This window comes from Salvia miltiorrhiza, chromosome 8, assembly GCF_028751815.1.
Source record: "Salvia miltiorrhiza cultivar Shanhuang (shh) chromosome 8, IMPLAD_Smil_shh, whole genome shotgun sequence".
Taxonomy (NCBI): domain Eukaryota; kingdom Viridiplantae; phylum Streptophyta; class Magnoliopsida; order Lamiales; family Lamiaceae; genus Salvia; species Salvia miltiorrhiza.
The window spans coordinates 48,204,523-48,276,611 of NC_080394.1; the positions used below are offsets into that span (position 1 = coordinate 48,204,523).

Consider the following 72,089-nt stretch of genomic DNA (forward strand, 5'->3'; position numbering starts at 1 on the left):
TAGTGAATAACCCGTCGAAATTCGACGGGAAATTGAATATATTAAATTGTAAGTATCATATACTCTCTCCATTCGCGATATCGTTTTCACTATTTATAATTGTAAGGTCCATGTAACACTTTATTAATTTAACCTTATATTTTCATCAAAAAATGTCTTTATTGTGGGGTCCAAACTCCACTCACTACAATATCCACTCTTATAGCACCTACAGTGGGTGGTTCGATGGGGGTGACTCGAGTCACCCAATCAGGTTTTCCACTGCAAACGGCGAAGTCTCAATGGTGCCCCGATTTATCGGGTACAACCTGATCCCTTTAAAGTCGAGCGCGTGTTTAACACGTGTAGAAAATAAAATAAAATAAAATAACGAAAAAACCGATTAGTATAGGGGACTCGGCGCAAATGAAGGAGATGAAGAAGTGATAATGAAGCGCAGATCAAGCGGCGCCATTATATGAATAGTTTAGGGTTTTAAATTAGAATTGGGGTTTTAATATTTGGGCTTTTATTTTTAATTAGTTTTAATTTAAAATTATAAAGTAGTAAAGAAAAATTGAAAATATTTAGGCTTGTATTTTTTATTGTAATTTTTTTTCAATTTAAAATTTATATATAAATATTTAGTAATTAGTATTAATGCAATTTTTATTTTAAGTAATTGTGTTATTTAAATTTGTGCAATTAAATTTAAATACAAAAAATACAAAAATCAAAATTAAAAAGATCAAGTCAGCTATGAAGTCGCTCCACTGCGACCTCTTTACTCAATATGGTCCCCCTTCTATAAGGTCAGCTATCAAGTCACCCTACTGTGGATGCTCTTATATATCTACTACTGTCCATCGTTTTTCTTAAAACCTACGCCGTCCACAATGTGAAAATGATATCGTGAATGGAGGGAGTATTATATATATATATATATATATATATATGATCAAGCTTGTAAGATTATAAACTAACTTACGATAATCATCTCGTCGGAGTTAAAAAATCATAATTGAGTTATCGAACATCATATCATTTGGAATTTGAAAAGTCCACCGAGTTTCGGGCATCATCTCATCTAGAGTTTGATAGACCACCTCTAACTTCTGAGCATCATCTCGTCTGAAACTTGAAATACCATAATTGTGTTTTGAGCAATATCTCGTCTTGAGTTTGATCAAATGTGAAATTATTATTTCAATCATAACTCCAATTGTCAGCTCTCTAGAAAACATAACTTTAAACAATTTAGATATTTCATTTATATATGTAATTTTATTCGTCCAAGCCTCGTGTAGTAAGTAATTTTACTACCCATTATCGACTCATATAGTAATACATGTTAATTCATTAAACCAATTTAAAAGTTATTACAATCTACACAATTGCAAATATAACTTGTAACAATTATGATATAGTAAATAATATAAAAAATTAAATTCAAAATATATATTTGGATATTCACTACAAGAAAAATGCTGATAGACTAGTGTTAAAAACCGTAGTCGTAGGGGTAAAAAGAGTGTTGTTGTAGGTAGTGTAGTGGTAGATGGGCGCTAATAGACCACGGTTTTCAAACTGTGGTCGTATATAAGGATCGATCTCAACATCGTTAGCGAGGCAATGCATATGTGCTTGCATCAATTCCTCGGTACTAATGGAAGAAATATTTGCCGACGATAGAGGCTTAGTATGTTGAATCTCGTACTGTGACTCCGGAATGCCACATGTTTGCACATTTGATAGATAGTCCGAACAAAATTCAACAGCCTCTTCAGCAATATAACACTCAGCCATACATCCTTCAGGCCTATTTCTGTTTCTCACATAAGTCTTCAAAACTCGCATGTACCTTTCGAATGGGTACATCCATCTGTACCATACTGGTCCACACAACCTAACTTCTCGTACTAGGTGAACGGTTAGATGAACCATAATATCAAAAAAGGATGGAAGAAAATATTTCTCTAACAAACACATCGTCGTTACAATCTCTCTTTGGATATCATCTAACTTTGACACATCGATCACTTTGCTGCACAACACATTGAAGAAGAAACACAAACGGGTGATAGCATATCTAACATTATCTGGTAAGACACCACGAATTGCCACGGGAAGTAATTGTTGCATTAACGTATGATAGTCATGTGACTTAAGCCCAACAAGTTTTGAATCTTTAAGTGAAACCAATTTATTCACATTTGATGAATAATTTGATGGAAGCTTCATTCGAGATAAAGATTCACAAACTTGCCTTTTCTCACCCCTACTTAATGTGTAACATGCTGCTGGCAAATATGTTCTTCTATCACCCTGAATCGGAGCCAACTCAGTCCTCATCTTCATACTTACAAGATCTTTTCTCGAGGCTAATCCATCCTTCGTTTTGCCGGGGATGTTAAGTAATGTGCCAATGAGACTTTCACAAATATTTTTTTCAATGTGCATCACGTCAAGTATATGTCGAACATGTAGATGTTCCCAATACTCGAGTTGAAAGAATATTGACTTCTTCTTCCATATTCTTTTGTCACCATCTTTTTTCTCTTTACTCATCTTTCCCCACTTGCATTCTATTGCCGCAACTCTCTTCAAAACATCACGGCCACTCAACACTTTTGGTGCAGATCTTAACTCTTGTGTACCATCAAATACTTTCATTTGCCTTCTATAAGGATGACTCTGCTCAAGAAACCTTCTATGGCCTGTGTATGATATCTTTCGACTGTGCTCCAACCTTCTTGAACAAGTGTTCTCACCACATATAGGACATGCATGATATCCATGAACTTTGCATCCCGATAAGTTTCCATAAGCTGGAAAATCATTTATTGTCCATAGCAGGACAACTTTAAGTAAGAACATTTCATCACGGAAAGCATCATATGTTTCAACTCCTACTTTCCATAATTGTGTCAAGTCGTCGATCAATGGTGCCAAGTACACGTCAATATCATTACCTGGCTGCTTAGGTCCGGCAATCAATAAAGTAAGCATGATGAATTTTCTCTTAAAGCATAACCAAGGTGGAAGATTGTAAGTGACCAATAAAACTGGCCAACAAGAGTACGAGGAGGACATCAAACTATGAGGATTGATCCCATCAGCTGACAAAGCTAGTCTAAGATGTCTTGGTTCATCTTGAAATTCTCGCCACCTATGATCCACAACCTTCCAACATGGGGAATCAGCCGGATGACGTAGATATCCATCATTAACCCTTCTATCACCATGCCAAGTTAAGTTCTTTGAAATGTCCTTATTACGGTACATTCTTTGAAATCTTGGAATAGGTGGAAAATACCATAATACCTTTGCAGGAATTGAGTTTTTCATTGAGGAATTCATGCACTCTTTCCACCTTGAGACACCACACGTTGGACAACTCACACAATGCTCATACTCTTTTCGGTATAGGACACAATCATTCGGACATGCATGAATTTTCTCATACTCCATACCTAAAGCAGCTAGACTCTTTTTTGCATCATATATAGTTGGAGGTAATTCATTAGGGGATGGTAGCATATCTCCCAAGATAGTCAAAAGATCAGTAAAACTTTTATCACTCCAACTATGTTTTGCCTTCAAGTTGAATAATTTGACAATTGCAGATAACTTGGTGAACTTAACACATCCAGGATATAAAGGTTTTTCTGCATCCTCAAGTAATTTTATAAATTTACTTGGATTGTCAAATTCTTCATATGCAGCATGGACCATATCAATTGGTTCTTCATGAACAAAATTACGCTCTTGATGCTCAAATTCATTTTCATATTTCGTTGAGTAACTTCGTGTAGATCTTTCTCCATGCCATATCCATGTATGATATGTTAAGTCCATTCCATTACTCAACAAATGCAACCGTACTAGGTCAATCTTTTTCCTCATCAAATTTCCACATTTCGAGCATGGGCATGACATCAATTCATTATTGGTGTCATTTTGTATGGCAAATTCCATGAAAGACTCTACCCCATTCTTATACTCATCACTCAGCCTGTTCTTTAACATCCATGATTTATCCATTATTAACCTAAATATACAATTTATAGACTAAACATTAGACTCACAAGTACAAAAATTCATTAGAGTTAATTAGAGCTACTCAAAATCGTCTCTCCCCCACCGGCGACACAATTAACATAAATGATAATTTCAATGAAATTAACAAAGATGAGAATCAACTTGTTACCTGGATTAGTGTCTTTGAGCCAACAAAAGCCTCAATTTTCTTCCAGTCACGATCAAATCTGGAAGTAGAAAAGTAAATCTGTGTGAGAGAGCGCCTCAATCAAATGTACTAATAAATAATTAAACCTTCAAATTGATTACAGACAACCATGAATTCCTTAATTGATTCAAATTGATTACAGACAACCATGAATTCCTATTCCTTAATCGAATACGTTAATTGCATGTGTAAGAAGAGCACCAACTTGTTTTCAAGCCCATTGAAAGTAATTCACACTCAAATCATTTTAGAATCAAATCTGAACAATATTCCTACTTCATAGTTGCCAACCATGATAACAGAATGGAATAGACTCAAGATGAATACACACACTAGTGAAGGGAATTGGACCAACCTGAATAGTGCCAATCAATACGACCACAGCAAATCTGGAAGTAGAAAAGTGGCAATCGAATACGTTAAATGACTATATGAATTTCCTTAAATTGATTGCAGATAGCCCCTGCATTCAGCCATATATGGGGAAGTAGAAAAAAATTGATTACAGATAGCCCCTGCATTCAGCTATTACCTGATTTTAGGCTAGGGTTTCGAATTAGGGCTGAGCTTATCGGAGCAGGCAGGTAGGGGGCGGAGCAGGCGGCGGCGGAGCAGGTGAAGCAGGCGAATTAGGCGGCGGCGGAGCAGGTGAAGCAGGCGAATTAGGCGGCGGCGGATCAGGCGAAGCAGACGGCGCAGCAGGCAGCGGAGCAGGCGGCGCGCGGAGCGGGCGGCGCGCGGAGCAGGCGAAGCAGGCGGCGCGCGGAATAGGCAGAGCAAGTGAAGCAGGCGGCGCGCGGAGTAGCTAGGCGGAGCAAGCGAAGCAGGCGGCGGAGGGAGATGGCTGAGCAGGCAGCGCGCGGCAGAGCGCAGCGACAAGTGTGAAGAGCAGACGCGCGGTTAATTTCTGTGTTAGGATTAATTAGGGATTTGAAGTATTTTTTAATTATTAATTAAATTAATTCAATAAGACTACACTATTTGACCTCTTTAACATGTGTTTGTTAAAACCGATGTTATACATTAAGTACCACCACACTGAAACGACTAGGCTACTAAAAAACCGTGGTCTTTTAGCATGAAAAAATGCTAAAAGACCACGGTTTTATCTACAACCACGCTTTTAGAGTCTATGACCACGGTTTTTTGTTAAAACACTTGTCTTTTAGGTGTAGTGTTTTTGCATTTTTCTTGTAGTGATTATACAAATATAAAACTCCTTAGACTTTTAGATAATTTTTTTCCACTGTTCTAAATTATTATCCAAATTAAAAATATCATAGTACATCATCATCTAATCATCATCATTATGGTTGTTATTGTTGTGATTGGTGTTGTTGTTATTGTTAGTAAATTCCATCACTGAGATAATAATCTATATACTAACATTTAGTTTTTAGTTTTGGGTCATTATTTTTACAAAGACGATCCAATTTTTGAATTGTTTATAAATAGAAAATTCAACCTCATGATCCATAGCAAATTAGAGAAATCTAGTGATATTAATTAAAAATCACATAAATTTTCATTAGATTTAAATGAATAATATTAGTAAATAGCAATTAGAAGTCTCAAATTTTAATTATTTAATTAATTTTAATGATTTTGGCTTGGACATAAAAAGGGAAATTGGATATGGGAGAAAGAAATATTTCTTTTGTGTTTTAAAATTAAAATAAAATGAATCAGGCAGGATGTATAATTGTATATTGTTAAAACAAAGAACTGTAGAATTGTTAATAAATAAAAATAAAATTTTGTAATAAAGCTACATAGGAGAGTGGAATAAGAAGAAATCGGGAATCTCAATTCATGGTAATGCATCACATATTGTGTTAATAGTGGAATTACTTGTTATGATAAAAAAAATATTGGAATTGAATATTCTCCTATTAGTTGAAGAATTTGATGTTGAATAGCTAACACACTTTATTTAACCATATATCAAACGAATATCAATTTCCTTAATGGTAAATAGCAAATTACATAAACGTTGATACATAATTCTAAAAAAAATCAAACATGATATAAGCTGAATATGATTAGAGTAGTATACCATTGAATCAGTATCATCAAATTGTGTAAGAAAGTTGCTGTAGAAAATTGTAACAATCGTTAAATCATCTTGTCCGACGCTTATTACGATACCGTACTTCGCCATCGGCTCAATCACTTAGTTCTCCAATATCAAGATCTGCGCATATTATTTTGATCGTTAGATTGGCTTTTGTATCTTTACTCCACAATCACTTCTCCAATCTGGATGGCAATACTCTTAGTGCCGTAACACCTTTTATATCAAAATTGTGCTTCCTTTAATCGGGAATATCGAAATGAATGAGCAAAATAAAGATGAAGTGCATTAATGATTTTAATTGCAGATTTGTGAAATATATATAGGCAGAAAACAATTATAAAATTAGGAAATAAATTAAATGTCATTAATGATTATTTTGTAACGTCATTTTTTAATGTGTTGATTGAAATATCTTAATGAATAATTAATAGTTAATTATATTTTAAATGCAAGGTGCTTGTATTAGGGTGGAAGTTATGGTAAGATAATTATCATTAAAAATATGAAAAAAAAAAATCAATAAAATGTAGAATTTAGAAAAATGAGAATGAGAGAATATGAGGATGCCACCTAGGAGTGAGAATTATTGTGGTAGCTTCAACATGTATCCTATTTAATAATAGATAGATTGCGACAATTTGCTTTCATTTTTTCGGCATATTTTTTTGTGTTTAACTTCTCAAAATTCAGTAAAACAAAAGATCTTTTTGTATTAAAATAACAACTTTTTTTAAGCTCCCTCCAATTTATTAGACAGGATCATGAGTTTCACCATTTGTAGTGATCCATTATAACCAGCCAGCATCTCATGTATTTAAGAAATGGAAATAATGACATTAATATATGTAGAGAAGGAGGTTTCCTTAAAAAAACATGTATACACATGTATAATTTCAAATGAGAATCATTATTTAAATTGATAATATTGCATTGAACTTATAAAATTACTTCATTCCCCGTTAAATTAATTGTACTAAAAAAATGAAATTTTTGTCTCATAAAATTGAAGCTGAATATTGCATTTATCCATCAGAATTATGTATAGTCAAAGGACTTATAAAATAATTTTCATGTCCAAAATTTAAATAAGAACTCCCATCTGAAACTATTATAGAGAGACTGGGGAAATCAAATGTAATCCTGTTTAAAGATTTAAGATCTTTGTAATGCTCCAAATCATTAATTATATCCCTCCGCGCCTACACCATGTGAAAATCATTAATGTCATCTGAAATCTTATAAATTTAAACTATCTGTTTCGAAGTGTGAATGTCTTGGACGATTAAAATACTATACATTAAAATCCTAAATTTCTAAATTGCATACACTATAATTTGCTGGAATTATGAGAACCGATATATAATATATTCATGAAAGGATGTAACTCAAACTTCTTGATTGCGGCATATTATCAAAGAAGTTCGCTTATGCTACTTTACGATCAAATGTTTATTACAAAATGAATATGGTAGTTTTCATGTGAAAACAGTATACCCACTCCATTTCTAAAAAAATTAAATGTGTACACTTTTGATGACACAAATCTAAAAAAAATGTTATATCAGTGTGTTAGAGCATTCACAGTGGTTGAGTAAGCTCCTTACTCAATAGAGTGGGGGACCACTTATGAGTAAGGAGCCCACAGTGGGATGACTCATTCTCTTTAGTTTTGATTTTTGTACTTTTCATTTAATTTAAATTGCAATAATTTAAATAACATAATTACTTAAAATTAAATTTACATTAATATATAAATAAATTCAAACGATCAAATAGAAAAGAAGAAAGAAAATAAAATAAAATGAAATATTTTTTTTTCAAATGGTCCTATTGAAATTCAAATTTCAGATTTTTTTTTTTAATTGGCACGTGCAATGCACGGGCTTTTTATAAAGACGAACGAGTATTACTCGTTAAACGAGTAAGCATGCTCCCACGGTGCCTTACTCGATGGGCAGCTTACTTGAGTAAGGCCCATCGAGTAAGCCACTGTGGATGCTCTTATGAATGTAGAAAAAAATTTAATTTTATGTAGTATTATGAAAGTGAGAATAAAAATAAAAGATTTACTTGAGTATTTTTATCCTCAAATGGTGGGCAATGTATGGTAAAATTATAAATAAGTTGAAAAATGATAATAAAAAATACTAAAGGATCGTTTACTTGAGTATTTTTATCCTCAAAAGTATAATTTTTTCAATCTCACTCTTTTGATAGAATAAAAATCAAACAAAATTAGCTTAAATGATAAAAATAATCAAGGACCTTCGGATATCCCAAAGTTTCAATCCATCAAAATAAAAAAAGAGATTAACCTTATTATTTTTATTTATCAAGTCTTATCCTCCAAAATAAATGCTCCCTAACAAATTTTTGGTGAGATAATGTCAAAAAAGTGATAAATATATACTCCCTCCGTCCCACTATATCTGAGACTCTTTCTATTTTAGGTGTCCCACTGTAAGTGAGACCTTTCCATATAAGATAATAATTAACTTAAAATTAGGGGACCTTAATTACCATCTAAAAATAATTGAACCCTAAATTTCGATACCCCTTCCCCCCTTAGTGTATTCCAGCCTGGCACTTAGTTTTTTGCCTCTCTCGATTATTCTCTCGATTCTTTGTAACGACCCGACTTCCCCAAACAAGAAGAAATAGGAAAAATAATGGAAAGTCTTAATCAACCGGAATAAACTCGACAATCTACCCGTTAAATTGGGTATTCATATTCCAATGAGATAAAATGAAATGAGGTAAATTGAAAGGCCTTAAGAGTTGCCAATCAAATGACAATATTCCAACTCAGGATCGCATAAGTTTAGTTTCGTGACTCTGATCATAATCAAAGATAGCTTTATTAATAGAAATATAGGATAAGAGTTTAAGCCCAATAAGATAATATTGTACCACATAATAGAAATTCTAAGTTTAGAGAATTTAACAGACGAAATGACAAGCTAGTCGTTAGCGGAAGCAAAAGACATTGTGGTACCCAGCCTCAGCTCAGCCCCGTCTGCACCAGCCGATCAACCTGAAAATATTTGAAAATAATTTGGGTTGAGTACTAATGTACTCAGTGGGCACGAGTTTTTGAAATATTTTAAGAAATAGTCGAAGTAGTTTATCCAATATCTCAATCATAACTCAGAAGGTTTAAAAACAGAAATCCACTTCTAAGCATGACAAAACTTTTCTTCATTAAGTGGCGCGCCATGTACGTTCGATTGTTACTCACTTTCTCCCCACATTCACTGATCCCGGGACACGCCCAGTCAGATCCAAAATTCTGTTATTGATCTCAGGACGCACCCGGTCAGAATCAATAGTCTTAACTGTGCTCCGGATAACCTCCTGTCAAGCACCGTGCTCCGGATAACCTCCTGTCAAGCACCCACCCTTATAAAGTTCTAATCTGTTAGTGCACGATGGCGATCAACCCATCGAGCCACTAACCTTGTGTACACAATCCTCATTTAGCGTGTTAGGCCAAATGAGAATCTCGATCGATGCTTAAATGAGCCTTAAACAATTACAGAACGCACATAAAAAATATTTATATTGGATAAACAGATAATTTTCATGAAATATCAGAGCTTATATAACTCAAGATACATTGTACGTAAAATAAAACCCACCTGAATAGGCAAAGCCTGTAGTTTAATCGTAAACCTGTCACGGGAAAGCAGTGCTAATCCTCCTGGTCCTCAAGGCCTACAAGAAATCTATTCTTAATAGGTCTCTTGGTGCTATTCTAACTTCTAAATAAAGAGGGGAAAATCACTAACTATTGATACACTTTGCCCGAATTAATAATCTCTGTGAATCCATAAACTTTTAATACATAATTAGTAATTTTAACAAATATAATTAACACTAAATCTAAAAATTATTAATCATTTAAAGAAAATATAGAATCTTATTATTGGAAGAAAAATTAATATTTTTATTAAAACATTTACAGGTCTAAAGAAAATAATTTGAAGTCTTGTTATTAATAAAGCAGCCCAAGTATTTTATTAAGAAAGTAGAACCCATTAGAAATAATAAAATCAGCCCACCAATCAATTAAAAATCGGCCCATAAAACTAATGAAATCAGCCCAAAACAATTAAAGCCTAAATTAAGCCCTAAAATGAAATTTAGAAATAAGGACAAACTCTCTCTCTCTCTCTTCTCACCCACTGAACTCACGCCTCCCTCTCTCCCTCTCTCACACCCTTCGGCCACCCCTCTCCAGTCCAGCCACGCCGCCGCCGCCGCTGCCGCCGCAGCCACCCCGGCGAGGCTCGCCGCCAGTCGTCAGTTGCCAGTCGCCGCACGCCACTCCTCTCCTTCGCGTCCTCTGCGGCGGACGGCCGAGGAAGGCCGCCGCCGCTGCTGCCATTTTCGCAGCGGGCCGCGCGCCTGGCCTCCGGCCGCGCCACCGTCAACCTCCGGCGAGCAAAACGAAGGCCACCCCGGCCCCCTGTTCTCCCCTCTCCTCTCTGGCTTTGACGGACAGCAGCTGCCAGGCTGCCACCGCCGCTGCCGAGCTCCGATTCAGACCATGGCCGGCCGCGCCGCCTTCTTCGGCGTCACCTTGCCCAGCCGCCGTTCGCCTTCTCCCTCTTTTCCTCACGCGAATCCGGCAGCAGCAGGCCCAGAAGGGAGCCGCCGCGCCGCCGCCCTCTCCGACAGGGCGGTGCTTATGCAACCACCAAAAGAAAGGAACGGGAATCCCCTTCTCACACTCTCGCGCTCCAACCCATCCCAACAACGAAGTAAGAATGTGACAGGAAGATTTGTTCTTGAGAAAAAAAAAATGAATCTTGCAGATGAGAAGTAAGGTAAGTTCTTGTATAATGGTGGGAATTGGTTCTCGAGGAAGGAAGGGGAAAAGAAGGTCGAGTCTTGGTGTTTGTTGGTACAGATTGTTCTTGATCTAGCTATTTTCTTATTGTACAGATTTTATTAGTCTTATTGTAGCAGAGATTGTGTTTTACTAAAAATCCTTACAAGTTATGAATGAAAAGCATGTTGTTCAAGTTCATGTCAATGAGTGAGACTGTAAATCTAGTTCTATATTTGATGTAGAGGAACACATGCTGTGGTATAAAGTTGAAGGCAGAAGATCGAACCTTGTTCAGTTGGATTTTGGTGAATGTTTGATGAATGTGTAGTAGTATCTGCTTGCCTTGATAAGTGTCATGAACTCTTGAGGTAGAAATATTCTTGCAGATTCAGAGATAGAAAATGACAGAGTTTCAGAGATGGAAAATGACAGAGAAGGTTCTGATGGGTTTGGGAGAGTTTTAAAAAAAGAGAGTGAAGAGGTTGCAGAGATAAGGCTCGGTAGGAAGTAAAAAGATTTTGGGCAGATTTTGAAGATTTCTCGGGAGATGAAAATACGCTGTAGCAGAAAAGAAACTGACATACGCTATAGCAGAAAAGAAATCTGATTCTTGTCAGATTGTAATCATTTTTTTTTCTCTCACGCTGCAGCTAACTAAAATGGGCCTTAATACAAAAATAAAACTCAAGCCTATAATTATATGGGCTTAAGGACATAATAATTTAATCCTATAACTATATACCACAATTCATATACATGGGCCTTAGACTCAAAATAAATTAAACAAACTAGACGATGGGTACAAAATAAAACGAGGAATACTAGTACTAATGTTTTTCACATAACTCGGCATTTGATTTAAAATTTAAATCGATCGATAATAAAATAAAATAAAAATATTGTGAGTATATCATTTCTATATCAATTTCCTTGGTATAATATAATTGTTAAATAACGGGCGTGTATCAATAATATACTTAATTAAAGGTCTTCTATATTTCCTATGAAAATGTCGGGATGTCACATACCACCCTCCTTAAAAAAAATTTCGTCCTCGAAATTTACAAGCCGTAGCAATCTAACTCGGGGTTTTGAGCTTACAACTTTTCTTCTAGTTCTCACTTCGCTTTTTCTATACCATGGTGGTGCCAAAGTACAAACCAAGGGATTTTGCTTGTTTCTTAAAACTTGGATCTTTCGATCAAACATCGGGATTGGCTTATCTCCATAGTTCAGGTGTTGGGCTAGAACTACTTCGTCATGCTTTACTAGCGTGCTTTGGATTAGTACGTACTTTCGTAATGTTGAAACATGAAACACATTGTGCACGTTTAAATTGCTAGGTGGCAGTGCCAACATATAAGCTACGAGTCCCATTCTATCTAGAATCTCGAAAGGTCCTATATAGCGGGGTCGCAAAATACATCTACTTCTAAAATGGGTAACTCCTTATGTTGGAAAATTTTTGAGAAAGACTCGGTTCCCGGCATTGAATTCCATTTCAGTGCGTCGTGTGTGACTTTTCTCTATCTTATGTTTCTTTTATCCTCTGATTAATCTAGTCGACTTTCTCAATCATCCACTGAACTAGTCCTGGTCTCAACAGTTTTTGTTCATCTGCTTCTTCCCAGTAAAGTGATGATCTGCATTTACATCCATATAGTGCTTCGTAAGGTCATTCCAATCGTTGACTGGTAGCTGTCATTATGGGCGAACTCCACGAGGGGTAGCAGGTCCTCCCAATTTTTCTCATTTATCTGCAACAGTTGCTCAAAGCATGTATTTCAATGCTCCAATAATCCGTTCAGATTGACCGTCCATTTGGGGATGGTAGGTTGTGTCGAAATTCAATGTGGTGCTCATCGTTTTTTGTAAGATCCTCCAAAATCTAACTGTGAATTTGGAATCACGATAAGATGTGATTGACTCAGGTTCTCCGTCAAGACGCGCAATTTCTTTAACATACAGCTTTGCAAGCTTCTCCAATCTGAAAGTCATTTGTATGCGGATGAAATGCGCTGATGTTGATAGGCGATCCGCGGTCACCCAAAATGTAGTGTTTCCATGCACTGATCTTGGTAAGCTCACCACAAAATCCATGTTGATATGTTCTCATTTCCATTCAGGAGTAGGTAATTGTTGCAGCATTCCATACGACATTTGATGCACAACTTTAACTTGTTGGCAGGCGTGACACCGCTGCACAAACGACGCTACATCTTTTTTTATTTCCTCTCCATAAGAAAATTTGCTTCAATCCCAGTACATCTTTGTGTTACCTGGATGTGCAGCGTAAGAAGTATCATGAGCTTCCCTCAAAATCTCGTTCTTCAACTCTTCCTTGTGTTGCACGCACAATCTTTTACCAACCGTTAGTGCATTATCCTTGTCTTCAGATAATCCCTTAGTTTCACTCGTTCTTGCCGCAAGACGCGTCTTCTCTAAGTACCAACCTCCCATTTGTGCTTGCACAATTATTTCTCTTAAATCATGTTTAGCTACTAGTGCAGCTACACAACCTGATACTGTCTCCGGATGATGAACAATTTCTAAACTGAGTGAGGCGAAGTCACGAATCAGTTCCTTTTATTGGGTGATGAAATACCCTAATTTGGCATTCGTCTTTTGACTTAGGGCGCCAGCTACTATATTCACTTTCCTGGGGTGGTAAGTGGCAAATGATGGCGCAATCGTAATCCTTCACTAATTCGAGTCATCCTCGTTGTCTTATGTTCAAATTCCTTTGCTCGAAGAAATACTCAAGCTCTTATGGTTTGTAAAGATCTCACACTTAATTCTATAGAAGTAGTGTCTCCAAATCTTCAGCTTGTACACGACAACAGCGGACTCTAAGTTATGGATCGGGTAGTTCAACTCATGTGGCTTCAGTTGACGAGATGCTATTGCCTTTTCGATTTTACATTAACACGCAACCTAGTCCTAGTTTCGAGGCATCGGTGTACTCCACAAATTCTCCATTTTCTTCTGGTATTGCTAACATTGGGGCAGTAGTCAGCCTTATCTTGAGTTCCTAAAAATTTTATTCACAAGCTTCGGACCAAAATTACTTGATTCTCTTTCTCAAAAGCTAAGTCATTGGCCCAGCCAATTTTTGAGAATCCTTCAATGAATCTTTTGTAGTAGCCCACTAGATCAAGGAAACTTCTGATCTCATTGACGTTTGATGGTGCCTTCCATTCCTTGACTGCTTCGACCTTGGCAGGGTCCACTTTGATTCCTTCAGTCGACATGATGTGACTGAGAAACATCACTTCTCCCAACCAAAACTCACACTTGCTGAATTTGGCGAGTAGTATCTCATCCCGCCACGTCTCGAGTACGATGAACAAGTGTTCTTCGTGTTGTTCTTCAGTCTTCGAGTAGATGGGGATGTTATCAACTAACACTAAGATGAAACTATCGAGATACTGATTGATCACTCTATTCATTAGATCCATGAAAACGAATGGGGCATTCGTTAATCCAAAAGTCATCAATGTGAACTTGTAATGTCCGTAATGCGTTCGAAATGTTGTCTTTCAAATGTCTTCCATTTTCATTGTGAGCTGATGGTAACCATACCTTAGGTCAATCTTGGAAAAGACACCGGCTTCCTTCAGCTGATAAAACATTTCGTCTACCCTCAGAAGAGGATGTCTATTCTTTGTCGTGAACATGTTAGTTCTTGGTAGTCAATACACATCATCAACGAGCCATCTTTCCTTTTGACGAACAAGACTGGTGCTCTCCATGGACACACACTAGGTCGTATAAAACGTAAGTATAACAACTCCTGCAGTTGTACTTTCAGTTCTTGTAGTTCTGGTGGGGCCATTCTGCATGGCGCCTTGGACATAGGTGCAGCTCTGGGTTCCAAATCAATTGTAAATTCTAGTTGTCGGTCTAGTGGCAAATCGAGCAATTCTTCGGGAAAAATATATTTGAAATCTCGAACAACTGGAACTTCCTCGGTCGTTTTCCTCTGATTCTGGTTCTCCTATCAAATTGACTAAGAAAGTCTAGCATTCTTATTTCCTCATTAGCTTGGTAGCAATGACTCAATCGTGAGAGCTCTGCTCAGTGTTTGTGTATAAGTGAGATCTCCCTGACTTCCTAGGGAAGTCGATATCTCATGGCCCAGTCCGTTCCTAAACTTCTCCGCGCGTTTCTCATTAATATCCAATAGGAGTGGAGCATATCGTGACAGTTGGTCGAAAGTCCTGTCATACTCAGTCACCGTTCCAGCCTTCTGCCTCACGTTCCAGAACTCGTTCTGTTTTCTCTGTCGGTAACATTCCGGTGTGCACCTCTCATATAACTCTGCCAAAAGTAATCCCCGGTGAAATTCTCCCATTGCTTTGATCCACTTCTCGGCATTCATAGGACCGCCTAAACCGTCAAACCTAGGTGGCTTCTCTTTGCAAAATCCTTTCATTACTAAATGGTCTTGTGCTACTTATGGTGCAACCTCATCAGGGTAATTCCTCATCGCCGTCCACGCTCTCTTATTGCCATATCTATTGTGTGGTTAAACGTTCAATTGGTTAATAGGGTTTCAACAATATCATATGTGACTCAGTCATGAGACACGCGTGCTATGAAAGGCAAATTTGAACAACACGCATAATGTATGAATAATTTATTGATATGCATGCCTCAAGAGAGAAATTTCATAACATTCGAAATAATAGTGCATCTCAAAAAGGGTTCTTTTGATTAACACGATTGAACAATGTCGGGTCTAAATTAATCATAATAACTAGGCGAGTTATGAGGAAGGAAATTTTGAATAACACGCGTTAAAGTACAAACAAAATACTTATGTATCATATGCCTCAAAAGAGGACTTTCAATATAATGAATACAATCGTATACTCCAAGTGTTTCTTTGGAATACATAAGCATAATATGAGAATTTATTAAAAGAATTGAGGCTTTAGGTAAGGCCTGAGTTAGATGTAGAAGAGTTCGACCTTACAATCAAAAGAATTGGTGATTATGTCAAAAGAAACGTGATTCCACACAACTGGTACCACCATTAATCTAATAATATAAGCAGACAATTGCTCTCTCGTGAATTTCTTGCGATAGCTTCCTCAATATTGTTCTGATGATCTTCTTACGATGTCAATGGCCTTGGCTTGGTGCTCTTGGTCAACTGCGGAAAATCGTTGATCACAATTCTTGGGCATGTATTAGTTGTCCCTATATTCCATTCGTTTGAAAGGTGCCGCACGAGCCTCGTTGATGATTCGATATCTAATACTCTTCCATTGCGCGCATCTATTCAAAACACGAAAATCTCCCAAAATTCTTTGAAGAAAACATCTAGGTTCTTGATGTAGTCATGAAGCTTCTCTTCATATTATTCTTGCAAGTACATTGGAGTCTAATGCTTGCAAAATTTCTCGCCTTGTTTGTCCGTCTAAAAAGAAAGACCAACGACATTCAAACAGAAATAGCGTAAGGCTAGATCTAACCAAGTTTCTCTGTGCTATAAGCATTATAGGTATTCTGAGAGCATTCTATGCTCATCAAGGTTCTATTCTTCGTCATTCTAAAGTTCTCTAAGCAAAGGTATAGTTCATATGGATTGAAATCCTATCATAGCATTAACTAGAGCACCTCTAACTATGAGGCAAGGCATACTCTTATAAGTTCATAACTTTGTTGACTGTTGAGTCAACCTACTTATAACTATCAAGTCAAAAAGGTCATAAATAACCGAGGTCAACAAATAAGGTCACTTATGCCATCTGAAATATTACTCAACGTGCATGAAGTTAAAAATCATAACATATCTTTAATCATAAACGATTCATGGAATCAAACATAAACAACAAATCTTTTCTCTTTCAAACATGCTTATGTAAGCTCAAAGAGACTCGTCATAATATACTTATCTTGAAAATTGATCATGTGGGCTCGGAGAGTCCCATCATGATTACATACTTTGCTTCTTGTAAGGACTCTCTGGTCCAAATATCGCATTCTTCTTTCCTTGCATAAATAATATCTCTTTGCATATGTGAAATCATTTAAGCATTTCACAAGATAATCTTTTGCGCGCACTTTCTTGAAGCAAAATCATTTATTTGAAAACGTACCTTTGTTGATCAGGCAGTGAGACGGTGAGCTGAGGGTTGCAGAATTGCTTAGTAGTCTAGAGGCACAATTCTAGACTCGAAATAGTTAAACTAGCGGTAGTCAGAGACACGAAAGAAAACTTATGCTCTGATACCACTTGTAACGACCCGACTTCCCCAAACAAGAAGAAATAGGAAAAATAATGGAAAGTCTTAATCAACCGGAATAAACTCGACAATCTACCCGTTAAATTGGGTATTCATATTCCAATGAGATAAAATGAAATGAGGTAAATTGAAAGGCCTTAAGAGTTGCCAATCAAATGACAATATTCCAACTCAGGATCGCATAAGTTTAGTTTCGTGACTCTGATCATAATCAAAGATAGCTTTATTAATAAAAATATAGGATAAGAGTTTAAGCCCAATAAGATAATATTGTACCACATAATAGAAATTCTAAGTTTAGAGAATTTAACAGACGAAATGACAAGATAGTCGTTAGCGGAAGCAAAAGACATTGTGGTACCCAGCCTCAGCTCAGCCCCGTCTGCACCAGCCGATCAACCTGAAAATATTTGAAAATAATTTGGGTTGAGTGCTAATGTACTCAGTGGGCACGAGTTTTTGAAATATTTTAAGAAATAGTCGAAGTAGTTTATCCAATATCTCAATCATAACTCAGAAGGTTTAAAAACAGAAATCCACTTCTAAGCATGACAAAACTTTTCTTCATTAAGTGGCGCGCCATGTACGTTCGATTGTTACTCACTTTCTCCCCACATTCACTGATCCCGGGACACGCCCAGTCAGATCCAAAATTCTGTTATTGATCTCAGGACGCACCCGGTCAGAATCAATAGTCTTAACTGTGCTCCGGATAACCTCCTGTCAAGCACCGTGCTCCGGATAACCTCCTGTCAAGCACCCACCCTTATAACGTTCTAATCTGTTAGTGCACGATGGCGATCAACCCATCGAGCCACTAACCTTGTGTACACAATCCTCATTTAGCGTGTTAGGCCAAATGAGAATCTCGATCGATGCTTAAATGAGCCTTAAACAATTACAGAACGCACATAAAAAATATTTATATTGGATAAACAGATAATTTTCATGAAATATCAGAGCTTATATAACTCAAGATACATTGTACGTAAAATAAAACCCACCTGAATAGGCAAAGCCTGTAGTTTAATCGTAAACCTGTCACGGGAAAGCAGTGCTAATCCTCCTGGTCCTCAAGGCCTACAAGAAATCTATTCTTAATAGGTCTCTTGGTGCTATTCTAACTTCTAAATAAAGAGGGGAAAATCACTAACTATTGATACACTTTGCCCGAATTAATAATCTCTGTGAATCCATAAACTTTTAATACATAATTAGTAATTTTAACAAATATAATTAACACTAAATCTAAAAATTATTAATCATTTAAAGAAAATATAGAATCTTATTATTGGAAGAAAAATTAATATTTTTATTAAAACATTTACAGGTCCAAAGAAAATAATTTGAAGTCTTGTTATTAATAAAGCAGCCCAAGTATTTTATTAAGAAAGTAGAACCCATTAGAAATAATAAAATCAGCCCACCAATCAATTAAAAATCGGCCCATAAAACTAATGAAATCAGCCCAAAACAATTAAAGCCTAAATTAAGCCCTAAAATGAAATTTAGAAATAAGGACAAACTCTCTCTCTCTCTCTTCTCACCCACTGAACTCACGCCTCCCTCTCTCCCTCTCTCACACCCTTCGGCCACCCCTCTCCAGTCCAGCCACGCCGCCGCCGCCGCTGCCGCCGCAGCCACCCCGGCGAGGCTCGCCGCCAGTCGTCAGTTGCCAGTCGCCGCACGCCACTCCTCTCCTTCGCGTCCTCTGCGGCGGACGGCCGAGGAAGGCCGCCGCCGCTGCTGCCATTTTCGCAGCGGGCCGCGCGCCTGGCCTCCGGCCGCGCCACCGTCAACCTCCGGCGAGCAAAACGAAGGCCACCCCGGCCCCCTGTTCTCCCCTCTCCTCTCTGGCTTTGACGGACAGCAGCTGCCAGGCTGCCACCGCCGCTGCCGAGCTCCGATTCAGACCATGGCCGGCCGCGCCGCCTTCTTCGGCGTCACCTTGCCCAGCCGCCGTTCGCCTTCTCCCTCTTTTCCTCACGCGAATCCGGCAGCAGCAGGCCCAGAAGGGAGCCGCCGCGCCGCCGCCCTCTCCGACAGGGCGGTGCTTATGCAACCACCAAAAGAAAGGAACGGGAATCCCCTTCTCACACTCTCGCGCTCCAACCCATCCCAACAACGAAGTAAGAATGTGACAGGAAGATTTGTTCTTGAGAAAAAAAAAATGAATCTTGCAGATGAGAAGTAAGGTAAGTTCTTGTATAATGGTGGGAATTGGTTCTCGAGGAAGGAAGGGGAAAAGAAGGTCGAGTCTTGGTGTTTGTTGGTACAGATTGTTCTTGATCTAGCTATTTTCTTATTGTACAGATTTTATTAGTCTTATTGTAGCAGAGATTGTGTTTTACTAAAAATCCTTACAAGTTATGAATGAAAAGCATGTTGTTCAAGTTCATGTCAATGAGTGAGACTGTAAATCTAGTTCTATATTTGATGTAGAGGAACACATGTTGTGGTATAAAGTTGAAGGCAGAAGATCGAACCTTGTTCAGTTGGATTTTGGTGAATGTTTGATGAATGTGTAGTAGTATCTGCTTGCCTTGATAAGTGTCATGAACTCTTGAGGTAGAAATATTCTTGCAGATTCAGAGATAGAAAATGACAGAGTTTCAGAGATGGAAAATGACAGAGAAGGTTCTGATGGGTTTGGGAGAGTTTTAAAAAAAGAGAGTGAAGAGGTTGCAGAGATAAGGCTCGGTAGGAAGTAAAAAGATTTTGGGCAGATTTTGAAGATTTCTCGGGAGATGAAAATACGCTGTAGCAGAAAAGAAACTGACATACGCTATAGCAGAAAAGAAATCTGATTCTTGTCAGATTGTAATCATTTTTTTTTCTCTCACGCTGCAGCTAACTAAAATGGGCCTTAATACAAAAATAAAACTCAAGCCTATAATTATATGGGCTTAAGGACATAATAATTTAATCCTATAACTATATACCACAATTCATATACATGGGCCTTAGACTCAAAATAAATTAAACAAACTAGACGATGGGTACAAAATAAAACGAGGAATACTAGTACTAATGTTTTTCACATAACTCGGCATTTGATTTAAAATTTAAATCGATCGATAATAAAATAAAATAAAAATATTGTGAGTATATCATTTCTATATCAATTTCCTTGGTATAATATAATTGTTAAATAACGGGCGTGTATCAATAATATACTTAATTAAAGGTCTTCTATATTTCCTATGAAAATGTCGGGATGTCACATTCTTCTCTCCAGAAATCCTATTCTCCCCATTTTCGCCTCTCTCCCCTCTGAATCTACGCCGCCGCCCTCTCTTCTCTCTAAATCTATGGCCGATAATCTTTCCGGCGATGATGATGGCGGCAGAGATAGATAGATAAACCCTCGCCGCCTCACCACCCCTTTGTATAACCCTCGCCGCCCTCCACCCGTCTGTATAACCCTCGCCGTCCCCCCACCCTTCTGTATAACCCTCGACTCCCTCCAAACGAAGATGGTTTCGAGGAAGCTTGTGGGCTCGCCGGCAGCGGGGGAAGCCTCACTAAGCCGTGGAGATACGGTAATTTGAGGAACCCTCATCTCCCTACACCTTATATCCCGCGGTCGTCTCTCCTCCCTAAACCTTCCCCTGCGATGACGGAAGTGAGCAATAGGAGGATAGAGGTTCCGGAGGTGGCTTCGTTGGACAGTGAGGAAGAGGTTACTGCGGATTGTGGGCTCGCCGACGGCGAGGGTGATGGCGGAACACTTAGATCCGAATTAGAAGAGGAATCTCCTTCTGATTTCGCCCCTGTTTACTTCCCGTGGAAGACATCAGCGGAAGAGTGGGCGAAGTGCGTTGCTATTGCTGACAAACACTGTGAAGAGGTCCTAACATTCCTTGATAAAAATCAATGATGAGGTGATATTCACTTAACCCTGAGATTTGTTCATTCATACCTGATCTGAAATTTACAAAATATTGGGGTTTGTAACCCAAATGTGATTTGTGCATTTGTGCTTTACAAAAGATTGGGGTTTGTAACCCTTCTGTGATCTGTGCTTTGCATTCCTAAGCCCTCTCGATTATGTCTAGGCCCAAATTCTGCACTATATCTGTCATTCCATCACTGTTTCCCCTTTCATTGAGATGATTTATGCATGCTTCAATAAGCTCCACTGGCACTTCTAAGTTAACTAGTAAGCGATCTGTCTTCTTAGTGCTTCCTTGCCCATATGAGGTACTCGATAACTGTTGTGGCATCTAAACTTCCTTGTGCTAGCCTTCTAATGCTTCCCCTCTTAGTGGATTCCATATTCACAAGCAAGGTAAGATCAAGTTCAATGTACTTACTATGAAGTCTAGTTGTTTTGCCACTTACAAGATGTATTACGTCACCATTCTTTTGTTGTGTTTTTGCAGCAGCCCATAGCCGAAAGACGGTTGCTCGAGAGATGTTGAACTTCAATTGTGCTTCCTTGTAACTGCCTTTACTTGGCTTCCCATCCTTGCTGCCTTCAAGGATAAATTGCACCACTTGATTCTTCTTTTGTGTTGTTAGATTTGTACACATTGTGTAGTAGTGTTTGAAATATGTAAATGCATTTATGAGAGAGAGGCTGAACTGTTAATGCATTTATAGGAGGTGTTTTGGAATTTTGGTGGGAACACCAAATCTGTAACGTGGCGCCAGTTTTACCCAAATTTTAATTAATGAAATTGTTTTTGTTTCCAATTGCTTTTGTATCTCACTTTATGCATTTGATTAGTTGGCTGCCTCTCCATTTTAAAAAAGCAACGTTTTTTTTACATTATTAATATTCAAAATTTTAATATTTTAATTAAAATAATTTAATTAAAATAATGCAATTAAAATTATTCAAATTTTAATTAAAGTTATTCTACCAAAAAAGTAAGAATAAAACAAATAGAATAACAAAGGGATTATAGCCAAAAAATACACGAACTTTGATAAAAGTTGCAATTTTCACCTGAACTTTCAAATTGGCCAAAATATACCTGAACTTATATTTTTTGTTGTAAATTTCACCTCGACGGAGTTCAATCATTGCAAGTTCAGGTGAAATTTACAACAAAAAATATAAGTTCAAGTATATTTTGGCTAATTTGAAAGTTCAGGTGAAAATTGGAACTTTTATCAAAGTTCGTGTATTTTTTTGCTATAATCCCAATAACAAACTAATCACTTTTCACTTTATTACCTACTATATTTAAACAACTAAATACACTTTTCTTAATTTTCGTATCTGAAAAATGGTCTCAGATACAGTTGTACGTAGGGAGTACTATTTTTATTGGATGTATCAAAACAACAAAAATTACGCATTTTTTTAGCGGAGGGTAGTATAAAGATTTCTTTCTATTTAATTAGTCGAGTATCTTCTAAGAAACAATTAGATATGATGAAGAGACCCATCATAATTCATGAGTGGGGAGTTAATAGACATGACTATAGTTTGATGGGCATTTATTCAAATATGCAATATCGATGCAACCTCAAGACAACCAAACCCACAAAGACAAAGTCAATCAATGACTGGCCCCTTTGGGTTTTCTGGCCACCTGAAAATTACCATTTATTCAATTCATCTTGAATTTCTGTTTCATCTTAATTAAATGCATTTCGAGATTTCAAATTCGATATGTCATAAAATAAAATAAAATTGGGCAATTAAGTAAAAATAATGTATTATTCTCTAATTCTACTTAAGATAGTTCTTAATTGGTGGAGTTAATAATTTCATTAGAGACGTTTACTTTGCATGATTGATAATATGTATGATTAAGTTTTTTTTATCCTTAATACATGTATTTCTCCTTTTTAATGGGATAAGAATCAAACAAAACTAGTTTAAATGATAGAAAGAATCAAGGAACTTGAAATATCTCAAATAAACAAGAGATTAACCTTGTTATTTTCATCTATCAAGATTAATCCTTCAAAATAAACGTCCTCTTAAGATATTGAATAGCTAACTTAAAATTAAGTCTTTTAGAAATACAGTGTAATTTGTGTAGATGCACCGAGGGGGTGTTTTTGGCTAAGCTTATTGTAAAGAGCTTATAAGATATAGTTTCTTAAAGAAAGTATAAGTTGCCAAATTGTTTGGATAATTGAACTTATAAGTTACAGAGAAAATCTTTTAGTTAGAGAGAAAATTGTAAAGAAATGAAATTAAAAAATCATAATTGAATTATTTTTGTAAAATAAGTGTTGTTTAAGAGATAATGAGAAAATAAGTTGAGGTAGATGAATTTATTTTTTGAGAGCTTAGGGCATCCACAATGGAGGGTGCGCACCATGCCCGCGTGCACCACCCTCCATTGCCGAGCCTAGCAATTCTGCTCCAGCCCCCCTCCCTAGCACTCGGGGCGCAGAGTGAAAAAATGTTGGGAGAGTGTATTTCACGCTCCAAAAAAAAAATTGAAAATTTGTTTTTTTATACTCCCTCCATCCCAACGAAAGCGGTACGCTTCTTTTCATCCGGGATTTAAGGAGAATAAGATTGTAGTGTAAAAGTGTGTAAAGGTGTATGGGGCCACATTATTTATAGTGTAAAATTATTACCAAAAAAAGAAATGCACCATTTTCATTGGGACAGCTCAAAAAGGAATACACACCACTTTCGTTGGTGTTGAGAGAGTATAAAAATGATTTAAAATTTAAAATTTTTAATTTTAACTAAATGTAGTGTGGTGTATTGGTTGTAGAGTCTGTAGGATTTTTTTGGACTTTGAAATTTTAGGGGTATTCAATCCAGACTTTTAAAAGTCTTAAAAAATCTAGAGGTATTCAATATAGATTTTAAAAAGTCTTAAAAAAATTAGGTATCCAAAAGTCTGTGGATTTTAAAACTTTATGGATTTTGATGGATTCTCCTTCAAAAATACAAGGAGAGAAATCTCGCTTCACTTCATCACACGAAATTTCTGTGGATTCTTTCACCTCTCTTTTGTCCAATGCTCGCTTGAGACCAACGAGCGATGGTACTTTGAGCATCAAGCATTTCAACGCCGGGTGAGCTTCAGCGGGCGCTGATGCTTTGTGCATCCAACATCTCAGCAGTTGCTGGGCTCCACCTTCGGTTCCAGCGGTCGCTGGGCACCGGCCGATGCTGGGTTGCTCTGGTTCCAGCAGTAGCTGGGCTCCAGCTGGCACTGGGTTGGTGTCTTCCTAATTCCTATCAAGTCGATAAAAATCCATGAAAATCAATAAAAAAAAAAGTCAGCCAAACTATGCATAAAATCTATGGATTTCCTAAATCCACGAAAATTCATGAACTTTTTAAAGTCCCAAAAAATCCAATAAAATTCCAAACCAATACACCCCCCAATAGATTCACTATTTATAGTGTACTACACATTGTAGAGAATCTTACGTTTTTCAATGTGAATACTCAACTAAATGTAGCTTCACTATTTATAATGTACCACACATTATAGAGAATCCTACAGTTTTCAATGTGGGATTCAATATTAAACTAAATATAGCTTCACTATTTCTTTTCTCCATTGTCCGAAAGTCGATCGCGTGTGGGACAAAATCCATCAATGGATTGGAATGGAAACGGCTAAACCACAAAAAGTCGAAGACCATTTCATATCTTTCATTGGAGGAGGAAGAGGTAAAAGAAACAAGAACTTTCTTAAAGCTCTTTGGATTGGGACTGTTTGGCTGATTTGGAAGTATAGGAATGAGAGTAGGTTTGAGAACAAGAATTGGGAGGTGTTCAATCTTGTTAAAGAGGTCAAAGGGAGGCTTTGGAGCTGGAACAAAATCTTCCATGTTGTCGAGTTCAATGTTTCTTTTACTTTGTGGTGCTCTAACGAGTTCGCACCACTTGTTTGATGTTTTTGGTACTCCTAGTACCACCCCAGTTTTTTAATGAATTTTTTATTGATCAAAAAAAAAATATAGCTTCACTATTTATAGTGTACTACATATTGTGGATAATCCTACACTTTTCAATGTGGGATTCAATACTCAACTAAATGTAGCTTCAAAATAATCATAATATTTAATTATTATTTTTATTGAAATATATTTTTATTTTCAACCAAAAGTTTTAATTTTTTATTTTAATGAAATTTAAGTTGTTAAATTTAATGATAATTTTAATTAAAAATGACATTAAAATTAAATATAAAATTAAAATTAAGAGTTGAGGGTGTGGTTTTCCCATTGTAGAGGGTGAGCTCTTAAATGGTGGTAACCATATTTAAGATCTCGTCTTGGCTCTCTATTGTGAATGCCCTTATAATAAGCTTTTAAAACTTATTTTTAGAGCTTATAAGCTCTTAAAAACTTATTTTATCAAACACTTTGAATGAGTTTATAAACACATAAACAACTTATAAGAGCACCTCCAACGCTGGGTGCGAAGGCCGGATTGAACCCGGCCTATCGCACCCGCCGGTGTTGCTGCACCCGGGTGCAATGGGTGTGGGGCGATGGAACGCACCAGCAGCCTGTGGGAGCGAAGGAGGGGGCGTGTTTACACGAGCCCCTTTTCAAACCAAAAAAAAAAGGAAAATTGAAAAAAAAAATTTAAAAATCGGCAGTAGCCGTTTTTTTCTATCCGTTGGCTTTTTTTTTTTTTTTTTTTAATTCTTAGCACCTATATATATATCAACAAATACCTCAAACATTCATCATTCTCCTCATTTTCTTCTTCATCTTCTACTTATATTATTTCAACAAATAGCAATGGAAGGCGATTGGAGCAACTATTGGCGTGAACACCCTCAAAATCCATCCCCCGACGAATTGGCGTTTCACATGTGCAAGGTGGCGGAGATCAAGCAACGAAACAACATCCGCTAGATTTTTAGGATTTTTTATTTTATGTTTGTTTTAATTTAAGTAATTTAGGATTTTAATTTCTTGTATTGCAACTTTAATTCAATCAATGTAGGATTTGAATTTGAATTCAATGAAATTTTAATTTATCAATTATTGTAAATTTAAAATTGAAACTAGAATAAAACTATATCAAAAATAAAATAAAATCCATTGCACCCAAGTGAGTGCAACACCATTGCTGGAGTGAGTATGAGTGCAAGGGTTGTTGATGCTCTAAGTTATTTTACAAAATTTATAAACTCTTTTAAAGAGCTTGTAAGCTCTTATTCATATTTCGTGAATTTGGTTGTAGGTTTTATACATCTTAAAAATTTATTATTTCACTATTCACTAAGCAAACTTTGAAAGATGTGGATGTAACAATTGTAGAGTTTGCAGATTTTCAAGCCTACACGAAAGGACGAAAGAGGCGATTCATAGGCAAAAAGGGGTAAAACCAAACACGCAATGCAATAATTTCATGAAATTATACTTTTGAGTCATCACTCAATCCATCTTTATGCTTCCCTTTATTTTCTTGTTATTATTCCTGTTGTAGCTTTACAACTTACCCTTTGCAAAAGACACGACAAATAAAGATACCAAAATCGCTTGCACAAAATCTACAAACCGAAAGCTATTTATTGGCGACACACACACACACCTTTATTTTTGTCCCAAGAAAAATCATCGATGATAATTCAAATTTTTTGAAGACGTTACCTTTAGTAGTAGCAAAGTATTATTCAAATGCCTTCGTAGTATAATATTTGGACTTTTTGTTGGACACTAATTCCGAATTAAAATATTTATTTGAAGTTTCACATTTAATTTAAGATGATATAAAAGATGGACTAATTTTATTTTTTTAAAGATAAGCTAAATTAATTAAGTATTTCCAATTTAGATCTTTAACCTACAAAATGGCATAAGAAACAAAAAAGAAGGCAAGAAATATGACTAGTAGTTAGTAATTTGTATTTTAGTACCTAACTGTCCAGCTGGATTTAGGTGGAACCTCGCTGTCTTTTCATAAATCAAAGTGCCACAATTTCTTTTCCATTTCTGCATGATTTCATATTATTTTTGTGATGTAATAGTAATATTTAATATCTTTTTTAATACTATAGAATAAAAATAAAATAAGTTAAAAGACATATTGATCTCGTACCATTTTTATTTGTAAAAGTCAGAGACTAAAATAAGTTAAAAATAAATTGAGATGATATTCGTATTACAAAGAGAGATGATAGACGAGAGTAAAGGTAACAGGCGAAAAATGAGAATGAATCGCAATTTCTAATCTCATTACTTAAAAAAAAAAAGTAAAAATAAAATAAAAAATAGCATGGTATTTTTTTGATAAATTTACAATATTAAATAAATAAATTAAAAGGTTGCGCCACATGGGACTCGAACTCAAGACCTTTGGACTTACGCATTAACCTTTTACCGTTTGACCAACACATACACACAAAATAGCATGGTATCTTGACAAGAAGAAGCTTAATATTAAGATGTGTTTATTTAAATATAATCTAAATAAAGGTTTATTATAAAAGAAAAAAGAAAAAATATAGAATCCTTTGAGAGCACAATGACACAGACTAAGGGTACGAAACTCGAAAGGAGATCGTAAAACTAAGGAGGACTAAACAAAAAACAAATCAATAACGATAATCAGGATAGTCGTCCATGTCATCCGACCAACGTTCATGGACAATATTATTCATGACATACATACTCAGACTATTACTAAGATCAACCACAAAGTCCCTCGACTTGTAACCCATCTCAACCGCATTCCTGAGAGGACTTTTAATGCTACCTTCCGGTGCTTTATGCATAGGCTCCCTTCCCATGCCTTTGTCTGAACCATTTGGATGGCCACGTCCTCGCTTCGGCTCCGAGAGCATCTGCATCCCCTGATTAACCTGCTCCTTTAACCGACTAAGACGACTATCAATATCCTCTGGAACAGGAGTGGACTGTCTATCAAAACCAATTACCTGCTGATCCACCGTCTGCTGAGTAACCGAAAAAACTTACCTGACCTTCTGCCCCAGCCGCAGACTGTTGCTTCGCCATACACGGAGAGTATTCCTGCTCACTCCTGCCAGCCCAACTTAGACTCCACAGGTTGTCCTCCAACCTGTTGCTATTCCACATAAGGTTTCCCGACCGTATGCATCTCATCACCAACTCCTCCACTCTCTCTCGGAGCATCAACCTCCTCATCATCCGATTCATGAAGGACCTCTTCAACCTATCCCTCCAACAAGTCGTCATGATGATCCTTATCAATCGGGATCGTACTGGCATCAAGCAAGGCAGGTCCTCGAATGCCTTCATCATCCTTGTCTAGAACCGCAAATCAGTTTTGTTTCTGAGCGTCAACCATCTCACGTTGCGGCTTAGGTTTCCAATTATTGCGCGGTTTAACTTTCTGAAATTTTGTGTGTTTGTTTAATTATAAATTTTAAAAAATAAAAATAAAAAAATAATTTTTTATCGTATCTATAAAAAGGAAAATACAGGTAAATATTACTCCTAATATCGAATAATAATATTATCATGAATTTAAGTGGAATCGAGAGAAAAGAGATGACCCAACCAGTGATATATCATGAATTTGAGTGGTAAATTTTTTCCGTTCCAGTCCAAGAAATTTATCCATTTAGTACAAAATATGTAAAGAAATAAAAAACATTATACAGAATATGTAAAGAAATGAAAATGAGTGAAAGTATATACTTTCCACAATTTTTCATCAAAGAAAACGCACCTAGAAATCATATTTGAATTAAATATTGGATCAAGTTTACAACAAATTTGCCATCACATGTATGCAATTGACTACATAGCAGCATAAGTAAAAATGTGAAACAAATTGTTCGTCAGCAAAGACTTATGCGGTTTGAATTTGAACAGTAGTAAAACTACAGTGATAATAATAAAATTAGTGGTGGAACACACAAAATCAGTAAATGTGAATTATTATTCACAAAAAAATAAAATTAAAAATTGTACAGATAACAAAGCACCAATCCACAAACAACATAAACAGCAATATCTTCCTCAGTTAATTCCTCGTATACCACACGCTCCCTCTCCAAAAATCAAATAAGTAGTAATCTCATACTAAAATTATAGAAAAAAAATTACATAATTTGACATAATTAATAATTAGCATCACCGGAGAAATGGCTTGTCCTCATCCTCAGTTCCGGCAACGAGTGATAGCGTTGCAGCCGCGCCGGTAGGGATTGGCCTGCGCGCCGGGGCGGCAATTATAGTACGACGCGCCGCGCCGCGAGCAGGGGACGTTGTTCCTCTGCAGCGCTCCGTAGCTGATGTAGCGGCTCGTCGCTAGGATGCGCCTGTTGGACTCCGAATCAAGCTCGAACTCGTCGTCTCCGCCGGCCAGGCACTCGGCGATGGTCCCCCTGCAGCCGGATCTCACTGCCGGCATCATCCATCCCGCGGCGGAGGGATCGTGGTCCCCACCTGCCGACGCTTGCAGGATTAGAATTGATGCGATTAAGCATAGTGCTATTAGCAATTTGTAGGCGGCTGCCATTTCGAAGCGATAGCGGTCGATTCTGAGCACTGATTTCCGCGGAATTGTTATGGAGTATCGGCAAAGGGGTTTCTCTCTCTTACTTGTTTTGTGGGTGAGGATGAGAGAGAGAGGAACGAACAGAGAAACAAAGTAAATGCAGATCGTTGAATTTTTATATATGGCAAATCAAAAGAAAAGAGGGCTAAAATAATTGAGGAGAATTCCCCTTTTCTGTATATTATTGTTTTCTTTTTTTGCTCAAGACTCATTGCTAAGTAATTACTCCCCCGTCTCACTTTAATTAGAATAGACTCGTTTTCATTTTTGAGTAAAAGGAAATATACTTAATTAGTTTAGTATAAACTAAACTAATTTTCTCATAAAAAATAAATTTCTTAATATTCGTGCTCAAAAGAAGTGAGCCATGAGAATGAGACGGAATGAGTACATATTATATCGTAAATTGTACTATTAGGGTGTGTTTGATTTTTATTCCTCTAAATGGATTGATAATAAAAATTTATGTTTTTAAATGTCTCATTTTGTATCTCACATTTTACACATTTTTTGTGTGATAATATTATCATTCCTTGAAGTTACATAAAGAAGGAAAAATTGTGAACTTCTCTTTTGTGTAAAAAGTGGAATAAGAAATGAGACATTTAAAGACATAAATTTTGTTATCCCTCCTTTTCTCATCCATTTTTTTGGTGTGATAATATTATCCCTCCTTGAAGTGAAAATAAGGAAGATAAATTGATGCACTTTTCTTTTGTGTAAAATATGGAATGAGAAATGAGACATTTAAAGATATAAACTTTTGTTATCTCTCATTTTCCCATTCATCAAAGTGAACACACCCTTATATTATATGTGAATATTGGTATTGTATTGTATGTGTATTTAATTTAATAACCAACATTTAATATGTAGAAAATAATGGAGCTTTGTAATATTACCCTCTCTTTCTTATTTAAAAACAATTTTGTATGGAATTTTGAGGGGTTCTAGAACATCCATTACGAAGTAAATTTTCGTTTTATAGATGTATAATGTGCATGTATTGAATATTGATATAGATATTAAATACTGACATATTAATAATAAAATGAAATATTAAATACAAGAAAAGATATTTATGAATTATGAATGGAGATGGAGAGAGCGTTTGTTTTTTAAAAATTAGGAAAAGTGAAAGTGACCGTTGAGGGGTCAGCCAGCCAGTCGGCCTTAAGTCTTGTGAGCTCCACCTCGCTTCCATATTAAATTGTTTACTTAATTCTTCACAGATATGTTTATTTTAGTTCTTTTCAAAATCTCAAATAAGGAAATAAGAATAAAATCATCTTATAAATATTTATAATCTATAATATTTAAAAAGATAACTTTCAAAATCAATTTTAAATTAATTTGAATGGAAATTTTATAATATCTTTAAAAATAATGATTTGTTATATATATATACAAAGATTATATCAAACTAACTTAATTAAAAGTGTATGTAATTGTTAACATAATTGTCCTATTGTTGTGCAAAGTGAAAAACTGTTATTTTCCTTGTTTTTTTTTTTTTTTCTCAAAATCATGCTATGTCGTTTAGAAATTATATCTAATACGCATCTTGAAATGAAGATTGCAATAAAAGCATTTATTTGATACTGATATGTGGGGAAAAAAAATTAGTTAAAATGAACAATTTTTTTTTTTTTTTTGAGGAAAAACGGAGATATATTATTCAACCACATGAACATGGGACAAGGAGATGACCCACCACAAAGGACGGGGGTTCATTCCAGACATGATGTGTAGTGATATCTCGCGCAGCCTTCGCTAAACAGTGAGCGATGACATTTTGTTCTCTCCTAACATGACGCATACTAAAGTTCGACAGCACCCTCAACTCAAGACGGCAAGCAGCAGCAATGGCACCAATCTCAAGCAAGTTCCTGTCTCCAGAGGTGATGAGATTATACGCCTGTAAGCTATCATTTTCAACCCATCCTTTAACGAGCCCAAGTTCCTTAATCCAAGATAACGCCTCCTTAATGCCAAGAAGCTCTCCCTCCACAACACTCCTACGCCCATTGAGCTTTATAGTTTTGCCGATCACAAAGTGCCCCTCATGGTTTCGTATAGCAACACCAATACCCATGGACTGAGCCTCCTCAAAGAAAGCAGCGTCAACATTGCAGATAAACGACCCCTCCGGAATAGGATGCCACCCCACGCAAGAAGCCCCGACCCGCTGCCTCTGCGTCGTTGGCTGCCGCATGGCTTTCCAGTCATTTCGCGCCACAGCAGCACGTGAAATAGAGCGAGAAGGGACCGGGAGCTCATTCTGCCACACCATCGCATTCCTATCTCTCCAGATTTGCCAAAGGAGCATGCACACCTTAGCTTTCCGCTCATTGTCGGAATCTCTCAAAAGCAAAGAGAGGGCCTGCTCGAAGGACTCGCAGCTGTCAGTAACTCCAGAAACGTAGCTCTGTAGTCCTCCCTGCCTCCAACAATCCTCCGCGAATGGACAGTAGAAAAACGAATGCCAGAGGTTCTCAAAGCCTCTTTTACAGATAGGGCATTCCCCCCCAACAGCGACACCCCGGGAGAGAAGGCGTTGTTTGGACGGTAAGTTGTCTCTAGCAGCCCTCCATAAGAAATTCTTGACTTTAGGAGGCACATCAACTTTCCAGAGATATTCCCATTGACCCTCAACTTTGTAGGTGGTATCCAAAGTGAGCGAGCTTGCTAATTTATAGGCTGACTTGACAGAGTAACTACCATTATTAGAATAGTGCCAAATCATCTTATCTGATCCAGAATTCGGAAGAAGAGGGATACTCATGATATTCTTAAGATCAGCCTCATCAACAATGCTTCTAAGCAAATCCACATTCCACCCATTCATCGATTGATTCATTACCTCACAAACTCGTAGATTTTCTAAAAAGATAGGACCAGCGGTCGAAACCCGAAACGAGTCCTCGTTTCTGAGCCAAGGATCCTTGAAGAAACGTACCTGTTCACCATCACCGATCCGCCATCTAACTCCACGGCGGATTAAATCCTGAGCCGAACAGATGCTGCGCCATGAGAAACTTGGACTGTGGCCAACTTTAGCTGCAAGGAAGTCAGTATTCGGGAAATACTTCGCTTTGAGCACCCGACAAACCAGCGCGTCAGTATCAGTAAGGAGGCGCCAGCCGGTCTTCCCTAACATGGCAATATTCATGAGATTCAAGCTCCGAAAGCCTATACCTCCCAGTTTTTTATCAACGCACATACGCTCCCACTTCAGCCAATTAATACCTTTGCCTTCGCCGCTTTTATTTCCCCACCAGAAACTGTTAAGCATCCTTTCCATCTCATCCGTGAGGCTAATAGGTAGCGAAAAGACTCCCATGCAGAAGGAAGGGATAGCTTGGCCAACACCCTTTATGAGGATTTCTTTCCCAGCCTTAGATAGTTTCTTGTTGTTCCATCCCTGTATTCGGTTCCACATTCGATCTTTAAGATATTGAAATATCTCCTTTTTTTTCCGACCCACAAGGGAAGGTAAACCAAGGTATCTTCCAGTGTTAAGAGGCTGATGAACTCCCAAGATCTCAGAAATCTCCTCCTTCATATCTGCGGTTACGTTGGAACTGAACAAGATCCCAGATTTCTGAAAATTGATTGCTTGTCCCGAAGCTTCTTCATAGCAAGCCAAGACATCCTTAAGAACATTGCATTCGTTGGCAGTAGCACGGCAAAAAAAGACGCAGTCATCAGCGAACATGAGGTGTGAAATAATCGGCCCACGGCGCCCAATTTGAAGCCCATGAAGGCTGCCCCTAGCTATCTCATGTCCAATCATAGCAGAAAGACCCTCAGCACATAAAATGAACAAATAAGGAGAGAGTGGATCACCTTGACGAAGCCCTCGTCCGGGGATAATTGGACCCACCTCCTTCCCATTGATGAGAATGTCATAAGAGACCGACCGAACACACATCTGCATCCATTCACGCCACTTGTCACAAAAACCCAACCTCCGTAGCACGGCATCAAGATAACTCCAATCGACCCGGTCGTAGGCTTTACTAATATCAATCTTGAAGGCAAAAGAGCCAAATTTACCTCTGGTTTTCCTTTTCATCGAATGGATAGCCTCAAAGGCGATAAGAATATTATCCTGAATTAAACGCCCCTCCACAAATGCCGATTGCGCTCGATCAATGAGGCCGGGAAGCACCCCCTTGAGTCTGTTACAAAGAACTTTGGAGACGATCTTATAAATAACATTGCAAAGCGCAATGGGACGGAGCTCCTTCATAGAAGAAGGAGAGTCGACCTTTGGGATGAGAGAAATAAGAGTATGGTTGAGACCAGTCGGAAAGTGACCATCATTAAGCCATGAACGACAGCCCTTATAAATATCCTCTCCTACAACATTCCAAAACTTTTGATAGAATTTAGGATTCAAACCATCTGGACCCGGTGACTTGTCCGGGTGCATTTGAGAGACCGCAGTACTAAACTCTTCCAAGCTGAACTCCCTTGTAAGGTCCCCATTCATATCATCATTGACACATGGATTAAGCTTATCCAAAATACGATGATAATCCATCTGTTGCCTTGGCTCATCAAAGAGATTCGAAAAATAGTTAAGAGCAACCTCCTGAATCTCGTCATTGCTGGTTGTCCAGCCTCCATCATTCTTGAGCAGTCGAATAATAGTGTTTTTCTTCCTTCTAGAAGAGGCCATAGCATGAAAGAATTTGGTATTGGTGTCGCCTCCTTTCAACCAATGTTGTTTTGCTCTTTGTTGCCAATGTGCTTCTTCTCGTAGCAGAATGGAAGCAAGCTCAGTCCTAGCTCCTTTGATTCTATTAATAGCAAAAGAATCATCACGCCCTTGAAGAGAAGAAATAATATGCTGAAGTTTCTTCTTATTGCCTCGGTCGTCTCGATGAAGTTTCTGTGCCCAAGTAGCAATCGATTCCGAAACAGCCGAGAGTTTTTCCACGATAGTAATGTCATGAAGATTAGTCCAACAATTTTTAACAACGCATGGAAGGTCCGGTTCTAGGCACCATTTATTTTCGAACCGAAACTTCCGCCTTGATATAGCAGTCGGGAAACCCTCGATATTGAGAATAATTGGAGCATGATCAGACATGGGAACCGCATAGGTGCTCAGAGCCGCATCAGGAAAGAGATAACGCCAACTGGCCGTAGCCATGCAACGATCAAGACGCTCCTCAACCGCGTGCGCAGTGCCAAGGCCTCGAGCCCAGGTGAATTGGTATCCAATAAGCGGGATATCATCCAATCCACAGTCGAGCACAGCTGCTCGAAAACCAGAAAAAAGCCAAGAGGGGTGCTCAATACGACCTCGTTTGTCTCCCGGGTCAAGAAGATCATTAAAATCCCCTAAAATGACCCACGGCAGAGTGTTTGCAGCAGCAAGACGCCGCAAGAGATTCCAGGAACAATTTATAAACATTAAAATTTTGAAACTAATTATATACTATATATGCGATTTATACTATGTATTTGTCCTTAATCTTATTGTTTTCAATTTCCTCATTTATTTTTAATTATGTACTATTTTTTTTAATTTTTAAAATAATGAATTTCTATTTATTTTAATTAAATTCTATATATATATTTTAACTGTAATTATTATAATTTCTACAACTGAGTGAAGTTTTTAAATAGTAAATGGTATTGCCCTTTAAGTCATTACTCATAAATCAGTCACAGTTCCATTCCTCACACTCACAGTATATTATCTAGTTTTATTTATTACTACAGTTAATCAAATACTCTTTAAGGTTCGGATTAATTACAAAAAAAGAAATAAACAGAAGTTTTCAAAATTATAGAATTGCTTTAAAAACACTACAAGCACCTCATTGAGGGTATAAGTTTTTTCCTTGCAACTCTTTGTTTGAAACAATTTGTCATATTTTACTATTGACTTTTTTTTTTAATAGTATTTGAATTCAAGCTAAACCTTAGGATTTCTGAAGTATTCTTGAATTTTATGCAGTCCAAGTTGGCTGTCAAAATAACTAAACGATTTTATCAGAATATTCGTGGCTTTTTTTTTTATGTCATGAAGTAACAAACTGTAATAACCCGAATTTTCGATCCTAGGATTCATAATATCATATTGATATTATTAGGATATGATAGGTCCCTAATTCCCGATTAAACAGAATAATTATCCTCGCGATGATTTAATGAGTCTTGATGCCTAGGTTTTCTCTTAAGAAAAATGGAAAATAAGAAGATGATTATTTTATATTTCCGTGTGATGTTGATTTAAATCATTATGTATATACATGCATACTTTTTATTTCAAGGTATGAAAAGCAAAGTGCATATTTAATTTAATACGTGTTTGTTTTTAAAACGGGTTTGGGCGAGAACGGGCTCGTAGAAAGGGCCGAAGGGTGGGCCGATTTTTGGACAAGCCTTGGGCCTATTTTAGGCCCCATTATTTAGTTAAATATCAGCTCAATTTTCAAGCCCAAGCCCACATGTGATCAGCCACCCTTATTCTATTATTTTTGCCAACATAATGATTAAAAGTGCATGGGAACTAGTAGAATGTGACCTCCAATGCATCCATGCATTCGTGGAAGCCACCCCCCCTCTACCCTACCCTAAATTTCGTGCCCCACCCCTTCCTAAAGCCAAGAGTTGGCTGATAACTCTTCTCACTCACTCAATTTCACTCCAAGAAAAATACCAAGGCAAGAAAAGCTCTCACTCTCTCCACCTCTCTTCATTTTCGTCCCTCCTCTTTTCCCCCACTCTCACAACTTTTCTCCCACCATTATCACACTCCATAGAAGCCCTTGAAGCCCCAAGAGAAGTATCAAAGCAAGGGAGAGCGTGAAAAAACTAGGACGTAAAGTTAGAGTGAAGGTTGTGCTTCGAGGGTGAGTTTTTCTTTGATTTTCTCAACTGAAAAAGCTTTATGACTATGGATTTTTACACATATGTGTGATATATTATTTGAGGATATGTTTTATGATTTTGGATGTTTATTTTGGTAGAGTTTATTGGGTGAAAAACCGTGCATGAGGTAAGGCAGCGAATCTGCCATAAGCACACTGCTCCGGCAGTGTTTTGCAAGGCGATTCCAGACATCCAAACGGTTCCCAAAATTTCCCAAATTAATTGTGTATCGTGTTTAATATGTTTTCTATACTATGGTAAAAATTCAGAATATTTGGAAGTTGGTTTTAAAGGATGTTTCATGAAATATTATGTATATGTGCATGACGAGTTTGGAATATGTTTTGTGCAAAGTTTTCATGAAAATGAGTGAGTTAACCTAGATAAGGCATCAAGATAAGCTAACGTATGTAAAATGCATAATCTCTAGTTTGATTTTGCGTTGTAAGTCCGGGAATAGGTTGACCTAGAGACCTTAAGTAGACAACGGTTTTCGTTATCCATGATACGTGCTAAGTGTTAAGAACTCGTCTTGTAGGAATTGGTCCGCAGGACGGTGTCACAGCTTAAGTTCATCTCTATCTTCCGCACCGAAGATCAGGTGGGCTTACTTTCCAAATGTATGATTGAGTTATTAAGCTCTAAATATTTCATGAAATGAAAATTGTTTATCCAATAAATATTTTTGTGCGCTCTATTATGTTTAAGGCTCGCAATTCATGGATCGATCGAGGTTCTCTTATGGCCTAACACGTTATTTGAGAATTATGTACACTTGTTAGTTGTTTCGGTGGGTTGATCTCCATCGGGCACTAATTCATGCAAGAGACGTTATAAGGGTGCTCGGCTGGATGTGTTCCGGAGCATGTATCATGTAAGGACTGCCTGGGTAGCGTCCCAAGGTCAATTCAACTTGTCTGAGTTACGTCCTCAGGGCAAGTATCATGGGAATGAGGGATCCGTCGGTGGCTAAAAGGTCCGGGATCACAGCGAGTAACAGAACAGAGTGTGACAACAACGCGCTAATAAAATAAAATATTTTAACATGTTTAGAAGTTCCTTTACTTTAAAACCTTCTAAGTTATGTCATGAATGATTGGATAAACTGCTCTTACGAATTGTGAAATGTTTTAAAAGTTGCAGCCCACTAAGTACATTAGTACTTAGCCCAAATATTTTCAAATGTTTTTCAGGTTGATGGCTGATGTTGACGGGGAGAGCTGAGGCTAGGGTTCAACTCCGTGTTTTGACTTCCGCTGTAGTACTAGCTTTTGTCTGTCTTTCGTTCTCTTGACTTAAGACCTTTATGTTACGACTCTAAACGATATCTTTTGTTGAGCCTAGACTTTTGACTCTCAAGTATTTTGATTAAGGAATGTTGGTTATCTGAAGCATGAAACTAAACTTGTGATCCTGACGTTTGTCATGTTTGTTGATTGATTTGTATCAATTGGATTCTTGTCTTTCTTCATCTAAAGGGGCGATGCCCGATTGTTATCCCTTCAATTCGGATTTCACAAGGTTTTTCCCTTGTTCATTTTAATGATTAGTCGTACCCCAGTTATAGTTATTATTTCAAGAATTGGGGTGTGACAGAATGGTATCAGAGCCTAAGTTTTCTTTCATGTCTCTGATAACCGAAAGCTTCTAATGTCGAGTTTAGAATAGTACCTCTAGACTTCTAAGAAAGTTGTTGAACCTCAGCTCGCCGTCACATTGCCGCAACCAAGGTATGCTTTAAAAGTTCAAAAGTTTTAAATGCTTTCAAAGTTTTTAAGAAGTGCGCGCTTTCAATGAATGATGTTATATGGAATGCTTATCGCTTTCATATTGTTATTTTGAGTCTCCGGCTCTTATAACCAATGTATGTATGTAGATCGTGTTTGGGACTACCCGAGCCCTTAACGAATCAATGAATTTATGGTCGAGTTAGATTCCTTTAATCTTTCCGACTTAAGAAGAGTTTTCATGAAAGGGACACTTACTGTCCAAATGTTTTAAGGTTTCAAAAGAAACCAATGATTAAATGAATGAAAAGTTTTATGTTATCGTTTTAGGTTCACTGCCTGTACGATACGAATGATGAGTCCTCTTACAAACCGTTTGAGTACTACCCAATGATACTTTAGAAATGTTAGTCGTGAAAGCTCCGCTTGATCAATTTAAGTAAGGAATGATAAGATAGCAACGTTTAACATAGATATGTTACAACGTAGAAGAAATGACATGAGGTTAAGGTTTCACTTAAGTTATTCCACTTAAGTTAAGATTTGTTCCCACATAGAACTAGTCTTTCACGTGGTTACACCATAGAAGCGATATATCTTGTATATATCTAGGTATCTGTATGTATGTAGAATGAGTCTTACTGTTGTGTTAATATCGTTCGTAAACCAGAATGGAGGACGCACCAAGAGGACGCGGTAGGGGACGAGGACGTGGTCGTGGTCGCGGACACGGCAGGGGATTCATCCCTGAAGAGCCTATCCAACAAGTAGCACCAAATCGTACTGCTGAAGAGAAGTTTCGTAAGGAAAAACCTCCAACGTTTGACGGGCTGGGCGATCCAACAGACGCCGAAAAATGGGTAAGGGCCATAGAGCGTATCTTTAACTACATCCGTTGCGATGACGAAGACAAAGTAACTTGTGCAACCTACCAATTGGTGGACGAAGCCGACTTCTGGTGGGAATCAGTGAGACGCACAATGACTGAGGAACAGTGGGAAAACTTTACTTGGGAAGATTTTAAGACTGTGTTGTATGAGAAGTACATACCAGGATGCTATAGACAGAAGAAGCAGAACGAGTTCTGGAATCTGAAATAGAAAGCTGGGATAGTTACGGAGTACGATAGAGCCTTCAATCAGCTATCAAGATGTGCTCCGACGCTGGTGGACACTGATGAGAAGCGCGCAGAAAAATTCAGAAATGGATTGCGCCATGAGATAGCGATTTCTTTAGCAAGCCAAGGAGGTCTTACGTATGCACAAACATTGAGCAGAGCCCTCACCATTGAATCACTGCTACCGAAGAAAAAAGGAAAATCCACCGAACAATCTGGAATTATACCATCTCAGGATAGTGGTAAAGGAAAAAGGAAATGGAACGAGGGAACTGGTGGAAACCCTTGGAATGGAAATGGGAAGAAACCATGGGCGGCAAATCAAAATAAAAATCAACACCAGAACCAACAGTCGCAAGCTATAGCTCCACCACCTTGTCTAAACTGTCGGAAACCCCATTTAGGGGAATGCATGAAAGGAACGAATGTTTGGTATTACTGCGGGGAACCTGGGCATTTTGCTTCAGCATGCCCAAAGAAAAGAGGAGGAGCACCCCAACAACAAAATCCCGGAAACCAACAACGACAGAACCAAGGTCCTGGAGGATACCAAGGACAGCCACGAAATGCTAGGGCCTATGTCCTTAACCAGCACCAAGCAGCAGGAGATCAGGGAAACCTAGCAGGTACGATTAATGTTTTCGACGTGTCAATTATAGCTTTGTTTGATACTGGTGCTTCGCATCTTTTTTCCAATGCTGTGTGTGATGCACTAGACATTGTGCCTGCTAGGGTAGATAAAGAATAAGAGAAGTTTGCTTGAATTTAGAACTGAACCTAGAAGGACATAAGTTCCTAGCAAGTCCCAGGGTACTCTTTATGATCGACTTTGACCTCATCCTAAGAATGGATTGGCTGTGAGCGAACAGGGCAACGATAAACTGTCAAGACAGGGAGATCATTTTCTCACCACTAGGCAGGGAGCAAATCACCTACCATGGAGCCATGGTAGGGTCCAGCAGAAAGATAACGATCTTCGAGAAGCTTAGGCTTGAGGTAGTAGTACCTCCAGAAACACTCCAGGAATGCATAGCAGCATTGATTGTGAGACCAGACCTCCGGGAAAGAGTCATCTCTGCCCAGCGACAGAGTGAGGCCCTAGAAAAGAAACGTTTAGCTAGCAGAACGGGAGGAGCCCGAGAATTTAGGGAAGAAGCGGATAACGCCTTGACCTTCAGAGGAAGGTTGTGCATACCCGACGACCCAACACTAAAGGAGGAGATTCTCACTGAAGCACACTCCACACTGTATGCCGCTCACCCCGGCAGAACCAAGATGTATCATGATTTGAGGAAAAGTTTATGGTGGGAAGGTATGAAGAACGACGTAGCTTTCCACGTAGCAAAGTGTCTGGTGTGCCAACAAGTGAAGGCCCTACATAAGCTCCCAGGTGGGACTCTACAACTGCTAAAAATCCTAGAATGGAAATGGGAGCACATCACGATGGATTTTGTAGTGGGGCTATCCAGGTCAAAAACAAGAAACACGGCAATTTGGGTCATTGTCGACCGACTAACCAAGTTAGCTCACTTCTTACCAGTCCAGATGACTTGGAACCTCGATAAGCTCACCAGGGTATATGTTAAAGAAATAGTCCACCTTCATAGCGTGCCCAGTACAATAGTATCCGATCGAGACACAAGATTTACATCGCGATTTTGGACCATCCTCTAGAACGCCTTAGGCACTTAACTTCGTTTCAGTACAACATACCATCCCTAGATGGATGGACAGTTTGAGTGAACTATCTAAGTTCTAGAAGGTATGTTAAGGACAATTACACTCGATCAAGGGGAGCAATGGGAGAAACTCTTACCACTTGTGGAATTCGCCTACAACAATAGTTATCAGTCCACCATAGGGATGGCACAGTACAAAGCATTGTACGGATGAAAGTGTCGATCTCCACTTTATTGGGACGACGTAGGTGAGAAGAAGGTGTTAGGGCCAGTAATGGTCCAAGAAAATATAGATGTCGTGGCACAGATTAGCAAGCGAATCAAAGAAGCTCAAGACAGACAAAAGTCTTACACAGACAAGCGAAGAAGAGAATTAACCTTTGAGGTAGGAGACAAGGTCTTCCTCAGAGTATCACCAATGAAAGGGATGGTGCGATTCCACAAGCGAGGAAAACTGCGCCTTCGCTTCATCGGGCTGTTTGAAATACTAGAAAAGGTAGGTCAGAATGCCTATAAGCTAACACTACCTCCCAGTCTAGTAGGAGTGCACGATGTTTACCACGTATCGTAGCTCAGAAAATACGTGTATGATCTCAACCACGTGATATCATATGATGACCTAACCTTTGAGCCGGATCTTGGTTATGTGGAGAAACCAGTATGCATCAGTGATAGAAAGATACAAGTTCTTAGAAATAAAGAGATCCTAATGGTGAAGGTGATATGAAATTGACATGGGCGAGAAGAGGCAACTTGGGAGCTACAGTCTAGCATGAACCAACAGTACCCTGAATTGCCATACCAAGGTACAAATTTCGAGGACGAAATTTCCGAAATGAGGGTCGGTTATAATACCCCGAATTTTCGATCCTAGGATTCATAATATCATATTGATATTATTAGGATATGATAGGTCCCTAATTCCCGATTAAACAGAATAATTATCCTCGCGATGATTTAATGAGTCTTGATGCCTAGGTTTTCTCTTAAGAAAAATAGAAAATAAGAAGATGATTATTTTATATTTTCGTGTGATGTTGATTTAAATCATTATGTATATACATGCATACTTTTTATTTCAAGGTATGAAAAGCAAAGTGCATATTTAGTTTAATACGTGTTTGTTTTTAAAACGGGTTTGGGCGAGAACGGGCTCGTAGAAAGGGCCGAAGGGTGGGCCGATTTTTGGACAAGCCTTGGGCCTATTTTAGGCCCCATTATTTAGTTAAATATCAGCTCAATTTTCAAGCCCAAGCGCACATGTGATCAGCCACCCTTATTCTATTATTTTTGCCAACATAATGATTAAAAGTGCATGGGAACTAGTAGAATGTGACCTCCAATGCATCCATGCATTCGTGGAAGCCACCCCCCCTCTACCCTACCCTAAATTTCGTGCCCCACCCCTTCCTAAAGCCAAGAGTTGGCTGATAACTCTTCTCACTCACTCAATTTCACTCCAAGAAAAATACCAAGGCAAGAAAAGCTCTCACTCTCTCCACCTCTCTTCATTTTCGTCCCTCCTCTTTTCCCTCACTCTCACAACTTTTCTCCCACCATTATCACACTCCATAGAAGCCCTTGAAGCCCCAAGAGAAGTATCAAAGCAAGGGAGAGCGTGAAAAAACTAGGACGTAAAGTTAGAGTGAAGGTTGTGCTTCGAGGGTGAGTTTTTCTTTGATTTTCTCAACTGAAAAAGCTTTATGACTATGGATTTTACACATATGTGTGATATATTATTTGGGATATGTTTTATGATTTTGGATGTTTATTTTGGTAGAGTTTATTGGGTGAAAAACCGTGCATGAGGTAAGGCAGCGAATCTGTCATAAGCACACTGCTCCGGTAGTGTTTTGTAAGACGATTCCAGCCATCCAAACGGTTCCCAGAATTTCCCAAATTAATTGTGTATCGTGTTTAATATGTTTTCTATACTATGGTAAAATTTCAGAATATTTGGAAGTTGGTTTTAAAGGATGTTTCATGAAATATTATGTATATGTGCATGACGAGTTTGGAATATGTTTTGTGCAAAGTTTTCATGAAAATGAGTGAGTTAACCTAGATAAGGCATCAAGATAAGCTAACGTATGTAAAATGCATAATCTCTAGTTTGATTTTGCGTTGTAAGTCCGGGAATAGGTTAACCTAGAGACCTTAAGTAGACAACGGTTTTCGTTATCCATGATACGTGCTAAGTGTTAAGAACTCGTCTTGTAGGAATTGGTCCGCAGGACGGTGTCACAGCTTAAGTTCATCTCTATCTTCCGCACCGAAGATCAGGTGGGCTTACTTTTCAAATGTATGATTGAGTTATTAAGCTCTAAATATTTCATGAAATGAAAACTGTTTATCCAATAAATATTTTTGTGCGCTCTGTTATGTTTAAGGCTCGCAATTCATGGATCGATCGAGGTTCTCTTATGGCCTAACACGTTATTTGAGAATTATGTACACTTGTTAGTTGTTTCGGTGGGTTGATCTCCATCGGGCACTTATTCATGCAAGAGGCGTTATAAGGGTGCTCAGCTGGATGTGTTCCGGAGCATGTATCATGTAAGGACTGCCTGGGTAGCGTCCCGAGGTCAATTCAACTTGTCTGAGTTACGTCCTCAGGGCAAGTATCATGGGAATGAGGGATCCGTCGGTGGCTAAAAGGTCTGGGATCACAGCGAGTAACAGAACAGAGTGTGACAACAGCGCGCTAATAAAATAAAATATTTTAACATGCTTAGAAGTTCGTTTACTTTAAAACGTTCTAAGTTATGTCATGAATGATTGGATAAACTGCTCTTACGAATTGTGAAATGTTTTAAAAGTTGCAGCCCACTAAGTACATTAGTACTTAGCCCAAATATTTTCAAATATTTTTCAGGTTGATGGCTGATGTTGACGGGGAGAGTGTTATTGAGGAGTGTAGAAATGCGGACAGAGTAACGATATGAATGTAGGAACCGAGGCAATAGTTGGACTCTTTCTCCGTAAGACAAAATTTCCTCGCACAGTACACACGGTTCGATGGCAAATGTCCCCAAGATACAACGGTTTGAATGAGTACGAGACCTTGTACTAGGAACTCGAACTTCCGGCGAACTACAGAATACTCGGGACTTGAGTATGAACTAGAAGACAGAATGAACGAATTAATTATCTGAATTAATTGTTGGTGTGTTTAATCTCATTCTGCAGGGCTGTATTTATAGGAGTAGGAAGGGTGCGATGAAGAGGTGTCTGCAGAGGGGTGTCTGTTCGAACCAAGCAGTGGTCCGAACCATCACACTGGTTCGGTCAAGGGGTGCGAGCCAACCACCCCACCTCCTGATCCATCCGCTGCCACGTCAGCAACCCCATCCACCCAGATTCCTTATCCGCCACGCGGTGCCACGTCACCGAGCCACATGGTCCACGTCACTGCCACGTCACACGAGCCACCGTTTCAGTTGTCAAAACTAAAGGCTCCTCAAAGCTCCTCGCGACGACGTCGCGAACGAGCTAAGTGCAAAGTGCGCCTACAAAGCGCCCATTGCGACAAGTGCGACGTGCACGTGCACGTGCTCGGCCTCGGCCTTGGACTCGGACTCGGAAGGTGCTTCGCACCTTCCTCGTAGGAATTTGAGTTTTAGCCTTAAAAGACTAAGTCAAAAACCCATTTGGGTGCACCATAAGGTCCACCATTGAGGAGCACACTTGATTGTTCCTTTATGGTGGAGAGCACTTTATAAATAGCTTTCAACTTCTTTATTTTTCCAATGTGGGATGACATTCCACATTTCCATCTTCAATGGCTATCTTTGGGCATTAATTACTCATTCAATTCTTAATAGATTTGAACAAGTAAATATACCAAATTAATCTACTCAAAATGTAGATTCCAAATATACCATTTAATTCCATTAATTACAAAGTAATTATGGACTAATAAAGCCATTTATTCCAACAATCCCCCACATGAATGATGATTAATGCAAATGCAAAAAACTAAGTCCCGACGATCCATTATTGCATTAGGATAGGTAGTTGTTAGCTTTGAACCTTCCTTAGTGTAATGCCATCGGATTTACTCGTTTCTCGGTGAACATGATGTCTTGAACCGGTCAACTTTTGTGTAAACCTAGTCAACAACATACACACAATAATAGATCTGATATCTTTCGTTCTCACGTTGTGTCCATTTCGGCCTTGGACCATTTCTTGGATTCACAAGTGTTATTGATAATTTGAAGCGGCTCCACTTCTTCACTTGTATAGGTGATCTCCCATAAAGAGTATCCTGCCATACTCTACCTAATAAGGCTATAGGAATCATTAAAAGCTTTTGATGGCTTACCCTTTACCACAAGCTGCAGGCTTTGCACTTGAGCAGCTATGAGAATGGATTTTGAAGGTTTCAAGTGCTCAACTTGAACTTCCATAATTTAGTTGTCTCATTGAACCATGTTCTTGGGATCTCCAGTCATCATGGTTGAGTTACCACTATGAAAGTTCTTAACGTGTGGATTTTAATCCCATTCCCCTTACTGCGTTATACAATTGATCACGATTAATACCTTTAGTAAACGGATCCGCAATATTGTCTTTTGACTTTACATAGTCAATGCACATTATTCCTGTAGTGATCAATTGTCTAACGGTATTATGTCTTCGACGAATGTGTCGAGATTTACCGTTATACAAACTATTCTTTGCTCTCCCTATGGCAGCCATGCTATCGCAATGTATCATAACAGGAGGCAAAGGTTTTTCCCAACAGGGAATATCTTCTAAGAAGTTTCTTAACCATTCGGCTTCTTCACCGACTTTGTCTAAAGCAATAAATTCCGATTCCATTGTAGATCGGGCTATACATGTTTGCTTAGAAGATTTCCAAGATATTGCTCCTCCACCAATGGTAAATACGAACCCACTTGTGGATTTAGAGTCTTTAGTGTCGGATATCCAATTGGCATCACAGTATCCTTCCAAAACTGCGGGATATCTCGAATAGTGTATACTATGAGACATTGTGTGTCTTAAGTATCTCAACACTCTTGTTAACGCGGTCCAATGATCCTTTCCGGGATTACTTGTAAACCGACTTAATTTACTAATCGAATATGCTATATCTGGCCTTGTACAATTTGACAAGTACATTAGGCTTCCAATAACTCTAGCATATTCTGATTGTGATACGGGTTCTCCTCGATTTTTGGCTAAGTGTATACTTAGGTCAACGGGTGTTTTAGCCGGAGGTAGATCAAAAGCTTTGAATTTCTTAAGTACATTCTCAACATAGTGAGATTGTGATAAGACTATTCCATCAGGTGTTCTAAGGATTTTAATTCCTAGAATCACGTCAGCTAATCCCATATCTTTCATGTCAAAGTTTCTCTTTAACATCTCCTTGGTTTCTATGATTATTTTATTATTGCTACCCAAAATTAGCATATCATCAACGTAGAGACAAACAATGACAAATTTATTGGATGTTCCTTTAATGTATACACATTTATCACATTCATTGATTTTGAATCCGTTTGCCATCATTGCTTGGTCAAATTTCTCATGCCACTGTTTGGGAGCTTGTTTGAGTCCATACAAAGACTTTACAAGTTTACAAACTTTCTTTTCTTGGCCAGGAATCACGAACCCTTCGGGTTGTTCCATATATATCTCATCTTCTAAATCTCCATTTAGAAATGCTATTTTTACATCCATTTGGTGAATCTCAAGATTATATAATGCGGCTATAGCAAGCAGCATTCTAATGGACGTAATTCGAGTGACTGGAGAGTATGTATCAAAGTAATCATACCCTTCTTTTTGTTTGTAGCCTTTAACTACTAAACGTGCTTTGTATTTATCAATAGATCCATCGGCTTTGTACTTCTTCTTAAGAATCCACTTGCAACCCAATGGTTTATTTCCCGGGGGAAGATTAACAATGTGCCAAGTGTGATTGTTTAAGATTGACTCGATTTCACTATTGATAGCTTCACGCCATAGATCGGCATCAGGACCAGACAATGCTTCTTTGATTGTCTTTGGTTCGTCTTCTAAAGTATAAACTACGAAATCTGGACCAAAGGTTTTCGCAGTTTTTGTTCGCTTTCCGCGTCTTGGTTGCGGGGTTGGTTGACGTGTTGGTCCGTTATCCTTAAGCGAAATTTCATCATAAGTTCTCTTTTTCAAACTTGTATCATTCTTCTCTTTCTTGGGGAATATATTTTCAAAAAATATGGCATTTCTTGATTCTATAATCATTCCCTCATTCATATCGGGTACTTCCGATTTGTGTACCAAGAATCGGTACGCACTACTATTGTTTGCATATCCAATGAAGATGCAATCAACAGTTTTTGGTCCTATTTTTATTTGTTTGGGTTTAGGTACTTCAACTTTTGCTAAGCACCCCCACACTTTTGTATATTTATAGGACGACTTCCTTCCTTTCCATAATTCATATGGAGTTTTTTCTTGTTTCTTTTGGGGTAATTTATTCAAAATTTTATGAGCCGAAAGAATTGCTTCCCCCCACATGTTATGTGATAGGCCTGAGCTTATCAACATAGCATTCATCATTTCTTTCAATGTTCTATTCTTACGTTCTGCAACACCATTTGATTGTGGAGAATAAGGTGCAGTCGTTTGATGAATAATGCCATTTTCACGACAAAATTCCTCAAAAGGTGCAACGTACTCGCCACCTCGATCACTTCGAATCATTTTGATCTTGGTGTTAAGTTGATTCTCAACTTCATTTTTGTATGTTTTGAAAGCTTCGAATGCTTCGTCTTTGCTTCTCAAAAGATACACATAGCAAAATCTTGTGCAATCATCTATAAACGTTATAAAGTAATTCTTTCCACCTCTTGTTTGCACAAGTTTTAAATCACATAGATCGGTGTGAATCAATTCAAGAGGTTTCGTTGATCTTTCCACTGAATGAAAAGGAGATTTTGCCATTTTTGCTTCAACACAAATTTCACATTTTTTATGTTGATTGAAGGACATCTTTGGCAATAAGTCTAAATTTACTAAACGACGTAGTGTGTTTAGATTTGCATGTCCTAATCTATCATGCCATAAATTAGGAGACTTAACCAAGTAAGTAACTTTTTCCTTTATTGCATTATCACGTACAAGTACAGGGATAGCATTAAGCTTGAAAAGGCCATTATCTAGGTAGCCTTTTCCTATATAGTGACCATTCTTGGTCATTACAACTTTGCCTGCTTCAAATACTAGTCTAAATCCGGCGTTGCACAAAGCGGATCCTGAGATCAAGTTCTTGCGAATGTCGGGAACATGCAACACCTTCTGTAGGGTTATCTTGAGTTCCGACGTCATCTTGAGCACAATGGTTCCAATTCCGATGATAGAGGATGCGGTAGAATTGCCCATATACAGTTTTCTATCGCCGGTGAGAGCTTCATACGAGGAGAACATTGTCTTATCGGCGCAGATATGTCGGGTAGCACCGGTGTCGAACCACCATCCTTTTGGACTGCCGACCATATTGACCTCGTCTACGACGGCACACAAGTCAAGTTCGCCTAAGTCGAGGGGCACAGACTTTGTCTCCGTCACGTGGGCTTGATGGTGACCATTGTGCTTGTCTTTCTTCGGTTTGCGACAATCTTTTGCCATGTGACCGGTTTTGTCGCAGTTGAAGCAATCTCCTTTGATCCTCTTCTGACCTTTTGAGTCTGGATGTTTGCCTTTGAACTTGCGTTTCTTCTTGTTGCTAGACTCGGCTAGATTTGCTTTTGCCTCCATGGAAGTTTTGTTCGTCTTGTTTTCGGAGATTCTATTGTCCTCTTCGATTCTCAAGCGAACGATCAAGTCTTCAAGTCCCATCTCCTTGCGTTTGTGCTTGAGATAGTTCTTGAAGTCCTTCCAATGTGGTGGTAATTTCTCTATCACCGCGGCCACCTGAAAAGATTCAGACAATTCCATACCTTCGGCAAGAATGTCGTGCAGGATCAGTTGAAATTCTTGCACTTGCTCCACAACGGTTTTGCTATCAACCATTTTGAAGTCTAGAAAACGACCGACTATGAACTTCTTCAAGCCGGCATATTCTGCCTTGTACTTTGTCTCCAAGGAGTCCCATAGTTCCTTGGACGTCTTGGCGCTAGAGTAGACATTATAGAGAGTGTTGTCTAGCCCATTCAGAATATAGTTGCAACACAGAAAGTCGCTATGATGCCATGCATCATATGCTATCCGCAGTTGCGAATCAGTCTCGTCTTCCCCCACAGTTGGAGGAGATTCAGTCACAAAACGAGCCATATTCAACGTAGTGAGATAAAAAAACATCTTTGACTGCCAACGTTTAAATTCCGAACCTGCGAATTTTTCCGGCTTTTCGGCAGCAGCAGGTGCTGGAGCATGAGGAATGTTGGTCGGAACTGGTGTCGTCATCTTCTACACAAAAATTTGTCTTACGATTGTTATTGAGGAGTGTAGAAATGCGGACAGAGTAACGATATGAATGTAGGAACCGAGGCAAGAGTTGGACTCTTTCTCCGTAAGACAAAATTTCCCCGCACAGTACACACGGTTCGATGGCAAATGTCCCCAAGATACAACGGTTTGAATGAGTACGAGACCTTGTACTAGGAACTCGAACTTCCGGCGAACTACAGAATACTCGGGACTTGAGTATGAACTAGAAGACAGAATGAACGAATTAATTATCTGAATTAATTGTTGGTGTGTTTAATCTCATTCTGCAGGGCTGTATTTATAGGAGTAGGAAGGGTGCGATGAAGAGGTGTCTGCAGAGGGGTGTCTGTTCGAACCAAGCAGTGGTCCGAACCATCACACTGGTTCGGTCAAGGGGTGCGAGCCAACCACCCCACCTCCTGATCCATCCGCTGCCACGTCAGCAACCCCATCCACCCAGATTCCTTATCCGCCACGCGGTGCCACGTCACCGAGCCACATGGTCCACGTCACTGCCACGTCACACGAGCCACCGTTTCAGTTGTCAAAACTAAAGGCTCCTCAAAGCTCCTCGCGCCTACAAAGCGCCCATTGCGACAAGTGCGACGTGCACGTGCACGTGCTCGGCCTCGGCCTCGGACTCGGACTCGGAAGGTGCTCCTCGTAGGAATTTGAGTTTTAGCCTTAAAAGACTAAGTCAAAAACTCATTTGGGTGCACCATAAGGTCCACCATAGAGGAGCACACTTGATTGTTCCTTTATGGTGGAGAGCACTTTATAAATAGCTTTCAACTTCTTTATTTTTCCAATGTGGGATGACACTCCACATTTCCATCTTCAATGGCTATCTTTGGGCATTAATTACTCATTCAATTCTTAATAGATTTGAACAAGTAAATATACCAAATTAATCTACTCAAAATGTAGATTCCAAATATACCATTTAATTCCATTAATTACAAAGTAATTATGGACTAATAAAGCCATTTATTCCAACAGAGAGCTGAGGCTTGGGTTCAACTCCGTGTTTTGACTTCCGCTGTAGTACTAGCCTTTATCTGTCTTTCGTTCTCTTGACTTAAGATCTTTATGTTACGACTCTAAACGATATCTTTTGTTGAGCCTAGACTTTTGACTCTCAAGTATTTTGATTAAGGAATATTGGTTATCTGAAGCATGAAACTAAACTTGTGATCCTGACGTTTGTCATATTTGTTGATTGATTTGTATCAATTGGATACTTGTCTTTCTTCATCTAAAGGGGCAATGCCCGATTGTTATCCCTTCAATTCGGATTTCACAAGGTTTTTCCCTTGTTCATTTTAATGATTAGTCGTACCCCAATTATAGTTATTATTTCAAGAATTGGGGTGTGACACAAACATATATTTGTGTTGTGTATGATGTATTTTCTATTGGTTCAATGAAAATTTAATTAGAAATTTAGAATGATTCGCCTTTGTGTTGCATTGATTTACCTCAAATTTATCTGTTGTCCGTAGGCTAGCACACAGGGTCTTCTTATACTTAAATTTATTATCTACTACCAATATATATGTTTTATATTTTTCATACCATTAATTTATAATTATCTAGTCTTGCAAAGTGTTCCCATAAGCTGTTTAAATTTTTTCAATAGTAATTCATCATGTAAAATATACTTTGGTAAAATCACAAGTAGGGTTGAGATGCGTTACATAGTCTTAACATAGAATTATTGAAAGTAATAAAAAGTTCTGAATAAAGAAAAATAATTTCACATTTATAGGTGTTACATACGCGTCAAGAAATAGTGATTCACATAGGATAAGGCCCCCTTAATCACCGACACATATTTTGCCGTTGATTGCTCGCGCAGGGATAATAATACATATATTTCTCCAAACTTATGATTTTCTCTTCGTTATTAATAAAAAAATACTATAACAACAAATAGATAAATTTAGTTTGTTTAAGTGCAATAAATACATACACCGTCTGCCCCAAAGAAAGAAAGAAGCACCGTCACAACAATCATTTGCTACTTAAAAGATCAATATATCATTTGGATAAGCATTTAGCTTTATTTTAGAAGTAAGTCTTACAAAATATTTTATTCTACAATTTTATATAAAAATTATGTCAAATTTATAATTTTACTCGTCTTCACTACAAATTAAGTCTTCAATATTTTATTTTTTCATAAAAAAAATTAATGGTAAAAAAAGTAAGTCAAAAAACAAGATGTCATTTTTCAGTAAAGTAAGAAAAATATTATTAGAGTGTAAAATCTCTATTAAGTCACATTTTTGGGACTATAATAAATTATCCTTAAATAGAAGTAATTCTCAAATATATATTATGATTATTTTTCTTTCTTTATAATTTTAAATTACATGCAAAATACCCGAAGGTTATAACTATCAAATACATGTACCTAGGAGAATTTTATATTATTGTATGCATGTGCATGGTCAAATTGAGATATTTAACTCACCCACTTAATGTGGTGCAATATATGTAGAACGCTCTATATGCAAATACATGTATAATATATTTTTTTAGGCAAAAAGAAAGCTTAAATAATATCCTGATAAAGAATATCCAGAAGCCAGCTCGGGAAATCCGACTTCCAGATGGCTAAATCATCAACAAAAATAGCGAAATTCGTAAGACTATGGACAGTGCCATTAGTTTCTAACCAGACATGTCAGACATCAAGAACACAGTATTCCTTCGCGTGAGCGAAAGCTTCATACATGTCTTCTCAAAGGGAATTCGGATTTCTCTTCTCATCCTGAATCACATGTATAATATATTATGTACACAACAAATTGTATATTTTTTAACTGAAGAATAAATCATTGAACACAATAGACAAGAAGACAAGGGATATAATTTAGAGGATGATAACACATAAGTACAAAAAGTCTCATCTCATGTGAAGAAGCTTTAAACTTGGTCGACAAGTTAAAAATAGTTTGGGTTCAACAAAAAGGGGACTACGTGGACGAGTTATTGAGCAAATGCAAGTTAAAAGATGTGGTTACAAGCAAAAGATTATATTATTATCACAGATATATAACTTTAGACAACTATTATAAACATAAATAGGGAGTATAATATAATATAATGTGTGTGTTGGTCTAATGGTATGAGGTTAATGTCTAAAATTTGAGATTCTGGATTTGAACTCTCTATCACACGGTCTTTTATTTACTTATCTAATTTATGTAATTTATCAAAAAATAGTATAATATAATGAGATTATGTAAAGATTAAGTCATATCATAGACAATTTTAGCGTGCACACATGTATATATGTATTACTCCAAATAAAGGGGTATTTTCTTAAGGCGTAACTTTACAAAAAACTAGCATTTGCATCTACGTGCAATGCACGGAAAACGTTTTTATATTTTTATATTAACATAAAATTGATACCAACTCAATTATCATATGTATAATATAATAAAATAATAATAATTTTAGAATATATTTAAGTTGAATATTGAAAAAAATAAATAAAAAACAACATTAAAAACGGATATTATAAAAAGGCAAAATAATAAGTTACGAAAATAAAAATAGATTTATTCAAAAAAGATGAAAGAGGAGAGAGAAGTTTTAAAAAAAATTAACTTTTACATTCTAAATTAAGTATTTATACAAAATATATCAAATTAAAGCTCTTATTGTGATCTTTAATTTGATATGCATATTAAATATTTTATAATTAGTCTAATTTTAATTTTTTTGAAAGAAATAAAACAAAAAAAAGAAGATAAAGAAAAAAAAAATATAGTTTACAAATAAACCTTTAATTTTATTATAACTACAATTTTACCACTCAATTTTAAAATTGATTTGAAATTGAAATTTGCCTTTTTAATATAGTATAGATTTGAATTATGACAATTATAGAGTTTATTCATATTTATAACTGATCCCAAATTGAGACCATTAATTTTTATTCTTGAAAGAGTGTATTTGTAAATAGAACATTTCTTTATAAAGGTTTTATTAGAAAAATCAAAATTAGAAAGAAAAAAACTCAAAACTTGTATTTATTCAATACTTTTTCTTGCTAAATTGTGTAACGTGCAATTTCCAACCAATGTTTTTTCCACCAATCCTGGCTCAATTTGTCTAAAATTTCTGTCCGCCAAAAGTAGACAATTTTTACTATATTGGGCGTCCGCAAAGAGTAGACTACTTTCCTTTTTTGGAAATGGTCCCACCACCCACTTTAATCTTTTATCCTTACAAACACTCTTTATTTACAAAAAAACCCACCTCAAATTCAATCTCAACCACACATCTCATAAAGTGGTGGGACCATTTCTCCACTACATCAAAATCATCACCAATTTTATTAATTCCCGTGCCCAACCAAAGTGGTCTACTATTGGCGGACGGAGGGAGTACTAAATTTGCCATTCCCCCTATCTAAGGACGAGTTTTTATTTTTCTATTGACTTGATCTTAAAAATCAAGAGTCAATTGTGAGATTGACATGGCAAAGAAAAAGAAAAAGAAAATAATTTGGGAAGGTAAAGAAAAACTTAAGGAAGCTAGAGCTATAAAAATATATGCCTATCAATATACTATAAAGTTGATAGATATCGTGGAGTTGGACTTTTATGTTTTGTGATAAGGCTTTTAATGAATGAGTAACAAGGAAACACCTGATCCACTAACATGCGCCAACTCCACTTTTATTGTGGTCACGGGCATAATCGCCGACCACAAAAGCTCCAACCATTTCATCCCTTCGAATTTACTTCAAATTTAATTGTAAATACAAACAACAATATCTTAATTGATAAAAATATGATATCAAAATACCTTAATTATATCATAAAATTTGGAAAACCTATTGATAGTTTGGTATAAAACATTCTCAATAGACGTACAACGTTGGTTATCTTTATGACAAATTTAAATTTTCAATCATCGATGATTACTAACCCTTGATATAACAACATAAAATTGATCATAAGTAAATACATATTTTCTTTTAATGCAACGTATATACGAAAGAGATAGACCCTGATTTTTGTTTATGGCCATTGCATATGACACTATCAAGAGAACTATAGCTTTTGCTTTTGAAACTTGAATGAAATTCTTGAATCAGAAGGAATAATTGATAATTGAAGTATCAAAATAATTTGTTCAATTTGTATCTACTCAACAAACTTTTATGCTCTAAACATAAGTAAGTAATTCAAATTATATATGCACATAATAGCTAGCCTTTATTGTGCAAAATTGTAAATCCCTTATAGCATCCGCAGCGCTAGCTCAAGCTAGTGCATTTGAGGGCGGTCGTGCTGGCGTGCCGGCATGACTCGAGTGCGGCATGTCGAGCACAATGGAGGTTTATGGCTGACGCGTGTTTTTTACGCGTTAGATTTTAAAAAAATGCAATTATAAAATTTTAAAATTCATCGGTTGCAGTCATTTGTTCACTTTTTTTTTTCTTTTCCCAAGAGAAGACCGTTGCATTCAACGGCTCCTTTTGAATGAGCATATTTGGTCTCGTTTTGGTTCAATTAAGCCGTAAAAAATTAGTGTAAATTTTTTTTAATTATTGTATTTTATTTTAAGTATTTTATTTTATTTTACTTAATATAGTGTTGAATTTTTAATTTTAATGAAATGTTGAATTTTAAAATAAAAGAGTAAAAATGGAATTAAATGAAAATAAAGATTATAGATCCAATTTTGTTTAGCCTAACTCAGAACTTTCAACCAATTAGACACCGAGTAATTACAATATCAAGATAATAATTTCAAGCAAGTATATCAAAATGTGTTATCTCTTTCACTAAAATCAAACTCAGAACTTTTAATAAAAGCCAAATAATTATTTTAATATAGATCCAATTTTATTTAGCCTAACTGAAATAATATCCGAATTCCATAATTTTCGAATAAAAGGCCCATCTTTATTCATTTAAAAAGAAAATTAATGCCAATCTCGCAACACATGGCCCAATGAATAATTAAAGTAATAGCCCAAAGTTAGATCAAGGTCCATCTGAAAACGTAGATCTATGAAAAATGAAGCTAAAATATTAATATTAGGGATGAGATTATTTGTCCCACAATTTAGTGCATACGATACGACTGCATCTTACTCTTAATTTTTTATTTTATAATTACTTGTTATAAAAATAAAAAATACTCCCTCCGTCCACGAAAAAACTTCCTAGGAGGGAGTGGCACGCGTTTTAAGAAAAATATTATTGAGTGTATTTAAAGTGGAAAAAAAGTTGTTGAGTGTATTGAGAGTGGTGAAAAAGTATTATAATTAATATTGGGAGTTGTGAAAAAGTGAAAGTAAGAGTTATTATAAGTGGTGGGATATAGTCCAAAAATAGGTAGGAAGTTCTTTTGTGGACAACCCAAAAAGGAAAGATAGGAAGTTCTTTCGTGGACGGAGGGAGTATTATATAATAAACTATAACTAATATTTATCGCTAAAAATTGAAATTTTAAAAAATTATACTCCCTCCGTCCATGAAAGAACTTCCTAGGAGGGAGTGACTCAGGTTTTAAGAAAAAATATTGTTGAGTGTATTGAGAGTGGATAAAAGGTAGTTGAGTGTATTGGGAGTGGTGAAAAGGTGTTATAATTAATATTGAGAGTTGTGAAAAGTGAAAAGTAAGAGGATTATAAGTGGTGGGGTATAGTCCAAAAATAGGTAGGAAGTTCTTTTGTGGACGTCCCAAAAAGGAAAGATATGAAGTTCTTTCGTGGACGGAGGGAGTATATTCTAACTTTGCATTAAATAATTTAAAAAAAAAATTAACTGGGTGAATGAACCCTAATTAATTATTTTAAGGTAAATGTCACTTTATGTCCCATCATTTTAGCGAATTATCAATTTTGTCCTAACGTTACGATATTATCAAATTTATATCCAACCTATCAATATTTTTTTAATTATATCTCATAAAAATTTTCTGGCATTCGAGAATTGAAGTGGAATGCCGGAGTTTGCATATGTGGATTAAAAAAAAAAAATACACGTAATATAGAATGTTGTTGTCTTTGAACCGAGAAGGGGGCGACTTGCATGTTCCGTTGAACTAGAGGACGAACGGGGCTACTATCTCGCCTAAGTTAAGAGAACTGACGGTGTCGGGCTCGCCAATTTCAGAGGCAGCGACGCCAGCCTTGCCGAGAATTGTGAAGGCAACAATGATCATTGGAAAGTGGGCTAGGGCTCTGTTTTAGGAGAAGAATTCCACCTGAGTTTGCAGCAGGAGAAGAAACACAAAATCTTTGGGTCAGGATATGAGTTCAAGTCAAAGTGCGGGTCAAAGTTTAAGTGAATGTATAATCCGGTTGTACGGTACACCCAGGTGCACCCAAGACTACCTCGAGAAGAAATGGGTCGGTGGTGAGAGGCGGCGCCGAATTTTCAGAGCCGCGGATCATTCGCCAGATTTTGAGAAGTGGTGACGACGAATTTTGGGGATTTTGGCGACGCCGGGAGGTCGGCGAAGGCCTCGTCGGTGGGGACAATCGAACATAGTATAATGTTTTCAAATACTGTGCTTGAGACAGAGAGAGAGTAGTGCTTTACTGAGGAGTCGACAGTATGCAAATACTGTCTTTAATTGGAAACCAACACAAAACAAGAACACATTTTTTGGGTGAATCCATTTATTCTTTCAGACATGTCTCAAAGTCTGGATTGCCACTTTGAAGAGAATAAGAATTAGAAGAAAAATTACCAAATGTTTCTTCAACACAAATCCATAAACCACTTCTAACTCACACATCTCTGCACTGCTCTTGCTTCTATTCTTGATGCATTCGCAACTCATCTTCTTCGGCTTCACAGGAACAATGCGTTCAATTATAAAAAATCCGGTTGCAACATCACGAAACGGAGGTTTCTAACGTGTATTTCTCGCCACGTTGAAATCGTGACGGTTGATGAGTGTGCTGGTGATGTTGACGGCGCCGGAGTTGGCGATTAGCTTTCCAACGGAGGTCGGTGAGGAAGAGGTACTCGAAGAATACGTCAGGGAGGTTAGGGGCGGAGGAGCGTGTTGGGTACGGCGAGGAAAGTGAGGGAGGAGCGGGAGGCGAGATCAGCGGCGATGTTGGTGGCGGAGATGAGGGAGTCCAAGGTGGATATCAATTTGATAATATCTGAATGTTGGGACATATAATTCGGACAAAAGCAAAAAATAAATTAAAATTAAAGAAAAAAACACTAATTATACTGAAATTGGGGTGGCTTAGTTATTCCAAAAGCAAGCGTGAAATCTGGGTTAATACACAGATAAGAAAGAAAGCAGCTAGTTATCTCTGAGAGAGAGAAGAGCAGCGACAAAATCATCCATGGCTTTAAGCGAAGACCCTTTACGCCCAGCTTCTTCCGTCAATGCTGCTCTGATCATCTCCCCAATCTCCGCCGCTTTCCTCCTCATCTCCTCCGCGCCGCTGACCTCCTCAATCACTCTCTCCACCTCCTCTCTACTAATGCTACTCTCCACGCCCCTCGTCATCTCCACGAACACCCCCATCTCCTCCACCAGCATCTTCACGTTGTACACCTGCTCCGCCCTAACCGGCCACGCCGCGATCGCCACGCCCTGGCTCAAGCTCTCCGCCACCGAATTCCACCCGCAGTGGCTCACAAACGCCCACGTTGCCCGGTGGCAGAGTATCTCCAGCTGCGACGCCCACGACCTCACCACCAACCCCTGCTTCCGTTGCTCGAATCCCTCGGGAAGCCACTCGGCCTTGAATTCCTCCCGCGAGTCGAACCCCGTCGGCGGCCTGACCGCCCAGATGAACGGCCGCCGGCTGTCTTCCAGCCCCGCCGCCAGCGCCATCATCTGCGACGGGCTGATCGTGTTCTGCGATCCGAAGCTCACGTACACCACGGACTTCTCCGGCTGCGAATCCAGCCACTCCAAGCATTTCTCCGGCGAGATCCCGGGTTCTCTGCCGGCGTGTTTGCCATCACGCGCGAAGGTTTCCGATCCAGAATCCCCGGAGGCAGGAGCGGTCCGATGCACCAGACGGGGCGTTTGGTATAATTGGAGAAGATTTCCAACCCTAGCGGCTCGATCTCCGCGGCGGTGGCGTACAGCCACCCGAAGGAGCTGAGCGACTGCGCGATTTGGGGCTGGAGGAATCTCGACCACTCGTCACCGTCGTCCGCATCTCTAAGGAAGCCGTGCACCTCAGAGACGCGGAAGGGGCGGGAGTTGGGGAATCCGGGGACGGCGAAGGTGCCGTCGGCGGCGGCGCGGCGGTGGGGGAGGTGCTGCCACATGGACAGGTAGGCGGCGCAGCCGTAGGCGCTGCTGGTGTTGAAGGCAACGTTGACGGTGCCGGATGATTTGGCGACCTCGTTAGCCCAGCCAATGAAGAAGTCGGAGATTATGCAGAGCGGCGGGGCGCCGTCTCTGGCGGTTATATCGCGGATTAGGGCGCGGAAGGCGGGTTGGAGGGAGGTGGAGGCACGGAAGAGGTTGGCGATGAGGTGGAGGGGTACGGCCTCCGTGTTCTCTGCGTCCGGCGGGAGGCCGTGATCGGCGGTGGAGAAGCGGAGGTCGAAGAAATGGATTTGGGGGTTGGAATTGGATGCGGCGGCGGCTCTGAGGTAGCGGACGTTGAGTTGGGTGGTGGTGATGGTGATTGTGAAGGGGAATCGTTGGGCGATTTGATTGGCTAGGGCTAAGAATGGGATGAGATGGCCTTGCGCCATGAACGGCAGCATCACTATGTGCTGCTCTTCTGCAACTCTCATTTTCTCTGCAACTTCATCAGCATAGCACCACAGTGATTTAAGTTTTATTTGAATTTGAACTTTTTTATATATATAATTATTTTTTCAAAGAATTAAAATATGTTTTATTTGGTAATAAACTTTCTGAGAAAATTTTATCACATTCACACCATCTCATAACATCACCAGAGTCATTAAGATTTAAGCATAGCATCTTTATATATATACATACATATGATTGGGTTAAAATAAAAACTATTTGAAATATAAAGTATTTGGATTATGATAATTAGGAATGTCAAAAAAGCACGAAAGTGACGGATCGACCCGAATAGACCGATAAAAAAGGAGGGTTGAGATTGAAAATTTTTAGCCCGAATTTTTTTTAACTCAAATGGCCCGAACCGAAAATAGCCCAAGCCCGACAGAATTGACCCAAAAATCGAGTGGGTTGACCCGATTAACCGAACAATTTCTTAATAATTAGTAATTTTTAAACTTTAATACTTTACTTTTTAATTCGATAATAACATTTTGATGCTTGTAGAATATATTTTGATTTTTTTCTATGGTTAATAACAAATATCTATGATATAAAAGTCAAAGAAAGATAGTCATTTATGTTAAATCTATATACAATTTTTGTTGAAAACGAAGTTAAAGTTAGATATTATGTAAATTTACGTTAAAATAACACTAATTTTTGTATCTAAATCAAGACGAAATGTCTTAATTTAAAAAACACGACATATTTTTATTACAAGGGTATGATTATCTAATAAAAAAATTAAACATATAAAAAAATCATAAACTTGTGGGCCCGAAACCGAGCGGGTTAGGGTTAGGGTCGAAAAATTTTAGCCCGAAAAATGAAAAAACCGACTAGTCCGAACCGAAAATAACCCGAAATTGAGTGGACTGGCCCGATTGACATCCATAATGATCATAATGCCATATAATGTTAACATAATGCAATTATTTTATATTTTATGTGTATTTACTTTATACTAGTACAATGTTCGCATAATTCTTACGAGTTTTTATTTGAAATTTGTTTCCTTCTATATATATATACATATAATTTTTTTTTCCCAAAGAATGAGAATATGTTCCATTTACTTATAAATTTCATCATAAAATGAGAGTACAATGGCCAAATTTTCAAAGAAAAATACTAGTATATACATAAATATATATAAAAAAAATAGTTCGAGTTTGTTTTTAATTTGTACTCTCTTTTACATTACGTTCTCTTCGTTGAAAGTTGAAACTAATAGATGTATACTATGACTTATCCTAATATTTTTACTCATCAAGTTAGTATTGAATCTTTAAATTGCTACTGCAAGTATGAAGAATTTTTTTTTTCAAAATAACTTATGTAAAGAATAAGTTGCGCAATAACATATAACTGATCAATTTTAAAATGATTGTTTGATCATTTTGATTAAGAGAGAAGTTTTTTTAAATTTTAATCTTAAATATTTTTTACATTCATATTTACATAATTATTTGCCACACTTATAAAGTTCTAAGTTCTAAATCCGCCACCGTTCACACCATCTCATATTCTTTTTAAAAAATCATGAAAAAATATATCACACCATTATCCCATAACAATATTATCATAAATTGAAATGAAAATAAGCTACTCAATTTTTTTATACTATTTTTTTTATCTATTATACAGAATATATAGTAGTATATAAATATAGAATAAAAATATATATTTTCTGTTTTTGTGTCGTTGATTTGGGCCGAGAGACTTGGAGGTGATGGTTCGGCCGGAACCTCTGAAGTCTTCTCCTCCGCTCATCCAACGTTGTCTTCTTGTTTTCTGTTTCCCTCTTTATTGAGGTTTTGACGTTGCTTGTCCCCGGCGTTTGGGGTTTTTGTTTCTTTCTTTTCTCTAATAAAATTTCTAATTCAGCTTCTTAAAAGCAAAGCAAAACAAAACTAAAGAAGATAGAAATGCTTATCTGCAATCTCTCTTTCTCAAGAAGGCTGAACGCAAATTAAGAAAGTCGGTTGGGAAAATCATGAATAATGTGAAGGAATCACTTATCTACAACGAAGATAACTTTTTGCTACTTTATTTTTTTTCCTTCGACTAGTGATATATTTATTTATTCTATTTTCTTTCCTATTTTTGCATTAAAATAAATTATATATATATATATATATATATATTAATTTACTATAAATTAAAATTAGTTAAGATATTAATTATAGGTATATCACAAATTAATTTGTAAGCATACATATTTTTATATATATACTAGCTAGTCAATATATGAAGGTTTTAAAATAGGAAGAGTATTATTGTAAGAGATGGTTTGATGGATCAAAATCTGTCACACATGTTAAAACTTAAAACCCAAGATTAAAATTAGGTAAAATGGGAATGAGATTCAGTGTACCACATTTTATGTTCCACTTTAAATTTTATTTAATTTCTTATATATATTTTCGTCAATTTCAACTTTATATGTTTTAGTTTAATTTTGTGATTATAAACTAGGGTTTATTCCATCAATTTAGGGTATATAATTATTTTTTATCATTTAATTTCATTTTATTAGCTAATAATTATTAGCTAATAATAGGTTGATAAATTCAAAGTTATGGTATATACTTTCTAAAAAAATTAATCTTTTGAAATAAAAGTTAAATATAATTCCTAGTATTATAATAAATTTTATTTTTATAAAAAATATTTTTAAAATGATAGATATAAGCACGGGACACATTGGCACACATAAAATTGTGGGACACTGGATCTCATCCCGGTAAAATGGTATTACAAATATTCCGAAAAATCTGAATTTAGATTCAAATACATACAATAGTGTCATAATTTAATGGATCTTGGCTCATCAAATCGCGTGTATTGCACACAATTTATTGTATTCAAATTATTCGAAAGAACAATTTTACTTTTAAAGTTTAAGAAACACAAAATCGGTTTCTCGAATAATTAAGATTCCACATCAACTAGTTTTGTGTTTGGAAAAAATTGCCAAGAATTTGTGTTTGGAAAAATCGCACCGCAACTAGTGCTTGTGAAAATTATAAAAAACGGCCTGTGTTTTTTATGTTTAATTTCTGAAAATATTTCTTTACAAGACATGAAATCTTACTTTATATGTCAAATTTGTTTGGTTGTATTTCAACATGTTGTTATAAATATAATATGCGGGGGCGGATTAAGAATTTATTATTAAAAGGGCTGAATTTATTGAAATATGACGTCTGAAAGTATTTGCAAGGATTCGGGGGCGGGAGATCCGGAGCTAAATTTTTTGAATATTTTGTATAGTACAATTTATTTATGTCCAAGCGGGATTTTAATAGATTTAGGATTAAACTAAGTCACTTGCTATAATAAATAATTGTTCGCAATACATTAATTCAACAACAAATACATTGAAAGCATATAAAGACATCATTTATTTGTATTTTAAAAAAATTATTTCGTCTTCTAAAAAAATAAACTAATTTTTATTATTAATAATTCATAATGTTACTTTAATTTAAGGATTGACTCAAATTCAACATTGAAAGTTGACTAAGGAACGGAAATAAGACAAAAATAACACAAATTTAACAAATTAATAGTATAATAAATCACTATAAAATATTAAACAATTAATGCGGACACTACTATTATTTAAAAACAATGTAGTAATATATTATATCTTTTGTATTTTTCATATGGAGTATATATTATATTAAAAAGGTCAAAATAAAATGGGCGGCCACTGGTTATTAAATTGGTGTTTTGGCGGTTTGTAATATGGAAGGATTAATTTAAAAATAATTGGGTTTTTCTCTGTTGTGCTCGTGATACGATATTTTATTTAGCAATATTACGTTCACGGGATCATAAAAGAAAAAGAAAATAAAGAGTTTAATTTTAAAATATTACTCTCTAAGTCTCATTTCATTTAGCTAAATTTCTTTTCGAACTGCCTCATCCGATTTAGCATGTTTCTTCTTTTAATAATAAATTTGTATTAGAATAAATATAGGTTCACATATTTTACTTTATATTACACTATAATTTTACTCTCTTTAATAATTGTACTGAAAAATTCCCAAGGAAACATCAAGCAATATGAACTCCACTATACGAACAGTGAGATTCAGGGTTCCAACTCCACCGATTCTTTTTCTCCAAATAATAATAATAATAATAATAATAATAATAATAATAATAATTGTACCGTAAAAAATTAGGCCACGTGAAATGGGACGGAGGGAGTAGAATATAGCTTTACGACATGAAGACAAAACTCTCGGCTCGATCTTCCCCTGCTACAAGTATCACATGCAACCCAATTTCCATTTACCAAAATCAAGAAAATATGAATACCAAAACAACATTAATTACTATTTGTGTGGTGATCACAATCTCTTCTCGCCTAAGAGGGGCCGCCACAAACACCTCCGTCGTCGTAGACCTCGACGGCAATCAACTCCAAGCCAACACCAAATACTACATCCTCCCCACGCGCCACGGCGGCGGCGGTCTCGCCCTCTCCATCAGGGACCGCCGCGACCCCTGCCCCCCCAACGTCATGCAGGAGACCGACGGAGCTTCCGTCGGGCTCTCCTTAAAGATATTTCCGGCCGACGGGAAAGCGGAGATCGATTTGCAGAGTGATTTGAACTTGGCGTTCATGGCGGCCACCATCTGCGTGCAGCGGACCGTGTGGCGGCTCGGGGAGTCCGACTGGAGCACGGGGCGGCGCTACGTGAGGAGCGACGGCGTGGTGGGGCGGCCCGGGGCGGAGACGGTCAGGAACTGGTTCAAGATCGAGGGATCCGGGCAGGGCTACAAGATCGTGTACTGCCCGAGCGTGTGCAGCGCGTGTAGAGTTGAGTGTGGGGTAGTGGGAGTGTACGTGGAGAATGGAAGGAGGTGGCTTGCTTTGGGTGGTCAACCCCTTTTTATTGCTTTCAAGAAAGGCAACCACTCGAGCTGGAATTAGAGTTGAGTTAAACTTGAATTCAGAATTTCCAATAATTTGAATTGAATGGCAAAAATCGTGTAACATTGTTATAGCTAGAGCTCCGTTGGGGGCCGTGCTCTAAGAGCATCCACAACAGATCTCTCAAAATTTTACTCTTAAAAATATTCTTAAAGTCTTCTCTAATTATTTTTAACCCATATTTTACAATTGCACACGCTAGTTCTCCTACTTTTTATTATCTATTTTATAAATTTAGGATTAGATTTAAGAGGATGTAAATTTAGGATTAAATTTAAGGGAGTGTAAATTTTTTTGTGGGCCCAACTTAATATACGTGATCTGTTGGATGATCATTTTATCTCACTTTTTATTATTTTAGCTCAAATTTAAAGTTATGATTACTTTTGAGAAATCTGCTATGAATGCTCTAAGGGTATCTCCAATTGGGGTTCTATAAAGGGGCTATATAAGGCGGTTCCTACCTTATAGTCCTCTTTGGTGCATTGACTTATAAAAGGGATCTATGAATTTCATTTTCATTTTATTTTATTTTAACTTTTTAATTTTTGAAACCTAAAATTTCATTAAAATTAAATTTAATATTACATTAATTAAAAATAAAATACAATAATTAAAATTAAAATTACAATTATTTTATTATGGCTCAATCGGACAAACACGATCGTTGCACCTTTTTTTTTATTTTTTTTAAAATTGGACACGCGCCTCACGTAAGCCCCCTCCGCACCGGTTCTCTCCCTCACCTCGCGTCGATGGCCTCTAGGCGCGCCAGCACGCGGAAGGCTCTATGAGCTCGAATTACCTTCTATAGAGCCTCCTATTGGAGGTGCTCTAAAAGTTTCATTTTTATTTCTCTAATTTAAATACATTTCAAAGTTAAAACGAATAGTTAGATGTTTTGTGATGCAAAAATGGTGCAAGAAATTGTAATATGCATAGATAAATAAAAGAAATAAAAAAGAAAGAAAAAAAATTGATTTATTTATTTTACTTTTTTCACATAAATATGAATTTGAAATGTTTTAAAATAATAATATTTGAATTTTTTTTAATGTACCCACGTGCATAGCATGCGCCATGTTAGAGTCAATGTTGACTCCGACAATGTTGGGACCAATGTTGATAACATACGTGTTTTCAATGTTGGGTGGAATGTTGATAACATTCATGGTGTCAACATATCTAGGTTGCAACCAACATTCCGGAGTCTGCCTTGACTCCATACTTTGACTCTCCATTGGTAATTGTATATATTTAATCTTTACCTTCCTTTCTCTCTTTTTTATTCTTTGGTTGTGGAATAAAGGTTTCAAGCTTGTTGACCACGCTTTCAATAAATGGAAAGATGGTTTTTCATGATCCAAAGTAGTGGGGTGTTTGTTCCTACTTTTAAGGAGCCATGATCTTTCAACCAACATTCCAGACTGGTCGACTAGCAGTTTTCGGAGGTGGATTGCAGCGGTTATTGGAAGCTTCTGGAAGTGGAAAGTAGAGGAAACTGACCACGACATGAAGGTCTATAAAAGCAGCAAGAAGCCTCATTCATCCTTACGTTTTGGAAGTGCAAAATCAGAGACTTAACATTCACCCGCAACCATCTCGTCATTTACCTGCTGCAAACGTGTCACCAGCTCTTCAAGGATTGCTTTGACGAAGTAGACTTAGGCAGCCAATCTGTAAAGTCTATCTTTGTATCGACGGGACGTCGAGGGCAAGAGTTGAAGTGCAAGGCCATTGGAGCGTAGCAGGTTGTTTGCTTTGTCCGATTAACTTTAGTTATTCGGCTGTTTTGGATTCTGTGTTGTATCAACATTGTAGTATCGAAAGTAGATAGGTTGGTTTATCTTAGGCAGTCATTCTGTAAAGATAGATCTCCAAGAAGATCCAAATCTGTACTTTGTATTGTTGATTCAACATAGTGATTTTAGCCTTGAGGCACTCACGGGTTATTTATAATCCGTGAAAAAAATATTCCTGTGTGTTATTAATTTCCGCTGCATGTGATAGTAATGTTAGAAACATTCTGTTGATAACATTGCATTCAACATTACTCTTTTCTTTACACAGTTTTACTTTGTTGGTAATTTGGGGCACTAAACTCTTTCAATTGGCATCAAGAGCAGGTTCTTGACGTACTAAGAATCGATTCCTGTGTGCAAAATTACCACTTATGGATTTGTCAAGTGTGTCGGCTCGACCTCCTACTCTTGATAGTGGTGGGAAGAACTACAACTTGTGGAAAACTAGGATGAAAATCTATATCAAATCTATTGATGAACGTGCCTGGGTGGCTGTGTTGGATGGGTGGACTCCACCGCGTACCACTGATGAAAATGGAGTTACTTCTCTCACACCCGAGAGTAAATGGTCTGCTGATGAAAGACTCATTTCTAACCATAACTCCAGAGCCTTAAATGCTATCTTTATCTCTGTTGATGTTCCTGCCTTTCGCATGATTTCTAATTGCACGGAAGCTCGAGATGCTTGGCTCATTTTGCAGGAACAATGTGAAGGTTCAGCCAGTGTTAGAGCAACAAAAATGCGAATGTTGACCACCAAATTTGAGATTTTGAGAATGCGCGATGATGAGACTTTCTCTGCATACTATGAAAAACTTTGTGAAATCTCAAATGAAGCTGTTGGACTTGGAGAACCTATTAGCAACGAAAGATTGGTCAGTAAAATACTGAGATCTCTGCCTGAAAGGTATAACATGAAAATCTCTTCAATTGAAGAAACTGCTGATGTTGCTACTTTACGTGTTGGGGATCTGGTCAGTAAGTTGTTAACTTTTGAGATGAATCTCGAACAGCAGAAAGCTGATCATGTGTCCAAAAGTGTGGCTTTTCGTGTTGAAAAGATTTCTGAAAACTCTGAAATTACTAACTTGTCTGAGTGTACAGATGTTGATCCCGAGGAGGAAGATGATGTTAATCTTGCTATGTAGGTTAAAATTTTTAACAACATGCTGAAATCCTTTAAGAAAGAAAAATCCAAAAATGGTTTTAGGAAACCTTCTGGGATGTCTGCTGGATCTTCATCCAACATCACCAATGTTAAGAAGAATGTTGGAACAACATCTGAAGTACGAAGTGTTGATCACATTCAATGCAGGGGCTGTCAAGGGATGGGTCACTATGCAAATGAGTGTCCCACAGTTGCAAGAAAAAGGCATTCTGGTCTTACTGCAACTCTTAGAGATGACTCAGATTCTGAGGAAGAAAAAGTTCTCCTTATGGCTACAGTTGATGAAGAGCATTTGCAGGAAGAAGACATGATTGGAGCCCTTAAAAATCTTGATGATGAAATGATTTATTCAGATTGTTCTTCTGAATCAGGAACTCTAAGTGTTGATGACAATATTTCCAGATCCGACTGTGATGTTGATCTGATTGATGTGTCTGATAATATGAATGTTGATGTTGATGTTGCCAACACTGATGTGAACATCTCTTCTGAAAATGATCAGTTTGATGTGATTTTTAACAATGATGTTTTTGACATGGATACTGATGTTCAGGAGATTGATGGGATGAAGATCCCCACTAACACAACGAACTGGTATGAAATGACTATTCTTGATGATTTCAACTCGAGTATACCGGATTTCTGTTGTGTTGCAGCTTTGGAAGAACATGAGAGTGATCCACTGAAAGAGATGGAGAATTTTAAAGAGCTCTATGAGGTTGTTGATTCTCAATGTCGGGAGTTGAGAAATGACATATGTATGTTGGTTGATGAAAACCAAAATCTCAAAGGGCAAATTACAAGGCTGGAAAGGATGCTCTCTCAACGTGATGTTGAACTTGATATACTCCGAGGTAAAGTTTGTGATTCTGAAAGGGTGTTTAAACGGTTTAACAAAGGGACCTCATGTTTAAATGAAGTTCTATCTCATGGTCAGCATAGTAATTCTGGTATTGGTTTCTGTGCTGAGGAGCAAAGAAAGCAACATCGTAATACTACTGTTTTTGTTAAAGAAAGAAATGTCAGTGTGAATGTTGACAACATTAAGGATCCTCATAAGAAAAGCAAAAAGAAAAAATCATATGTTTGTCATTATTGTTCTGCTCCTGGACATATCAAACCTCATTGTGTCAAATACATAAGTGATTGTGCTGTAAAATCTGCGACACAGATGTTTGACTGTTACCAGAAGAATGTTAGTAACACTGGCAGGTTTGACTTTAGCAGATTGTTGGATAAGAGAGAACAGAATGAAACTTGCAACACTGTTGTCTACACCTCCTTGAATGCTAATATTTCTGAGAATTGGTACTTTGACAGTGGGTGTTCTAGACATATGACAGGAACAAAGGCTTTACTCTCTGATTTTGTTCCAACATCTGGAGGAAAAGTCACGTTTGGAGGAGGTGCGAAAGGAACAATTCTGGGGAAAGGAGTTCTCAATGTTACTGATTTTCCTAAATTAAAAGATGTGTATCTTGTTGAAGGACTTAAGGCTAACCTGTTTAGCATAAGTCAGTTATGTGATGCAGGTATGACTGTAAAGTTCGACAAACATCTTTGTGAAGTCTTTGATGACACAAATCAGTGTGTGATGATGGGAAAAAGGTCGTCTGACAATTGCTACAAGTCCCAAGAAGAAACGTTTTGCAATGCAGTCAAGCTTGATGATGTTGAGCTTTGGCATCAACGACTGGGACATGTCAACTTCAAGAATCTTCAAAAGTTGATCACACATGATGTAGTTCGAGGCCTTCCTAATCTGAACTTCAAGAAAGATGTTGTGTGTCAACCTTGCCAGAAGGGGAAGCAACACAAAACAGCTCATCCAATGTTGTCAACATGCTGTACCTCGAAATGTTTCGAACTCCTGCATATGGATCTGATGGGACCCATTGAAGTTGAAAGCCTAGGAGGAAAATGGTATGTACTTGTGTGTGCTGATGATTTTTCAAGATACACTTGGGTTGAATTCTTGAAAACAAAATCTGAAACCTTTGCTCATTTCAAGAAATTGTATAAAAGGTTTAGAGTTCAATATGGCCAGTTTGTTGGAAGAATTAGGACTGACCATGGCAAAGAATTTGAGAACTCTCTCTTTGATGACTTCTGCACTAACAATGGAATTTTCCATGAGTTCTCTGCACCCAAAACTCCTCAGCAAAATGGTGTTGCCGAAAGAAAGAATAGAACCATTCAGGAAATGGTGAGAGCTATGTTGCAAGCAAAAGGTCTTTCCAAACGACTATGGGCTGAGGCTGTAAGTACAGCATGTCACATCATTAATAGGGTGTACATGAGACCAGGTACTATGTTAACTTCGTATGAGATTCTTAAAGGGAAGAAGCCCAATCTCAAGTACTTTCATGTTTTTGGATGTGTCTGTCACATCTTGAATGACCGTGATCACCTCAACAAGTTTGATTCCAAAAGTGACAAAGGTCTCTTCCTTGGATATTCTGTGAATAGTCATGCTTTTCGTGTATATAACCTCAGAACAAAGACTATTCAAGAGACTGTTAATGTTGTGTTTGATGATTCTCTTAGTCTCATTGATAGAACAGAGGATGAAGATGTTACTGAGCTACTTGAGGAGCCCAACAACATAGGTCATGCTTCTGACCACCACAGAAGTGGCAATGATGGTACAACATCTGTACCAACATCTGATGTTACTTCGTCAGGGTCAACATCAGAAGGAGAAGCTGGCATCTACGTGTCGGACTCTGAAGAAGAGTTGGAAGCTCAATTTCTTCATGATTCCATCAGACGAGATCCCCCAAGTCATGTGAGAAGAGATCATCCAAGTTCTCAAATCATTGGAGACGTTGGTGAGAAAGTTGTCACTCGACAGAAGAAGGAAGTCAATTACAAAGAGTTGGTAAGAATTGCATGTATGACTTCTGTGTGTGAGCTTGCTGAGGTTGAATTATTATCTGTCTCTTGTTGAACCTAAGAATGTTGCTGATGCTCTTAAAGATGTTATGTGGGTCAATGCTATGCATGAAGAACTTAATCAGTTTATTAGAAATGATGTGTGGGATCTTGTCCCTAGACCACATAACAAGAATGTTATTGGTACTAAGTGGATTTTCAAGAATAAAACTGATGAGTCTGGTAACATTGTTAGAAACAAAGCTAGATTGGTAGCACAGGGGTATACGCAAGTGGAAGGGATCGATTTTGATGAAACTTTTGCTCCTGTTGCTAGAATTGAGTCAATTAGGCTGTTGTTTGCCATTGCTTGTCAGTTTGGGATCTCCTTGTTACAAATGGATGTTAAGATTGCCTTTCTAAATGGTGTCTTATCTGAGGAAGCCTATGTTGAACAGCCTAAAGGTTTTGAAAACACTAGTAAGCCTGATCATGTGTTTAAACTTAAAAAGGCTTTGTATGGCTTAAAACAAGCACCACGTGCATGGTATGAAAGGTTGACTGTGTTTCTCCTTGAATATGGTTTTTCTCGTGGTCAAGTTGATAAGACTTTGTTCATCAAAAGGCATGCTGGTAACACTATCATTGCACAGATTTATGTTGATGACATTGTGTTTGGTGCAATTAATGATAAGCTTGTGAAGGATTTTGTTAAGGCCATGTCTACCACATTCGAAATGAGTATGGTGGGACAATTGAATTTTTTCCTAGGTTTACAGGTAACACAAACTCCTGAAGGCATTTTCTTCTCTCAAAGCAAGTACTCAAAAAGTCTTGTTCAAAGATTTGGCCTAGAGTCTGCTAAACACATGAGAACTCCCATGGGTTCCACTGACAGATTATGCAGGGACGATGTTGGACGTGATGTTGATCCAACACTATACAGAGGAATGATTGGCAGTTTGCTTTATCTAACTGCAAGTAGACCTGATATTCTGTACAGTGTAGGAGTGTGTGCTAGGTACCAAGCTCAGCCAAATGAGTCACATTTGAAGGCTGTTAAACGCATCATACGCTATGTTGCTGGAACATCTGAACTTGGAATGTGGTATTCCAAAGACACTAACTCTAACATTGTCGGATTTAGTGATGCTGATTGGGCAGGTGATGCTGATGACAGAAAAAGTACAAGTGGAGGATGTTATCTCTTGGGAAACAATGTTGTGTCCTGGTCAAGCAAGAAACAAAATTGTGTTTCGCTCTCTACTGCTGAAGCCGAATACATTGCTGCTGGCAGTTGTTGTGCCCAACTTCTTTGGCTCAGACAGATGTTGGACGACTATGGTATGGAAAGTAACATTTTGACTGTCATGTGTGACAACACTAGTGCTATAGAGATTTCTAAGAATCCTGTTCAACACTCTCGCACAAAGCACATTGATATTCGTCATAATTTTATAAGAGATCTTGTTGAGAAAAAGCTCATTGTGTTGGAATACATTCCTACTGAAAAACAACTTGCTGATATTTTTACCAAGGCTTTAGATTTTGAGAGATTCTCCCATCTTAGGAAGTCTCTCGGTTTGTGCTGCATTTAAGTGCTTTTGCATGTGAGATGTTGGGTCTTAGGTTGTCTTTGTTGGACCCTAACATCTGTTTTTTTGTTTCTTATGTTTTATTTTTTCTTTTGTTTAGGCATATGCATGTTGGAGCCTGTGTTACTGACAGTGCAAAGTCCTTGTTGGTTGTTTTGTTGTTGTTTGGCCTAACCGGTTTATGCTGTGTTCTTTTAGCAGATGTTGATTAAAAAAAAAAATTTGATG

General features: G+C 37.5%; 5 protein-coding genes and 1 long non-coding RNA gene across 7 annotated transcripts; 2 read left to right on the forward strand and 4 right to left on the reverse strand.

The window, feature by feature from the left end:
• Window positions 1-1,452: 1,452 nt before the first annotated feature.
• Window positions 1,453-4,023, reverse strand: LOC130998576 (uncharacterized). Its single transcript, XM_057923992.1, has one exon. The coding sequence runs from the start codon at window positions 4,021-4,023 to the stop codon at window positions 1,453-1,455; it is 2,571 nt and encodes an 856-aa protein (XP_057779975.1).
• A 5,124-nt stretch (window positions 4,024-9,147) lies between these two features.
• On the reverse strand, window positions 9,148-20,380 carry LOC130996894 (uncharacterized). 2 transcript variants are annotated; one of them, XR_009092868.1, is made up of 4 exons: window positions 19,880-20,380; window positions 18,398-18,473; window positions 9,944-10,019; window positions 9,148-9,339 (listed from the first exon to the last, which is right to left on the reverse strand). It is a non-coding gene; the product is annotated as an uncharacterized LOC130996894 (long non-coding RNA). The 2 variants fall into 2 exon arrangements; XR_009092867.1 differs by lacking the exons at window positions 18,398-18,473; window positions 19,880-20,380 and adding an exon at window positions 11,426-11,909.
• Window positions 20,381-29,199: 8,819 nt separating this feature from the next.
• LOC130996891 (rapid alkalinization factor-like) lies at window positions 29,200-29,960 on the reverse strand. The gene has a single exon (XM_057922171.1). It carries the CDS (start codon window positions 29,797-29,799, stop codon window positions 29,440-29,442), a length of 360 nt encoding a protein of 119 aa, XP_057778154.1. The 5' UTR covers window positions 29,800-29,960; the 3' UTR covers window positions 29,200-29,439.
• Window positions 29,961-41,529: 11,569 nt separating this feature from the next.
• On the forward strand, window positions 41,530-41,982 carry LOC130998577 (uncharacterized). Its single transcript, XM_057923994.1, has 2 exons — window positions 41,530-41,751; window positions 41,827-41,982. Exons 1-2 carry the CDS (start codon window positions 41,530-41,532, stop codon window positions 41,980-41,982), a joined length of 378 nt encoding a protein of 125 aa, XP_057779977.1.
• A 15,355-nt stretch (window positions 41,983-57,337) lies between these two features.
• Window positions 57,338-59,508, reverse strand: LOC130996863 (UDP-glycosyltransferase 92A1-like). The gene is given in 2 exon segments (XM_057922131.1): window positions 57,338-58,657; window positions 58,660-59,508. Coding segments are annotated over 2 exon segments (1,461 nt in total). The 5' UTR covers window positions 59,450-59,508; the 3' UTR covers window positions 57,338-57,986.
• A 4,122-nt stretch (window positions 59,509-63,630) lies between these two features.
• LOC130996878 (miraculin-like) lies at window positions 63,631-64,587 on the forward strand. Its single transcript, XM_057922157.1, has one exon. It carries the CDS (start codon window positions 63,712-63,714, stop codon window positions 64,420-64,422), a length of 711 nt encoding a protein of 236 aa, XP_057778140.1. The 5' UTR covers window positions 63,631-63,711; the 3' UTR covers window positions 64,423-64,587.
• The last annotated feature ends 7,502 nt before the right edge of the window (window positions 64,588-72,089 follow it).

Excerpts from the sequence above, each read along its gene's own strand:
- LOC130998577 (XM_057923994.1), top strand. The coding sequence starts at position 41,530 with ATGGTCCAAGAAAATATAGATGTCGTGGCACAGATTAGCAAGCGAATC. Across the intron at positions 41,752-41,826 it reads TGTTTGAAATACTAGAAAAG|CTCAGAAAATACGTGTATGA; the intron begins GTAGGTCAGAAT and ends CACGTATCGTAG.
- LOC130996878 (XM_057922157.1), top strand. The coding sequence starts at position 63,712 with ATGAAGACAAAACTCTCGGCTCGATCTTCCCCTGCTACAAGTATCACA.
- LOC130998576 (XM_057923992.1), bottom strand. The coding sequence starts at position 4,023 with ATGGATAAATCATGGATGTTAAAGAACAGGCTGAGTGATGAGTATAAG.
- LOC130996891 (XM_057922171.1), bottom strand. The coding sequence starts at position 29,799 with ATGGCAGCCGCCTACAAATTGCTAATAGCACTATGCTTAATCGCATCA.